The sequence below is a fragment of the Diaphorina citri genome, unplaced genomic scaffold (genome assembly GCF_000475195.1).
Source record: "Diaphorina citri unplaced genomic scaffold, Diaci psyllid genome assembly version 1.1 scaffold342, whole genome shotgun sequence".
In the NCBI taxonomy this organism is placed as follows: Eukaryota; Metazoa; Arthropoda; class Insecta; order Hemiptera; family Psyllidae; genus Diaphorina; species Diaphorina citri.
The window spans coordinates 1-55,498 of NW_007377777.1; the positions used below are offsets into that span (position 1 = coordinate 1).

General features: G+C 37.9%; 6 protein-coding genes across 6 annotated transcripts; 3 read left to right on the forward strand and 3 right to left on the reverse strand.

The window, feature by feature from the left end:
• Positions 1 to 2,097: 2,097 nt before the first annotated feature.
• Positions 2,098 to 8,349, reverse strand: LOC103507788 (sodium/potassium-transporting ATPase subunit alpha). Its single transcript, XM_026822553.1, has 8 exons — positions 8,298 to 8,349; positions 7,742 to 7,853; positions 7,010 to 7,040; positions 6,392 to 6,466; positions 5,290 to 5,462; positions 4,525 to 4,583; positions 3,030 to 3,328; positions 2,098 to 2,313 (listed from the first exon to the last, which is right to left on the reverse strand). The coding sequence occupies exons 1-8, from the start codon at positions 8,347 to 8,349 to the stop codon at positions 2,113 to 2,115; spliced, it is 1,002 nt and encodes a 333-aa protein (XP_026678354.1). The 3' UTR covers positions 2,098 to 2,112.
• A 656-nt stretch (positions 8,350 to 9,005) lies between these two features.
• On the forward strand, positions 9,006 to 34,239 carry LOC103507789 (sodium/potassium-transporting ATPase subunit alpha). Its single transcript, XM_026822555.1, has 15 exons — positions 9,006 to 9,224; positions 9,572 to 9,744; positions 10,119 to 10,261; positions 10,728 to 10,768; positions 14,251 to 14,414; positions 15,044 to 15,196; positions 15,600 to 15,734; positions 15,804 to 16,053; positions 17,132 to 17,179; positions 17,517 to 17,611; positions 23,960 to 24,134; positions 24,817 to 24,947; positions 25,380 to 25,481; positions 33,623 to 33,775; positions 33,861 to 34,239. The coding sequence occupies exons 1-14, from the start codon at positions 9,096 to 9,098 to the stop codon at positions 33,741 to 33,743; spliced, it is 1,860 nt and encodes a 619-aa protein (XP_026678356.1). The 5' UTR covers positions 9,006 to 9,095; the 3' UTR covers positions 33,744 to 33,775; positions 33,861 to 34,239.
• On the reverse strand, positions 26,913 to 30,150 carry LOC103507780 (piwi-like protein Ago3). Its single transcript, XM_008472285.2, has one exon. The coding sequence runs from the start codon at positions 30,129 to 30,131 to the stop codon at positions 27,477 to 27,479; it is 2,655 nt and encodes an 884-aa protein (XP_008470507.1). The 5' UTR covers positions 30,132 to 30,150; the 3' UTR covers positions 26,913 to 27,476.
• A 3,635-nt stretch (positions 34,240 to 37,874) lies between the features above and the next one.
• LOC103507790 (lysine-specific histone demethylase 1B) lies at positions 37,875 to 42,274 on the forward strand. The gene is made up of 5 exons (XM_026822557.1): positions 37,875 to 37,879; positions 39,198 to 39,347; positions 39,501 to 39,762; positions 41,955 to 42,180; positions 42,236 to 42,274. The coding sequence occupies exons 2-5, from the start codon at positions 39,203 to 39,205 to the stop codon at positions 42,272 to 42,274; spliced, it is 672 nt and encodes a 223-aa protein (XP_026678358.1). The 5' UTR covers positions 37,875 to 37,879; positions 39,198 to 39,202.
• A 43-nt stretch (positions 42,275 to 42,317) lies between these two features.
• LOC103507781 lies at positions 42,318 to 48,431 on the reverse strand (the record flags this gene model as incomplete). Its single annotated transcript, XM_026822558.1, is given in 8 exon segments — positions 42,318 to 42,526; positions 43,147 to 43,261; positions 43,619 to 43,929; positions 44,282 to 44,711; positions 45,746 to 45,830; positions 46,390 to 46,543; positions 47,629 to 48,002; positions 48,227 to 48,431. Coding segments are annotated over 8 exon segments (1,803 nt in total), but the record flags the coding sequence as incomplete, so codon positions are not given.
• Positions 48,432 to 51,081: 2,650 nt separating this feature from the next.
• On the forward strand, positions 51,082 to 53,569 carry LOC103507783. The gene is made up of 5 exons (XM_008472287.3): positions 51,082 to 51,217; positions 51,501 to 51,744; positions 51,951 to 52,490; positions 52,863 to 53,054; positions 53,233 to 53,569. Coding segments are annotated over exons 1-5 (1,281 nt in total). The 5' UTR covers positions 51,082 to 51,215; the 3' UTR covers positions 53,536 to 53,569.
• Positions 53,570 to 55,498: the final 1,929 nt, after the last annotated feature.

The window sequence follows — 55,498 nt, forward strand, 5'->3', positions numbered from 1 at the left end:
AAACATTAGGTAAAAAAATTAAAAAAAAAAAAAAAAAAAATACATGGAATAGATTTTGAGTGATACATATTCATTTACATACGATTCATTTACTTGAATTACTTATGCACATATGAGGAGAGAAACATTTATTTAAAATATATTTAAATAACGTGGCTGCCAGTTTTTGGCTGGTTGCGAATCACAGCATGACAATCATTCAGATAGAAATCATCAAATTTAATCTCGTGGGGGGGGGCGTCTTTTTCCTTCTTCTTTAATCAATAGAGGAGCTGGGTGCAAAAAGGGCAATAAATGAAAAACATCAAACTGAGATATTTAACTTTAAATTTTTCAATTTTCCATCAAAATCCTTGAAAAGTATGTTTACAAAAAAGCTGTAACTCATCGAAAAAAAAGGTTATCACTGCAGTTCAAACGCTGGAAGATAGAGCGCACCACGTTCTATTCAAAAGTAATAAATTGTACTTATTTACTCCAAATTTTGTACAAAGTATTTATTAAACACAAATAAGAAGTATACAAATCTACGCAGTTTTGATTTCTGTTGTCCATTCTACTAGTTTATTTAGAGGTTACAAAGTATTTATTAAACACAAATAAGAAGTATACACATCTACGCAGTTTTGATTTCTGTTGTCCATTCTACTAGTTTATTTAGAGGTTTTTAAGCATTTTGGGATTCCTCTAATTATTATTGACTATTCAGCAACACTAAACTTGTTATTTTTACAGTTATTTAAACATAAAACAGTTGATAATGATTTTCTAAAAACAATGAAAAGGAAAAAGAGGCGAATTAAAACTGAAGATGGAAGAAAATCAAACATTGAAGGAGAAGGCAAAAATAATAAAACAGTTAAGGTTGAACATTCAAAAAATAATAACAGATCAACTAGGTACCAACTAAAATTTAACTCATTAGCAAATGTAGACAAATATGAATTGTTTAGCGGTCAATGAAATACATAATATGTTATTGCTCAACTCTGTGTAGTCTATATGCTCTGTAGAAAAGTCTAACAACGGTATTGTAAAAAACTTTGACATGTAGGGGATCCTCAACTCTGTGTAGTCTATATGCTCTGTAGAAAAGTCTAACAGCGGTATTGTAAAAAACTTTGATATGTAGGGGATAGATGTGTGCTTTGTTGATAGACAATTTCCGAGTACTAAACATTAGAAGTTTTAAAACCGTTCATGTCAGATTTTTCCTAGAGATCAACTAAACAATAGTGATGTTGGCTCAACTCTGTGTAGTCTATATGCTCTGTAGAAAAGTCTAACAACGGTATTGTAAAAAACTTTGACATGTAGGGGATAGATGTGTACTTTGTTGATAGACAATTTCCGAGTTGTAAACATTAGAAGTTTTAAAACCGTTCACGTCAGACTTTTCCTAGAGATCAACTAAACAATAGTGATGTTGTGATTTATATATATTTTTCGCGAAATATCGATATTCCAAAATCAACATCCCTACTAAACAATAAGGAGCAGATAAGTTATTTCAAACACGTTAGAAGAAACACAAGGAAGTTTTAAAACCGTTCACGTCAGACTTTTCCTAGAGATCAACTAAACAATAGTGATGTTGTGATTTATATATATCTCGCGAAATATCGATATTCCAAAATCAACATCCCTACTAAACAATAAGGAGCAGATAAGTTATTTCAAACACGTTAGAAGAAACACAATATGTTATAGGTTAGAGGACGCATCCGATTTCACACGTTCTCAGCTCAGGTTAAACTATGGTCAAACTTCTGCAAAACATCAAAGATGGTTAGTAACTGGCACACTGAAGTAGCTCTAAGGCCAGATCAAGAGTTACAAGCCAATATAGCTTTTCTTTGCGTTTCTTAGCTTATAAGAAAGTAAAAGATACTGAATTTGTTTAGTCATTTGTACACAGGGCTTCTGGTTGTGGTTATGGTTATACACAGCTAGACTAGGCTTCAAAAATATAAAAGAAAGAAAAATGTACGAAAAAAATGGACTTGTTTCGTTTTTTTACTTTCCTTATCCTATAGGAAGGAAAGTAATGAAATTGAGTCAAATTTTAGATGGTCAGTTTTTTTCTTTTTTTTCCTATTTTTCAGGTTTACCCTAGTTCTGTGTATAACCACCACTTCTACAGAAGCTTTGGCTTGTGAACTGTCGACCTAGCTCATAGAAGCTCTTTTTTCGCGGTGTTGTCAAACGGAGAGGATACCTGCTGTTGACAAGACGATCAACGTTGGGCCTTCTGGGGGGCCTGGTCATGACATCGGACTCTGGACCTTCGAATGCTAACGAAATAGCCGGAATCTTGGAACAAAATAATGCGAGGTAATTTCCTTTTCAATAAATAACCGAACCATTTGCTGACGCTCGAGCGTTTTCATTGTATATTTTATATGTATGTTTAGTAAAAAAAAAAAAAAAAAAAAAAAAAAAAAAAAAAAAAAAGGGTTTTAAAAAAGAAAAAAAAAAAAATTTTTAAACCAAAAAAAAAAAAGCTGAAAGGATTTGACCGAGAAATTGATACCGAATTTCAGAATATCCCCAGACAGCTTTTTTCAACTTTTGGCTCTCATCAGCAGGGAGTAGTCATTTGATGACCAATCTTTTGGTATAAAATGAACAATGGATTGGAAATTTGAACACATCACATGCCTTCAGACACACTCCATTTGTCAAGGGTCTAGGTTTTTCCTTGCCTTTGAGATTAATTTAATTTGAATATTATTGGAATATTTAGAAAAATATGCTCAACTCACCATGTCAGTTCCTAGATCGATACACAGGATGGTGACTGTGCCCAGAGGCAGGGGAATGTCCAGCAGGATGAAAGTCAAGAACGGCGAGATCTCGGGAATGTGGGTTTTTCCTTGCCTTTGAGATTAATTTAATTTGAATATTATTGGAATATTTAGAAAAATATGCTCAACTCACCATGTCAGTTCCTAGAGGTTTTTCCTTGCCTTTGAGATTAATTTAATTTGAATATTATTGGAACATTTAGAAAAATATGCTCAACTCACCATGTCAGTTCCCAGATCGATACACAGGATGGTGACTGTGCCCAGAGGCAGGGGAATGTCCAGCAGGATGAAAGTCAAGAACGGCGAGATCTCGGGAATGTTAGAGGTGAGAGTGTAGGCGATGGACTTCTTCAGGTTGTCGAAGATGAGACGTCCTTCTTCCACGCCGGTAACGATGGAGGCAAAGTTGTCGTCCAGGAGAATCATGTCAGCTGCCTGTTTGGAGACGTCAGACCCGGCAATACCCATAGCAACACCTGAGGAGCAATGTGATTGTGATGTTATTTTGACAAAAAATATTGGTTTAGAGGCCAATGAAATGGATTTTTTTTTTTAAGAGGTTTTTTTTCCTAGTTTGATAGAGGGAACTGTTAGTGCTAAGGTTTTATCATCCCGAAATCGAAGAGAGAAGGAAGACAGGATAGGAGAAAGCCAGCTGTTCAGAGATGGAATATTATCGGTTTAGGATAAAATCCGCCCCGGACGGGAATCGAACCCGCGGCCTAGCGCTAACAAGGCAGATGCGCTACCAACCAAGTTAACTAGGCTTTTTTGTGAGTTGCAGAATTTAAATATCTTTTTTTTTTCGAGGCCCCTAGAGCATAAAAGGAATATCGCTGCCAAATTGCAGCTTGCTAGGTGTGGTGGTTCTCGAGATAGGGCGATCAGTGTGTGAAATGTGAATGAGTTCTCGTTCTTATAATATAAGATTTACTAGCTGAATTCCGTCGCTTCGCTCCGGAATCCCGCTAGTTCATCCCGAGGCATGGCCAAGCTTGTGGAAAAGGCATGGCCGAACTTGTATTTTTATCAAACTAAAAACATAAACGAAACTCAATATTAGGCGAGCGAGGAAAAGTTTTCTCTCCCTCAGTCTCTGCACTCTGTGTATTTCTTATGGTGATTTTAGCGATCAAAAATTGATCATATCTCAGGATCGGTTTAGATTTTCGCAAAATCCTTTCTTATTGCACACCTAGACCATAAAAGGAATATTCCTACCAAATTTCAGCTTTCTAGGTGTTGTGGTTCTGGAGATAGAGCGATCAGTGTGTGAAATGTGAATGAGTTCTTGTTTTTATAATATAAGATTTTGAGGAATAGGACTCCAATTGTTAACCTCCTCTTTAAATAAAACACATTAATATCGTCCCGAAATGAAAGAGGGAAGGAGGACAGGATAGGAGAAAGTCAGCCTTTCTGAGAACGACCCTTATCTGATCAGAATAGAGGGAATTCAAGCTAACTAGGCTGACGTGCTACCTTCCAACTTCCAAACTGACTAGACTGGTGGCTACATAAGTAATTAAGGAGTAGCGCTCCACCCCACCAAGAGAGTTCCGACAGCTATTACTTACAACACACATCACAAATAGTTGTGGAAACAACTTTTCTCGATATCAAAACCACGAAGCTGGCTATTCCAACAAAATAGTTCTGTTGTACTAAGTAAAATTGTTGGATAAGAGAAGTACAAACGAAGAAAACGCGTTACCTTCCACAGCGTTGGTCGAGAAGAAGCCGAGATTTTTCGTTTCCAGCGGATTGTCGTTGCTGTTTTTGTTGTTTGCAAATGTCAGGTTATTTGACTACTAGGTCATTTTACCTGCCTCTGGCTTAACAATATTTACCTACACTGTCATTGCTGGCTTCCAAGGCAGGACAGGAGTTAAGGTGAACTGAGTTCATAGGACTATCTGCTGTTTTTGTTGTTTGCAAATGTCAGGTTATTTGACTACTAGGTCATTTTACCTCTGGCTTAACAATATTTACCTACACTGTCATTGCTGGCTTCCAAGGCAGGACAGGAGTTAAGGTGAACTGAGTTCATAGGACTATTTAAGGAACAAATAAGAAAAGATTTTAGACCAAAGCGGTGGAGATGTTCAGAAAAACTGTGAACAAAGCCTCTCCACCATGTTCTATCTTTGAACTTTTCTTCGTTAATTACAGACTTTGGATCTAAACCTCTTTCTTCAATGTCTTTATGAATCATATCTATCCATCGCAGTCTCGGGCGACCCCTTCGTCTTCTCCCTTCCATTTCCAGATGAAACATTCTTGAAGGCCCAATTAACAAGTAAAAATTACTGAAATACATCCAATCAAAATGTTAAAATGGGGGATAGTTAACAAGTGGGGTCTAATTTTAAATTACTTTTTTTTTTCACAGAAGCACTGCTGATTCGAACCCGCGTTCTCATGTTTACCGAGCGAGCGCCTTAACCACCAACCAATCTTCTTGAAACGTATAACTCACCTCAGAATCTCGTCGAGTAAATCAGAAGACAATTCTCTCAGTTCACTTCCATGGACCACAGCAGCCTTGGCTTCTCTAGGATTAACCTCGGACACTGGAATGTTCAATCTGAGTGCAATATCCTCCACTGTCTCGTTACCTTCCGAGATGATTCCGACAGACTTGGCGATGGCCTGGAGACATATGGATAAATCAAATAAATACTTCTTTAAAAATGGACTTACACAAAGTTACTGAGTCTTCAATCCAGTACAGGAATTACTTTAAAAAAAAAAGTTTTGATAGAGAGAACTGTAACTGCCAAGGTCACATTCCCATCCAAGAACAGAAAAGTTCGGTCAGAAAATTTTCACCCTAGCCGGGATTCGAACCCAGTCAGAACATTAAACACAGAGAGTGAAGAGAAGAAGTGACGTCATCCGCCTGGTTGTAACAATATTAACGAGTCGCTTATAATATTGAGTTGGAGGAAATATATTCTTTAGAAAAGGTTTTCTTGCAGATCGACCAAGAAGAGTAGCAGTGGCAAGGCAAGAACAAGATTGTTTGAAAACGAGAAAATCGGCAAAATTATTTGAAGAGCTTAATCTGCAATAGAAATAATTCCAGCCTTAATCTCATGCAACCACATAATGCATATCGAAGCCAAGGACATAGAAAATTTTTTTGATAACAACCTATTAATTGGGAATTCTTCAATTTTTTCGTGAAAAGCCCAAAAAAGTCTCTGGTGAAGTCAGTGCATAAAGGAAATATATTTTCCGTTATCTGAATTAATGATCATTAATATGACGAACTTTCAAAGGATTATTACGAGTCTTCAATCCAGTACAGGAATTACTTAAAAAAAAGAGTTTTGATAGAGGGAACTGTAACTGCCAAGGTCACATTCCCATCCAAGAACAGAAAAGTTCGGTCAGAAAATTTTCACCCTAGCCGGGATTCGAACCCAGCACCTCCAGATTGAGAGTCAGTGCTCTTGACCACTCAGCCACAGAGGTGGGCTCACAAAAGATCAAACCAAGTCACAGTAACATGAGGCGTTTACTATAGGTACCCGATCGCCCTACTTATACCAATTTCCTTGATGGAGACAACGTACCTTGGCAGTAATAGGATGATCACCGGTGACCATGATGACTTTGATTCCAGCAGATCTACACTTGAACTTTAATTTCTGTTAGTAGGAAATTAAATGCCTTAAAAAATGATAATCATCTTTATAGGTATACCTCTGAAAAAGGAACAGAAACCTACAGAATTTCATGTGGTGGAATAGAGTAGAACAAAAGGGTATCAACTCTCAACGAGGGAGGATCAACATTTGGGGAATACTAAATATATGTACTTGGTGAAATATTAAAATGTAAATGAAGAATTTTTTGATACTGCAAAGGCATTTAATTGGAAACGGTAGAATATACCAAGGGGGAAATTTGTTACTTTCCGTTGAATTCTAATTAATTGTTGGCTGATGATTATGTTTCTAAGGATTATGGCACCAGGTCTACCTGATAGTGTGTGTGCTCATCAGAGAGACCTGATCAGGTGTACCTGCCAGGTCTACCTGATAATGAGTGGCTGACCTTAGAATGGATATGCTCTCCTCTATTGCAACGTTAGGCTCAAAACAGAATCAAGTGGAGAGCATCAAGCAGGTAGAGGGAAGCGACGGCTTAAATCGCATGTGGGGTAGCTATATGTCGTTTCTCAATGTCACCATTTCTTCTAGCACTTTCTGGATCATTGCACTAAGAGAAAAGCTTGATAAGTTGACAACTCATTAATAAGCTTCGAATGAATTCAGTGTAGGTGTAACAAAGAAAAGTTGAAAAAAGCTTTCCCTCTAAAAAGTCTAAAAGCTTTTTAAACTTCAAAAAGTCATTCTAAAGTTGAATACGCAAACTTCAAGAAGCCATTAAAAAGGTGGAATACGCACTTCGGCACAAAAAAAAAACGTTTCCCGCTAACTTTAGATTTTGCGTATACATTGAAGAAAAAAAAGTGGAAATTTTTTTTCCCTGTAGGAGAACAAGTGGGAAAGGAATCAGAATGGTGTTAAGTAAGAAATCTTGTCAGAAATATGATGCCCCAACTTTAAAAATAATAATAATAATTCGCTTGAACTCTGGAATACCAGGTTGTTCACCCCAACTTTTATTAAATAACTAAATAAAAAAATAGTAAGCCAAAAGCCAAAATACACAATGTACCTACCTACCTACCGTAACCTAACCTACTTACCATGATTGCCTGGCAAGAAGCTACAAGGAATTTCAACTATGTACATAATTAATTCCTCGATTAATACAGTTTAGACCTAATAAGACCTTGTTTAGACTGCGAGACCAAATAGACTTTTCAGTACTATGCTGGCAGTATAAACAAGGTATATTCTATGCTATAATTTATGACTTGAGTAAACTCGAACCAATGTTGTGATTACACTTACTTCTTGAGGATGGGCACTCCATCTTGACCTCCCTTGAACTCGGCTCTGTTACATAGGGTGGCGATTCTGGCCAAAGCTTTGAATCCGGGACTGGTTCTATCGTATTGCACACCTGGAGGAAATATTTATAATAAATTGTATTATTGAACCCATAAAATACATAAGACCCTGTTTAGACTACTGGGATGAATAGAATAGAATACACCCTGTTTATCCTGCCAGAATGAGACTGAAAAGTCCCTTTACTCCCGCAGTCTAAACAGGGTTTTGGTTTTTAGTGCCCTTCGAGCAGGATAAACAAGATATTCTATTCTATTCTGGAGACAAAACAGACACTGTACGTTAGTTGTCCTTTTATTGCACTCAGCATTGTTGAAATGTGATTGAAATTCCAGCAAAAAGTTGATGGATAACCACAGTGTAAAAAAGCAGGAAAAGGTGATCCAAAGACCAAAAGGACATGAAACTCCTCGTTTATTGGGATCGAACTATCGCTCTCCCATTTTCCAGGCAAGCGTCTTTAACACTAGCACTAGGCCACTCAAGTTCCACTTACCAGACTGATCTTCAGTGGTGTCAGCTTCAATAATCTGGTTATCGAACCACATATGAAGGACATGAAACTCCTCGTTTATTGGGATCGAACTATCGCTCTCCCATTTTCCAGGCAAGCGTCTTAACATGGACTTGTTTCGTTTTTTTACTTTCCTTATCCTATAGGAAGGAAAGTAATGAAATTGAGTCAAATTTTAGATGGTCAGTTTTTTTTTCCTATTTTTCAGGTTTACCCTAGTTCTGTGTATAACCACCACTTCTACAGAAGCTTTGGCTTGTGAACTGTCGACCTAGCCTTTTTTTTCCTATTTTTCAGGTTTACCCTAGTTCTGTGTATAACCACCACTTCTACAGAAGCTTTGGCTTGTGAACTGTCGACCTAGCTCATAGAAGCTCTTTTTTCGCGGTGTTGTCAAACGGAGAGGATACCTGCTGTTGACAAGACGATCAACGTTGGGCCTTCTGGGGGGCCTGGTCATGACATCGGACTCTGGACCTTCGAATGCTAACGAAATAGCCGGAATCTTGGAACAAAATAATGCGAGGTAATTTTCTTTTCAATAAATAACCGAACCATTTGCTGACGCTCGAGCGTTTTCATTGTATATTTTATATGTATGTTTAGTAAAAAAAAAAAAAAAAAAAAAAAAAAAAAAAAAAAAAAAGGGTTTTAAAAAAGAAAAAAAAAAAAATTTTTAAACCAAGAGTACTTGGATTCTGCGACCTTCTCCTGCCTGCCGATAAATTCCCCCTGGGCTTCAAATTTGACTGCGACGAGCCCAACTTCCCCCTGACCGGAATGCGATTCGTGGGCCTTATGTCTATGATTGACCCGCCCCGGGCTGCTGTCCCTGATGCCGTCGCCAAGTGTAGATCTGCTGGAATCAAAGTCATCATGGTCACCGGTGATCATCCTATTACTGCCAAGGTACGTTGTCTCCATCAAGGAAATCGGTATAAGTAGGGCCATCGGGTATAGTAAACGCCTCATGTCACTGTGACTTGGTTAGATCTTTTGTGAGCCCACCTCTGTGGCTGAGTGGTCAAGAGCACTGATTCTCAACCTGGAGGTACTGGGTTCGAATCCCGGCTAGGGTGAAAATTTTCTGACCGAACTTTTCTGTTCTTGGATGGGAATGTGACCTTGGCAGTTACAGTTCTCTCTATCAAAACTTTTTTTTTTAAAGTAATTCCTGTACTGGATTGAAGACTCAGTAACTTTGTGTAAGTCCATTTTTAAAGAAGTATTTATTTGATTTATCCATATGTCTCCAGGCCATCGCCAAGTCTGTCGGAATCATCTCGGAAGGTAACGAGACAGTGGAGGATATCGCACTCAGATTGAACATTCCAGTGTCCGAGGTTAATCCTAGAGAAGCCAAGGCTGCTGTGGTCCATGGAAGTGAACTGAGAGAATTGTCTTCTGATTTACTCGACGAGATTCTGAGGTGAGTTATACCTTTTCTAGGGGTTTGGTCGGTGGTTAAGGCGCTTGCTTGGTAATCATGAGGGCGCGGGTTCGAATTAGCAGTGCTTCTGCTGATTGGACAAAAAAAAAATGAAATTGGACATTTTTTCTACATTAGACGCATGTGGTCTGTGTCGTAGCATGCCCATACCGTAGTAAGCCTCTCATCAGATGGGCGAGAAGAGACACAATACTTCCCATTTAGGTGATGAGTCAACACGAGAACACCAGAAAGTAACCCGTTGAAATATTTGCGATCGAAAAATGAGTTGTTACCTATCCTCCAATTTAATTTTAATAATTATTACTTTTGTTAATTTATGCACACGAATAAATGTTACTTGTTAATTCCAGATATCACACTGAGATCGTGTTTGCCCGTACGTCTCCCCAGCAGAAGTTGATCATTGTGGAAGGGTGTCAACGAATGGGTGCCATTGTGGCTGTCACTGGTGATGGTGTCAACGATTCTCCTGCCCTCAAGAAAGCTGATATTGGTATGCATGCTCCAGGATCTACCACGAGCTTTCTATAATTTACCTCGAAAAAAAAAAGATATTTAAATTCTGCAACTCACAAAAAAGCCTAGTTAACTTGGTTGGTAGCGCATCTGCCTTGTTAGCGCTAGGCCGCGGGTTCGAGAGATATTTAAATTCTGCAACTCACAAAAAAGCCTAGTTAACTTGGTTGGTAGCGCATCTGCCTTGTTAGCGCTAGGCCGCGGGTTCGATTCCCGTCCGGGGCGGATTTTATCCTAAACCGATAATATTCCATCTCTGAACAGCTGACTTTCTCCTATCCTGTCTTCCTTCTCTCTTCGATTTCGGGATGATAAAACCTTAGCACTAACAGTTCCCTCTATCAAACTAGGAAAAAAAACCTCTTAAAAAAAAAAATCCATTTCATTGGCCTCTAAACCAATATTTTTTGTCAAAATAACATCACAATCACATTGCTCCTCAGGTGTTGCTATGGGTATTGCCGGGTCTGACGTCTCCAAACAGGTCTCTCTTCGATTTCGGGATGATAAAACCTTAGCACTAACAGTTCCCTCTATCAAACTAGGAAAAAAAAACCTCTTAAAAAAAAAAAAAAATCCATTTCATTGGCCTCTAAGCCAATATTTTTTGTCAAAATAACATCACAATCACATTGCTCCTCAGGTGTTGCTATGGGTATTGCCGGGTCTGACGTCTCCAAACAGGTACCTCCAGGTTGAGAATCAGTGCTCTTGACCACTCAGCCACAGAGGTGGGCTCACAAAAGATCTAACCAAGTCACAGTGACATGAGGCGTTTACTATACCCGATGGCCCTACTTATACCGATTTCCTTGATGGAGACAACGTACCTTGGCAGTAATAGGATGATCACCGGTGACCATGATGACTTTGATTCCAGCAGATCTACACTTGGCGACGGCATCAGGGACAGCAGCCCGGGGCGGGTCAATCATAGACATAAGGCCCACGAATCGCATTCCGGTCAGGGGGAAGTTGGGCTCGTCGCAGTCAAATTTGAAGCCCAGGGGGAATTTATCGGCAGGCAGGAGAAGGTCGCAGAATCCAAGTACTCGCTCTCCCAGACCTCCCAACTCGTAGTAAGCATTGTTGAACGCCTCACGCATCTCTTCATCCAAAACCTTTGGGGAAAAACAAAGGGGTAAAGAAGATTAAGTATTTTTTTCCCCCCTTGAGACCGTAGGGGCTTCCAAAGTAAAGGCCAGTTCCCACTTTCCGATTTTTTTCCGAACGACACAAAATGTCCTTGTACCTTGTAGGCAATGTAATTTAAATGAGTGTTCCCACTACGCACGACACCATTTTTTTTTTTTCCGAACGACGGCGACGAGTGGGAACGGGCCTTAATTGTAATGGATACCATTCAATGGGACTTTGGAGATGGTCCAACTCTTTGGTGACAAGACGATGGACTAACCTTTGCTAGCTTAACTCCGTACACAAAAAGTCGAATCCGAGGCCTAGGTGAAGGGGCAAACAGCCCTAAAGGATAGGTTAAGCTTCTACGAAGCCTTTGCTACAGGCTTTCTTTCACATTAAAGAAACATAAGCCAAATGTCTACTGGCAATTAATATGGCACTTGCGACCTTTTCTGTGTACCTTTTGTGCGCAAGTCTTTTGAACATTATTGTGTATTTGGCACTATACAAAGAAATATATTCAAGATATATATATATCACTTGGAATTCACTCCATTAATTCAATCATTTCTAATTATAATTACCTTCTCTTTTCCGTTGATGAATATGGTGGAGCACTTGTCCAAGATTCGTTCGGGGGCTCCCTTCATAACTTCCAGATGGCGTGGGTCATTAGGGTCCTCAGTCTCATGGATGGACAAGAAAAAAAACATCCGAAACAATTATCAAATTTTAAACAAGCGCTAAAAGGGGTGAACATAAAATAAAATAAGAGTAATTAAAAAGAAAATGATAGTGAAATAAAAATGTAAATTTACTAACAAAGAATGCCCGGTTTAACAGTCACTACCTTGCTAACTACTTGAAATTAAGAATTAAGGAAGTATCAGCATTCAGCTGACAACTAAATTTCATCTTTTAGTTTCAGTTTACTAAATGTATGCAAAACACTCTAGCTTGATATCCAACAATGAAACCGGGCATCAATTGAAATAAAGGAGACAGTCACACTAAGTGATTCTACTCACTAGATTTTGTAGACTTTCTAGTTTCTACATACAGGTCGAAATGCTGTCTTAATGAAATTTTCCTCATATGACTAGACCACTCTAATGACTACATACATAAATAATACGCCTAACTAAACAAAGGTAACCGACTACTAGAAAAGAAGAAGACTAGAAGGTGAGTCAGAGTTGTGTCCTAATTTTTGGAGGGTAGTACTTCTTTTTAAGACCGGTGCATGCTACGACATGTCAGTCTGTCACTCATTGAGCGCGCGCAGTACACACTACACAACCAACGATCTGTCAAAAGACCGGTGCCCTATAACACCAAAGTATGGAAAAGTATTTACAATTCCATATTTCGATCTAATTCGTCCAAATTCAAAATTCTGCTTTTCCATTGTCCCTTTACTCCCGCAGTCTAAACAGGGTTTTGGTTTTTAGTCCCCTTCGAGCAGGATAAACAAGATATTCTATTCTATTCTGGAGACAAAACAGACACTGTACGTTAGTTGTCCTTTTATTGCACTCGGCATTGTTGAAATGTGATTGAAATTCCAGCAAAAAGTTGATGGATAACCACAGTGTAAAAAGCAGGAACAGGTGATCCAAAGACCAAAGGGACATGAACAAAACATGAGGCAAGTTATGATTTTCTTGGATGACAACAGATATCACATGTATTTAACACTATTTCCTGCTTAGGTTAAACAACGAGGTAAATCACTGATTTAAGTTCAAGAGCATTCGGATTTAATATTAGTTTGTGGTACTGAAAAGTCTCTTTTGTCTCGCAGTCTAAACAAGGAAGGTCTTATTAGGTCTAAACTGTATTAATCGAGGAATTAATTATGTACATAGTTGAAATTCCTTGTAGCTTCTTGCCAGGCAATCATCGTCGGCCTTCGACTACGTGTTGACACACCTTTAGTGGCCGAGTGGATATCGTACTTGGCTCGCCTTCCCAAGGTCCAGGGTTCAATTCCCGGCCGAGTGAAAGTTTTTCGACACTGAAAATTCTGTATTTATATGAACCCCTGAATCATGGGTAGATAGGTAGGTACATTGTGTATTTTGGCTTTTGGCTTACTATTTTTTTATTTAGTTATTTAATAAAAGTTGGGGTGAACAACCTGGTATTTCATCTTCTTTCGTAATTGAATAAGTATTAACAATGACCGACAAGGCTGACTGATTCTATCTGAGCAGTCAATATCAACAAATTAGTGTTATTGTTTACTTTAGTAGATACCTTCTTTATCGGTGTGAGACGGAAAATTCCGTTTATGCCAGCATTGTCAGTCAGCCTTTTTCTATCAATTCCATCAGCAGTGTTATATGTATAGGAGTAGCTAGCTATGGCCGGGTCCACAAACTGAGTTTAAACTCCGTTTAAGTTAAACTCTTGGAACTTGTAAGTTACTTTTCCATACTTTGGTGATATGAGGCACAGGTCTTGAGGTATGTCGTAAGGCGTGTATACTGAGTTTGCATAGAATGCAAAATCTGTCAGTTTAAAAGTTTGAACATATTTCTCGACCTGGACAATACCTGTCCAACAGCTGTTTATTCATACCAGCCTTGTTAAAAATAAGGACATAACTAAGACTCAGAGTCACTCTGAAAGTCTGAACTGAAATAGAAAAATAATCAAATAACAAATGAGCAAAGGAGGTATAATAGGCGAAGCAGTGGAAAGGCTAAAATGGGTCATGCTACTTATCTAGGAAAATCTAAAAAATGGAGTGTGACTCCACTGTTTCAAGTTTCTCCTAGCATGCTACATAATATAAATGGTGAACATATCTATATTGAATAGCTAAAAGAAAACATGATGGAAAAACTAGCAAATAAAATGCTACATGGAGAATTTGGTGGCATTCCTAGAGCGACCATATTGAGAGGCAAGTACCTGGCCACATATGAGCCACAGTCATCCGGTTCTGGGTCAGAGTACCAGTCTTGTCCGAACAGATGGTTGAGGTAGATCCTAGAGTTTCGACAGCCTCGAGATTCTTCACCAGACAGTTCTTGGATGCCATTCGCTTGGCGGTCAGCGTGAGACAGACAGTGACCGTAGCTAGAAGACCTTCGGGTACGTTGGCCACAATGATACCTGAATAAGGAGAAAGGGTATTAGTTTAAATGCTAGATCTTCTTCAAGGCATGTATCAAAAGTCCATTCATTCGTGACACGGAAACAACTTAGCTTACCAGTAAAAAAAGAGAGAGAGAGAGAGAGAGAGAGAGAGAGAGAGACTGGTACACATTAGAAAATCTCTGGACAGCTGTGCTCGTAGCCCACATATCAATTGAGTATCACATATATTATAAGGATTTATGTCGATGAATATAAAAAGATCATATAAGTACCCTTGGTATAACAGGAATATTGGGGGGAAATGGGTAATTATTCAGAAGCCACGACAATAAGAAAGCTCCTTTTTGTAGCAATTTTCTATTGACGTGACTTCTGAACAAGTACCAAATGGGTAATTATTCAGAAGCCACGACAATAAGAAAGCTCCTTTTTGTAGCAATTTTCTATTGACGTGACTTCTGAACAAGTACCAAAAAATGAAAGAGTAACTCACCAATGAGGAAAATGACAGCGTCCAGCCAATGGTAGCCGAGAGCGAAGGCAATGATGAAGAAGGAAACTCCCAGGAACACAGCCACACCAGTGATGATGTGAATGAAATGGTGGATCTCCTTGGCAATGGGGGTCTCTCCGGTGTCCAAACCAGAAGCCAGACCAGCGATACGTCCCATGACTGTGTTGTCCCCGCAACTGATCACAACTCCCTTGGCAGTACCTGACGGTGAGAGAACAAAATATTTGTTTATTTCTAGACCTAATAAGACCTTCCTTGTTTAGACTGCGAGACCAAATAGACTTTTCAGTACTATGCTGGCAGTATAAACAAGGTATATTCTATGCCATAATTTATGACTTGAGTAAACTCGAACCAATGTTGTGATTACACTTACTTCTTACCTGGTATTCCAGAGTTCAAGCGAATTATTATTATTATTTTCAATGTTTCACACATGGCCGTGATGCTTAGCGCTTAATCAAATAAATAAAATAAAGTTGAGGCCTTATATTTCTGACAAGCTTTCTTACTTGTCACCATTCTGATTCCTTTCCCACTTGTTCTCCTACAGGGAAGTCAACGGAGATGCGTCAGAAGCGGCTCTGCTCAAGTGCATGGAACTGGCTCTCGGTGATGTGATGAGTATCAGGCGACGAAACCGCAAGGTGTGCGAAATCCCGTTCAATTCAACCAACAAATATCTGAGGCCTTATATTTCTGACAAGCTTTCTTACTTGTCACCATTATAATTCCTTTCCCACTTGTTCGCCTACAGGGAAGTCAACGGAGATGCGTCAGAAGCGGCCCTGCTCAAGTGTATGGAACTGGCTCTCGGTGATGTGATGAGTATCAGGCGACGAAACCGCAAGGTGTGCGAAATCCCGTTCAATTCAACCAACAAATATCAGGTGTCCATCCATGAGACTGAGGACCCTAATGACCCACGCCATCTGGAAGTTATGAAGGGAGCCCCCGAACGAATCTTGGACAAGTGCTCCACCATATTCATCAACGGAAAAGAGAAGGTAATTATAATTAGAAATGATTGAATTAATGGAGTGAATTCCAAGTGATATATATATATCTTGAATATATTTCTTTGTATAGTGCCAAATACACAATAATGTTCAAAAGACTTGCGCACAAAAGGTACACAGAAAAGGTCGCAAGTGCCATATCAACGGAAAAGAGAAGGTAATCATAATTAGAAATGATTGAATTAATGGAGTGAATTCCAACTTACGTGATATATTTCGAATATATTTCTTTGTATAGTGCCAAATACACAATAATGTTCAAAAGACTTGCACACAAAAGGTACACAGAAAAGGTCGCAAGTGCCTAATTTTAATTGCCAGTAGACATTTGGCTTATGTTTCTTTAATGTGAAAGAAAGCCTGTAGCAAAGGCTTCGTAGAAGCTTAACCTATCCTTTGCAAGTGCCATATTAATTGCCAGTAGACATTTGGCTTATGTTTCTTTAATGTGAAAGAAAGCCTGTAGCAAAGGCTTCGTAGAAGCTTAACCTATCCTTTAGGGCTGTTTGCCCCTTCACCTAGGCCTCGGATTCGACTTTTTGTGTACGGAGTTAAGCTAGCAAAGGCTAGTCCATCGTCTTGTCACCAAAGAGTTGGACCATCTCCAAAGTCCCATTGAATGTTCTCCATTACAATTAAGGCCTGTTCCCACTCGTCGCCGTCGTTCAGAAAAAAATGGTGTCGTGCGTAGTGGGAACACTCATTTAAATTACATTGCCTACAAGGTACAAGGACATTTTGTGTCGTTCGGAAAAAAGCTAGTCCATCGTCTTGTCACCAAAGAGTTGGACCATCTCCAAAGTCCCATTGAATGTTCTCCATTACAATTAAGGCCTGTTCCCACTCGTCGCCGTCGTTCGGAAAAAAAAGAAAAAAAAAAAAATGGTGTCGTGCGTAGTGGGAACACTCTTTTAAATTACATTGCCTACAAGGACATTTTGTGTTGTTCGGAAAAAAATCGGATGATACTCATGAAAAGTGGGAACTGGCCTTTACTTTGGAAGCCCCTACGGTCTCAAGGGGAAAAAATACTTAATCTTCTTTACCCCTTTGTTTTTCCCCAAAGGTTTTGGATGAAGAGATGCGTGAGGCGTTCAACAATGCTTACTACTTAGTCCATCGTCTTGTCACCAAAGAGTTGGACCATCTCCAAAGTCCCATTGAATGGTATCCATTACAATTAAGGCCCGTTCCCACTCGTCGCCGTCGTTCGGAAAAAAAAAAAATGGTGTCGTGCGTAGTGGGAACACTCATTTAAATTACATTGCCTACAAGGTACAAGGACATTTTGTGTCGTTCGGAAAAAAATCGGAAAGTGGGAACTGGCCTTTACTTTGGAAGCCCCTACGGTCTCAAGGGGTTTTTTATTTATTTTTCCTCGTGTTTTCGTTTGTGTGAGTCTGTTTTTTTTTCTAACGCCTCTTCTTGCACCCTTGTTCCCTAATTTTTAGGTCCCTGCTATCTCTCTAGCGTATGAACAGGCTGAATCGGACATTATGAAACGTCGTCCCCGCAATCCATTTACGGATAAGCTAGTGAATGAAAGGTAATTTGAAAAAGATCCAAAAACTTGACGTAAACCGAAACTCAAGTCCATTCAAGTTGACCGATATCTTAGATTCATATTTATATGGATTTTAGCTTCTTCCTTTCTCTGTCTCTTACTCTACTGTCAGTACACCCTAATGAGTTATAATATTGTAAATGTTGGACAAATTACCTCGCCCTGCTCAACCAAAGGTTTTCTTGCACCATTCTCATCCCATCTTCTCCTGTAGATCACTGTGCCATAATCCTTAGAAACATAATCATCAGCCAACAATTAATTAGAATTCAACGGAAAGTAACAAATTTCCCCCTTGGTATATTCTAATTCTACCGTTTCCAATTAAATGCCTTTGCAGTATCAAAAAATTCTTCATTTACATTTTAATATTTCACCAAGTTAGTATATTTAGTATTCCCCAAATGTTGATCCTCCCTCGTTGAATGTTGATACCCTTTTGTTCTACTCTTTTCCACCACATATGAAATTTTGTAGGTTTCTGTTCCTTTTTCAGAGGTATACCTATAAAGGTGATTATCATTTTTTAAGGCATTTAATTTCCTACTAACAGAAAATAAAGTAACCATTTAATACGGCTTGGAAAACTTGGAATAATTTCGCTTGCTTTTGTACTAAACTTTAATAATCCTTTGAAAGTTCGTCATATTAATGATCATTAATTCAGATAACGGAAAATATATTTCCTTTATGCACTGACTTCACCAGAGGCTTTTTTGGGCTTTTCACGAAAGAATTGAAGAATTCCCAATTAGGTTGTTATCAAATATTTTTTGGTTGCATGAGATTAAGGCTGAAATTATTTCTATTGCAGATTAAGCTCTTCAAATAATTTTGCCGATTTTCTCTTTTTCAAACAATCTTGTTCTTGCCTTGCCACTGCTACTCTTCTTGGTCGATCTGCAAGAAAACCTTTTCTACAGAATATATTTCCTCCAACTCAATATTATAAGCGACTCGTTAATATTGTTATAACCAGGCGGATGACGTCACTTCTTCTCTTCACTCTCTGTGTTTAATGTTCTGTTTTTTTCCTTTCGGGTTTTTTATTGCTTGGCATGATCTTGGTTATTTTATTTTATATTTTGTTTCCATTAATTTCTTTTAGTTTTAATTTGTTTATTTCTCATCTCCACCATCATATTGTTTTTCTTAAAAACAATTGCATTTTTCGATTATTTTTTAGGAATAAAGTCAATTGGGATTATAGTGTGTTCTACGCGTCCTCTTACCTGATTCTATATTTTGTGTATGTAACCTACCCATGTATAACATTTCTTGTCGTCCTGTACCTAACATGTCAAAATCTAAGTTTATTTTAAAGTCAAACCATGTTCAATAATGCTACTAACTACCCTTTGCACCGAATTTTCCTCTTTTTATTGATATGTACCTCAATCATATTATCAATTTCAAATTTAATTTAAAAATGCCACCCACCTATATTAAAAAAAAGCAGGTATTATTAAATGATGCCGCCATAGCAGCACGGAATGCAATGCCTTTCACTGCTTAAACAAGATGGGTAAATCCAAATTTTTTGAGCTGGCACTTTGCATTTTAAATGTTTTTCATACTGGTTAGGTTTTAAAATTCTGAGCGGCATGTATGAAACCCGAACTTCAAAAAAATAATTCTCATTCAAGGAAAATGTTTCCATTCCAATTTCAAGCTTTTGCTCCGTTGTTGCATTCAACCGTCAATTTCTGATTTCTTTATAAACTTAGATTTTCTAAACCACTACTATCCTATGAAAAATTCGTGAATAATTCTCATACAAGGAAAATGTTTCCATTCTAATTTCAAGCTCTTGCTCCGTTGTTGCATTCAACCGTCAATTTCTGATTTCTTTATAAACTTAGATTTTCTAAACCACTACTATCCTATGAAAAATTCGTCGAGATCTATGTTTCGACAGAGGCACCACGAACGATGATTTGAAGTTATCGTTGTTGGGACCTATCAAACCGTCAGTTGCGTCTGTTAACATTTGACTTGACCATTATTGTGTGTTAGATGCCTGCTATATCTCTTGCATATGAGGCACCTGAGTCGGATATTATGAAAAGACAACCGCGTGATCCTTACCGCGATAATCTAGTCAATCACAGGTGGGACTAATATGCGAACTTCAAAGTCTGCATGAAATATGCAATCCTAGGTATATTCTGTACATTTGCATGTTTTCCCAATCCATCGCCCGACCGTGGCCAAGTTTTCTCACTGAATAATTGAGTGAGCACTAAACATTAGCTTTTCAAATCTCCTTGACTAAACATCTTGAACAGGGAACACATTTACGAGTATGTTGGAAATATCAGACGCTAATATTGTCCGGCTCTTGTAACACAAGTGTGAACCCTGCTTGAAGGTGACTACACACGACAAGTCCATTTGGCTCCAGTTTATTTTCCGCAGTCCAAATGGATCCCATTTAAATAGTGGCTTCTACACACAAGTCTACGATCTGAGCGCACGGCAGTGCGCCAGGCCAAGTTCCAGTAAGCACGCCTGTGTATCTTTACACGAACCGATTCGGCAGGTTTTTCTTCACTACACATGACAGTTCATTCCGAGGATTCATGCGATTGAGCAGAGCCACAGAATGGACTGCGTCCAGAGCAGATTTCGCTACTCTTTCATTTTGTATTAGTTTGTGTTCATTTGGACTGATGGACGTGTCGTGTATACGTGTACCCATATAGAATAGATGAGGGACCGACTGAACCTAAATGAATAAGTATTAGCTGAAAAATAAGATTTTTGAATGCATACTGTGAAAGGTCTCAAAATATCAGTTCTCCCTCATAACCTCTCAGTAAGGTAGTTAGCATGTGCCAATTTTAGTTACTCTCTGCTCACTCAGTTATTTTCACGAAACTATTGGCATTAAAAGTAAAACTAAATATTAATGATGTGAAAACACCAAGTACTGAGAAACCATTGTAAAATACATAACCGTTCACTTTACACATGACAGTTCATTCCGAGGATTCATGCGATTGAGCAGAGCCACAGAATGGACTGCGTCCAGAGCAGATTTCGCTACTCTTTCATTTTGTATTAGTTTGTGTTCATTTGGACTGATGGACTTGTCGTGTATACGTGTACCCATATAGAATAGATGAGGGACCGACTGAACCTAAATTAATAAGTATTAGCTGAAAAATGAGACTTTTGAATGCATACTGTGATAGGTCTCAAAATATCAGTTCTCCCTCATAACCTCTCAGTAAGGTAGTTAGCATGTGTCAATTTTAGCTACTCTCTGCTCACTCAGTTATTTTCACAAAACTATTGGCATTAAAAGTAAAACTAAATATTAATGATGTGAAAACACCAAGTACTGAGAAACCATTGTAAAATACATAACCGTTCACCTCAGTAAGGTAATAGTTACTCTCTGCTCACTCAGTTATTTTCACGAAACCATTGGCATTAAAAGTAAAACTAAATATTAATGATGTGAAAACACCAAGTACTGAGAAACCATTGTAAAATACATAACCGTTCAGCCATTGAAGTACTTTTTACTGTCCCTGCAATGTTCATACAAAAGAATCAACTTTTCAATGTTTGACGTTCATATTTTCTTCAAAATATTTTACTCTGTTTTCTTTCGATTTTTTCCCTCAAACGTCTGTCTAAATCGAGACTGTCTATTATCCAGCCAAATTTGGTTTCTTTCAAAATTTCCAAATTCCCCTGTGCTGGATATCCAAATTATTGAAAAAGGGAGAAAAATCATGAAAAGTGAATTAAAATTTGTTTGGTCGTTTTTGCTCTCCCAGTAAGCCAAACTTAATCCACAACTTGGTTTTTGGGGCTGTTTAAAGTGAATGCCAAATCAGTGTAACATTCGTTCTTTAATACACTGAAAAGCCAAAGTCAAATCAGGGCATAAAAACCCCTTAAAAGATGTTCTGGGAAGTCTCTCAACTTTTTGTCATAATAAATATTATGGAATTAGGTTTTCATTTGACAAATCTTAATGTCTAATCTTTTTTTACCTTACTCTAAGTCTTGATTTAGTGTGGTAAGTATTAAGATGGTGGCTATATTCTACTGTGTGTGTAAGTTGTAGTTAGATGGTGTTGTGTTCAGTGAAAAAATCATGAAAAGTGAATTAAAATTTGTTTGGTCGTTTTTGCTCCCCCAGTAAGCCAAACTTAATCCACGACTTGGTTTTTGGGGCTGTTTAAAGTGAATGCCAAATCAGTATAACATTCGTTCTGTAATACACTGAAAAGCCAAAGTCAAATCAGGGCATAAAAACCCCTTAAAAGATGTTCTGGCAAGTCTCTCAACTTTTTTGTCATAATAAATAATATGGAATTAGGTTTTCATTTGACAAATCTTGATGTCTAATCTTTTTTTTTTACCTTACTATAAGTCTTGATTTAGTGTGGTAAGTATTAAGATGGTGGCTATATTCTACTGTGTGTGTAAGTTGTAGTTAGATGGTGTTGTGTTCAGTAGGTAGTGTGCATGCTGCTCTTTCTTCGCGGGTTGAGAACATCTCACCCAGGAGGTAAAGCAAAAGCTAGATTTCATAAAAATCAAATTCTATTTAGTGAAAAATCGATAAAATGGGAATTGCCGAGAAATGAAATGATAATGGAAATGTAAGATAGAATAATTTTGCTTCACAGAAAGGAAATACGCTACAGAACTACCTCAGCGGTGTAGTGGTTAGCGCGATGAACTTAGGTTGGTGGTTCGAGTTCAAATGATATTTGTGACAAGTACAATGGTCAATGCCCAAGAAATCTTTTTTTTTTTTTTATTGCCCTTTTTGCACCCAGCTCCTCTATTGATTAAAGAAGAAGGAAAAAGACGCCCCCCCCCACCAGATTAAATTTGATGATTTCTATCTGAATGATTGTCATGCTGTGATTCGCAACCAGCCAAAGACTGGCAGCCACGTTATATAAATATATTTTAAATAAATGTTTCTCTCCTGATATGTGCATAAGTAATTCAAGTAAATGAATCGTATGTAAATGAATATGTATCACTCAAAATCTATTCCATGTATTTTTTTATTTTTTTTTTTTTAATTTTTTTACCTAATGTAGACCCTATAGTATTTTGTATAACTTAATACTTCCTTTCCAACGTATCATATACCTACTTAATTAAAATAACCTCTCTAATAATACTGCACCTTTAACCTCTATCGCACAGTTTTGCATGCGTAGATTTGATGCATTAATGTTGGTGTGTTAACAATAGATCTTAAAATGATTGGTATAAATTTAATAACTTTAGTATTAATAACAGTATTGATAAGTAAATAGTAAATTACAAATTTATGAATAGTAGGTAACTAGTCATGTATGTACGAGTAGGTATTGTAGGTACTGATTTATTATCATATTTCTTTCCAAGTCCATCTCCCGAATTCCTTTGCCATAGTTGATTTTCCATTTTCCAAGTACCTATTTCTTAGTAGGATTTTAAGCGCCCATCTTCATATTTTGTATATTTCAGTTTAATCAATATCCCCCACTTTAGATCATCCAGTATTTTATTCATTTGTTTCCTTGATAATTATTACGTTGAATCCCTTCTTTGCTTTACATCCTCCCTAATTTCCAAGATGGGTAATTCTGGAAATTATTCAATCTTACAAAGAAAAAAAATCCTTTTTTCCTTCTCCTATCATTTTAATAAAATTTCTTTTCGCCATTTCTATTTTCTACTCTATGTTGAAGAAATTGCAAGATAAATACTTAGATTCAGGTTTGTAGAAAAAGACACTGTACTGTCCATGGTGCCGTGGGCTATTTTGGACTGATCAGTCCTCAGTGTCTCGTCACATTGTCGTCAGTAAATTTGAAAAAATATGACTGGACTATTTGGACTTACTCGTACAATTTGTGCATGTCAAATTAGCCCAGTAAAAGTAGGAATTATGTTGGAATTTTTTAGAGAAAAGCTGAATTTTTCCCTGATGTGGGCCTATTAGAATCTTTACGATTTGCCATAACCTATAACAAATCGGGAATTGCCAAGCCATGTGAGGATCATTTGAGGAGCTGATTGAACTCCGAGTCAACTAGCAAGGTAGCATAAAAATCTGGGAACTCAAAACTCTATGTATTTTAACCATCGGCATCGCATCGTATTCAGCCTTTTTTTAAACAGTAGAAGTTAACCAATACTTACTAGTACTGAAAGAGCTCAATCATTTAGAGTTAATCTGTGGCTTACTATCTGGGATAATCTCCGGATTGAATTCCAGAGATGGTACGCCCGAGCATTAGGCTCCACAATCTCATATACCCGGCACCCTTTTCAACCCATTTCTTCTTTTCCCCCGTCTAGACTTATCTCAATGGCCTACGGACAGATTGGTATGATCCAAGCTGCTGCTGGGTTCTTCGTCTACTTTGTGATCATGGCTGAGAACGGCTTCCTGCCTCCCATTCTGTTCGGAATCCGAAAGCAGTGGGACTCGAAGGCCATCAACGATTTGACAGATTCGTATGGACAAGAATGGGTGAGTTGGATGTCAACTTGATGGGAAACTTTTTACTGACGTATTTTCGTTAGAACACCAGTTTTGGCTTCCATTCTTCCTTCTATTCGTACCTCATCACGGGTCCTGACTCAAAAAGAGCAAAAGAAATACTAGTTAGCAAAAAGGACTTAGGGCTAATCACAGCTCTCGTAACAGGTCATTGCAGACTCAATTACCACCTGACTTAAATGGGTATATCTGAGATACCTAACTGCTGAGGTGCTCACTAGAAAGCTAGAAACTAGACTTGTACCTACCGCACTTTTTCAAACATTTTTATTCAAAACTTAACTCGTCCTTTAGCGTAGGTGCATATGTGTGACCAATTCATCTAACACTCCGTTGTACTTTCTTCTTGCAGACATACCGTGACAGAAAAGAGCGTAGGTGCATATGGGTGACCAATTCATCTAACACTCCGTTGTACTTTCTTCTTGCAGACATACCGTGACAGAAAGGCTCTCGAGTTCACTTGCCATACAGCTTTCTTTGTGTCCATTGTGGTCGTACAGTGGGCCGATCTCATAGTTTGTAAGACTAGACGTAATTTTACCTACCGCACTTTTTCAAACATTTTTATTCAAAACTTATCTCGTCCTTTAGCGTAGGTGCATATGTGTGACCAATTCATCTAACACTCCGTTGTACTTTCTTCTTGCAGACATACCGTGACAGAAAAGCTCTCGAGTTCACTTGCCATACAGCTTTCTTTGTGTCCATTGTGGTCGTACAGTGGGCCGATCTCATAGTTTGTAAGACTAGACGTAACTCTCTGTTCCATCAGGGAATGAGGTAAGTCGCGAAATCTTGTAGCTTTTTCTCCCAAAGTTTTCATTTCGTATCAATTAAACAACTACTCCATTAGACGCTTGTGGTCTGTGTCGCAGCTTGCCCAAAGTATGTCCTTCATCAGATGGGCGAGAAGAGACACAATACTTCCCATTTAGGTACTGGGTCAACACGAGAACACCAGAAAGTAACCGGGTCTTGTGTGTTAATAAATACAGGATTTGAATTTTATCAGGTTCCCCGTGCTTCGCCACGGAAAATTGATCATAACCCGAGGTCGGTTTAGATTTCCGCAATATCCTCTCTTTTTACACGTCCAAAACATATTAATAAATAGTTATTTGCAACCCAAAAAAATAATAATATATTTTTTTTTTATCGATTCTATTGAAGTTAGTAGAATGAAAACTAACTCGAAATGTTCTCTGGTTTCAGGAATTGGGCATTGAACTTTGGCCTGGTGTTCGAGACTGCTCTAGCAGCATTCCTTTCCTATACACCGGGGATGGACAAGGGTCTTCGCATGTACCCTCTCAAGTAAGTACCTACCTATTTATTTAGACTCTTTATTGGTTATGATTCAATTTACACAAATACAAGAAATTACAAACAAAGGGCGACATTATTGTCTGGGGCAATTACCTATTATATTTATTTAGACTCTTTATTGGTTATAATTCAATTTACACAAATACAAGAAATTACAAACAAAGGGCGACATTATTGTCTGGGGCAATCTCTACCATTCAGCCCTATCTCATGACCCGAAAAAGATATCTTAAAGTTAAAGAACGGAAAGCGGAAAGTCTGAAAGATATGTTTTTATCCTTTTCTTTACGAGGAATATGCCACTTTTACGGAATGGATTAAGTATTACTAACTTACTTCTTTTCAAGATCAGGATGGAACTTAGTAGAATACTTTCCCCTCCTATAGGATATGGAAAGTAAAATGAAGTGACCTTTGTCCAAGATTGAACAGAAAAATACTTTGCCATAATGGTAAGGAATAAAGTACCTACCTACCTACCTAACACTATTATTGCTTGAGAATATTCACACATCAACAATCAAATTAGAAATTAGGACCTAGAAAATAATACTTCAGTGTAAAGGACGGGACGCAAAAATGATATCTGGTACTTTAACAACGGGCGTAAAAAATGGAGGGGAGGGAAAAAGATATCCTTTCTTTATTCTGCCATTACCATTGGGAAAAAGCAGAACCTGCTACAACAATAACAAGAATGGGAGGGAGAGAGAGGAAGAGTAAACTATCACATTTGACTAAAATCAGTTTCAATTTGTACCATAATAAAATAACATCTGCCATTGAACGTCAAAAATAACACACCAGCCTAGTCCTTTATTCATAGGAAATGGAAATCAGCTCTACCAGCTAATAACTGAGGTCATTAAGGTAATAATGCCCGTTTCAACATTAATGGGCAAAGTCAATGTACAAAGAAATATGTAAAAAGTGAGTGAGTTATGAAAAGATAACACACCAGCCTAGTCCTTTATTCATAGGAAATGGAAATCAGCTCTACCAGCTAATAACTGAGATCATTAAGGTAATAATGCCCGTTTCAACATTAATGGGCAAAGTCAATGTACAAAGAAATATGTAAAAAGTGAGTGAGTTATGAAAAGATCGTTCTAATCCTTGTTGCTATTGAAACCAGAAACGCTGGCTCCAATTGTTGTCGTGGAAGAACCACTGTAACGTGGAGAAAGTCGGAAACGCGCGTTGTGGGTGTTGAGGAAACTTTACAATTTAGTTTACTCAACTTACTTACTTCAAGATGTTTGGTAGGTTCCTCAGTATTTTGTTTTTTGTTATATCTATATTGTTGATTGATGAATCGGGCTAAACCCATCTGATGAATTAATTGGGTAACAACGGGATAAACCCATCTAAATATGAAAAGAGTTCTCATTTTAGTGGACCATTTAGTCAATTAGTCCTTGTCTGGCTGGGGGACGTTAAACAGGGAGTAGGCCAGCTTAGTCTGGCTGGGGGACTTTAAACAGGGAGTATACCAACTTAACTTTCCCTTGTTGAAGAAATATCAAAGGTTGAGTGTGAAGGGCATCCACTCGTAAAATTTTGTAGCCACAACCAAATGTCAGCCCAAAACGATCACCCTAGTAAGGGCTGATTGTGAGGCTGACGAAAAACGTCGACCCCGTCTGTACACGGGAAAAGGCGAAGAAAAAGAAGATTCAGTCAATTAGTTCGATCCTAGGAACAAAGAGTTGAAGAGTGAGTTCCATGTGTTAGGATCTGACTCAATGACTGAGTACACCACTGAAAAGAGTAGTTCATTTTTTACAACTCACTTCTTACACATTTTTAGTAGAAAGTACATATTTTGATCTTTGCTCTTACACATGAGAGTACCTTTACCTGCCACAGTAGCCATTTTGTCTCTCCCTAAAACATGGAGAGATTCTTACATACAGAAAACTCAACTTAATACTTTGAATACATCATAATCAGGATCGTAGCAATGAAATAATAATGTGTGGTTTACAAGTAGAATAGCTTATCACTGAGCACATCAGAAGGAAGGCGCTGCAGATGCATTCCTGTCAGGTATGCTATGCGATGTGCATACTGACACACTGCAGGTACTCTGATGGTTCCAGGCCAGTTGTAATACAGGTGGCATAGTTTGTAGGAAAGTCTCTGCAGATGATCTACCTTGACATTGTTATCATTACGAAGTACAATGTAATGGCTTGGAGTAACCGTGCCCTGACGTACATGTTGACTTACAAGGAAGAAGTCACTCAGAGTTTTACGAGTGACAGTATGGTCTAATACAGAGCCAGAAGGTGCGTTAGCAAGGTTAGGACGCTCGCCAGCGCTCAGAAGTTGGAAGATCTTTGTGTTGATACGTTTCTGTACAATGATAGCAGTAATCTTGGGTGCATAACTACAGCTAGGGAGAGTTGTCATGATGGTATCAACTATCTGCTGATATTGATCGATTTCAACGCGAGACACAGAGTCCAACTGCCCATCACTGACACCATCCCGGAAGATAAAGATCTGTTTTGGAGGTACAGAGTTTGCTTGGATAAATCTGTCCAGGGCTTGCTTGAACGGTTGTGCAATACTGTCTGTTATCTCTTGTCCTCGACGCTGAATAACTGCTTGAGAGTAATAGGTTGTAAAGTCTTTATTGGTGGAAGCTACAAGTCCGACGATATTCTGACCTTGACTACCGACACCTTCATGATATACATCAATACCTATCACCATGGCACAGTCATAAGGGATCTGGACACTCCATAGACTTCCACCTAGCTTACAGTTGATCTGTAGAGCGATCTTCATCACGATGGACTTCATTTTATCTTCACGGGAGATAGTACGTGAGTTTATCACTTGAGATGGAATGGGTCTCTCACAGCAGCAATATTTCTTCACTGCTTGATATCTGTCAGTACGAGGTGCATTGAATATGATCACTACAAACTGAGTATCACTTCTCATGCTCTTCAGTGCAGTTAGATAACTCAAAGTTTGCTCTTCTTGTAAAGCGATCACTTGAGGCTTTTTCACTCGGATACCAATCGCATTACTGTTTCTATTCAAACAGTTGAGGAAGTTATCAGCATTGCGCTGATCTCTTCTGATATGTATCAACACCCACTGGTCAAAGTTAACCACAGTCAAGGCAGGGTTGGTACCCACTTGTCTATTCCAATCTGCTTCTTGCGAGCCAGGCGCTACGAAATTATTCCCCATGTAAATTTTTTCCACCGGAAGAATACGAGCATTCAGCGTCTCCATTGATTTATTCAAGGTCAAACCCCAACCTTTCAGTAACTCCGACGTCTCCTTGTTGTTGTTGACATTGTTAATATATTTGCTGATGGCTTGGAGTTTCTGATTAGGGTCGACTCGTGTGAAGGAAGCGATGGATTTCATGACTTGGAAGTCATTTCTCATAGCATCAGATAGGCCAGTAAGGAATGCAAGTTCAGGAACGATGGCCGCTATGTAGTGTGATTCTTCAACATTTGTACCTCGCCTTGTTTTTCTCTTCACTCGAGTGATCAACATGGGTTGACTTTTGTCTCTTATTTCAATATTATAGGCCTCCCTGTAGTAATCCACATACGACTTCGGCTCTCCTCTCTTTGTGAATGTACTCATGGGTGTCTGCTTGAAGTCAATTTCATCAATCCTATAGGTTTGATTATTATATCTTGTCAACACAATTTCTCCTATGAGTGCCTGACTCAGACGTTCCATGAAATTGCCTCCAAACTTTTCTTTGAGTTCATCAATCAAATCCAGACAAGTACTTGTTCTCAATACCCGACATGAGGTGTCAATTTGTAATTTGAGTCCTCCTTCATACTCATCTATGGCAGTCACAAATCCTGGCCATACTTCCAACTTGTACTGAGGTATCAACAGTTTACTTCTGGGGTCATACAGACAATCCTTGAATTGAACCATACTGAGAAGGAAAGCAATCTTACGGAACAGAATATTATAGAACATCAAGTTCTCATAGAATTGTCTCTGTCTCTTGAAAATAATTGTAATTTGAACATCACTTCCCTCTCGAGTTTGACAAGTTGTGTTCACAGTGTCAGATGATAATTTAAATGGGAGGAACAGGTTCATCCCGTCAAATGTCTTATACTGTCCAAGAAGATCATTTAGGCTGTTAATCAACCTATTGCGGATACCTCTTGAGTCTATAGGAGGGTTGAACTTGACTTCATATTCATACATACCACTTCCTTCTTTGACAGAAAGGTCAATGTAGTTCACCATGACTTTGATGGGTTGACCCAATTCTCCCCTGAAGTACACTGGTTCAGATGGTGGTTTACTCTTTGATATGGACAGAGCTTTCATCTGTTGTGTGGGGGGAGAGGATGGAGCATCACCTCCAGGACCTGGGGTTCCACTAGTTGGTACAACACCCTTTGCCAGAAGTTGCTGGAGTAGTCTGCCTCGGCCTATGTGTTTTGGGGCAGGTTCACTTGCCTGAGAGGGGGAAGAAGTTGAAGGGGAAGGGATCCCAGGAGCATGGGAGCCTGTTGTGTCATCAGTAGAGGTTGTGGGTAGACTACCAGGACGTTTCTCTTCTTCCTCTCTTCTCTTAGCTTCAAGTATTTGCTTGAGAGCAGCACCCCTGCCACCTCTTCCTGCCATCTGAAATACAAGGGTGCTAATTTTAGTACACACAATAAAAGTTATGCATATGTACTTACCGAAACCTTTTATGTGCATTTAAGGTAAAAGAGAAATTTCCATTTCAAAAGGAATTGAAAATCCAACAAAGAATTTTAGTCACACATGGAATATGGAGTGTGAAGTGGTGCCTTTTCCCACTAGTCTCATGATTTTACATATGACAGTACATAGTTGGTGTTATTTGAATATGTAAACCAATGTTATGTTTAAAATACCTATCTAGGTACCCTAAATAAATATTGAGCTACCTAAATACACCTGCCTTGGTGAAGTGTTCTAGAAATTCACTTGGTGAACAGGAGGGCACAGGTTCAACTGCCTATCATATTTCTTTCCAAGTCCATCTCCCGAATTCCTTTGCCATAGTTGATTTTCCATTTTCCAAGTACCTATTTCTTAGTAGGATTTTAAGCGCCCATCTTCATATTTTGTATATTTCAGTTTAATCAATATCCCCCACTTTAGATCATCCAGTATTTTATTCATTTGTTTCCTTGATAATTATTACGTTGAATCCCTTCTTTGCTTTACATCCTCCCTAATTTCCAAGATAGGTAATTCTGGAAATTATTCCATCTTACAAAGAAAAAAATCCTCTTTTCCTTCTCCTATCATTTTAATAAAATTTCTTTTCGCCATTTCTATTTTCTACTCTATGTTGAAGAAATTGCAAGGGTAATTCTGGAAATTATTCAATCTTACAAAGAAAAAAAATCCTTTTTTCCTTCTCCTATCATTTTAATAAAATTTCTTTTCGCCATTTCTATTTTCTACTCTATGTTGAAGAAATTGCAAGATAAATACTTAGATTCAGGTTTGTAGAAAAAGACACTGTACTGTCCATGGTGCCGTGGGCTATTTTGGACTGATCAGTCCTCAGTGTCTCGTCACATTGTCGTCAGTAAATTTGAAAAAATATGACTGGACTATTTGGACTTACTCGTACAATTTGTGCATGTCAAATTAGCCCAGTAAAAGTAGGAATTATGTTGGAATTTTTTAGAGAAAAGCTGAATTTTTCCCTGATGTGGGCCTATTAGAATCTTTACGATTTGCCATAACCTATAACAAATCGGGAATTGCCAAGCCATGTGAGGATCATTTGAGGAGCTGATTGAACTCCGAGTCAACTAGCAAGGTAGCATAAAAATCTGGGAACTCAAAACTCTATGTATTTTAACCATCGGCATCGCATCGTATTCAGCCTTTTTTTAAGCAGTAGAAGTTAACCAATACTTACTAGTACTGAAAGAGCTCAATCATTTAGAGTTAATCTGTGGCTTACAATCTGGGATAATCTCCGGATTGAATTCCAGAGATGGTACGCCCGAGCATTAGGCTCCACAATCTCATATACCCGGCACCCTTTTCAACCCATTTCTTCTTTTCCCCCGTCTAGACTTATCTCAATGGCCTACGGACAGATTGGTATGATCCAAGCTGCTGCTGGGTTCTTCGTCTACTTTGTGATCATGGCTGAGAACGGCTTCCTGCCTCCCATTCTGTTCGGAATCCGAAAGCAGTGGGACTCGAAGGCCATCAACGATTTGACAGATTCGTATGGACAAGAATGGGTGAGTTGGATGTCAACTTGATGGGAAACTTTTTACTGACGTATTTTCGTTAGAACACCAGTTTTGGCTTCCATTCTTCCTTCTATTCGTACCTCATCACGGGTCCTGACTCAAAAAGAGCAAAAGAAATACTAGTTAGCAAAAAGGACTTAGGGCTAATCACAGCTCTCGTAACAGGTCATTGCAGACTCAATTACCACCTGACTTAAATGGGTATATCTGAGATACCTAACTGCTGAGGTGCTCACTAGAAAGCTAGAAACTAGACTTGTACCTACCGCACTTTTTCAAACATTTTTATTCAAAACTTAACTCGTCCTTTAGCGTAGGTGCATATGTGTGACCAATTCATCTAACACTCCGTTGTACTTTCTTCTTGCAGACATACCGTGACAGAAAAGCTCTCGAGTTCACTTGCCATACAGCTTTCTTTGTGTCCATTGTGGTCGTACAGTGGGCCGATCTCATAGTTTGTAAGACTAGACGTAACTCTCTGTTCCATCAGGGAATGAGGTAAGTCGCGAAATCTTGTAGCTTTTTCTCCCAAAGTTTTCATTTCGTATCAATTAAACAACTACTCCATTAGACGCTTGTGGTCTGTGTCGCAGCTTGCCCAAAGTATGTCCTTCATCAGATGGGCGAGAAGAGACACAATACTTCCCATTTAGGTACTGGGTCAACACGAGAACACCAGAAAGTAACCGGGTCTTGTGTGTTAATAAATACAGGATTTGAATTTTATCAGGTTCCCCGTGCTTCGCCACGGAAAATTGATCATAACCCGAGGTCGGTTTAGATTTCCGCAATATCCTCTCTTTTTACACGTCCAAAACATATTAATAAATAGTTATTTGCAACCCAAAAAAATAATAATATATTTTTTTTTTATCGATTCTATTGAAGTTAGTAGAATGAAAACTAACTCGAAATGTTCTCTGGTTTCAGGAATTGGGCATTGAACTTTGGCCTGGTGTTCGAGACTGCTCTAGCAGCATTCCTTTCCTATACACCGGGGATGGACAAGGGTCTTCGCATGTACCCTCTCAAGTAAGTACCTACCTATTTATTTAGACTCTTTATTGGTTATAATTCAATTTACACAAATACAAGAAATTACAAACAAAGGGCGACATTATTGTCTGGGGCAATCTCTACCATTCAGCCCTATCTCATGACCCGAAAAAGATATCTTAAAGTTAAAGAACGGAAAGCGGAAAGTCTGAAAGATATGTTTTTATCCTTTTCTTTACGAGGCGCGACCCTTTTTAATGCAATGTTTAACCTCATCCAGCCCGAGTGGGGCCGGGAAAAAGCTTTAGCACAAGATTGTTTACGAGGCGCGACCCTTTTTAATGCAATGTTTAACCTCATCCAGCCCGAGTGGGGCCGGGAAAAAGCTTTAGCACAAGATTGTCCAGGTGGTCACCCATCCAGATACCAACCGAGTGTAACGTTGCTTAACTTCAATGAACCATAGGGAACTGGTGCATTCAACATGATATCGCCGCTGTCTTCCATTCAATGAAATAGGTAACTAAAAAAAAAGAGGTTTGACAGAGGGAACTGTAACTGCCAAGATCTTGTCGTCCCGAAATCGAAGAGAGAAGGAAGACAGGACAAGAGAAAGCCAGCCGTTCCGAGAACGAACATTACCCCTTCGGGATAAAGAAATAACCTTGAAATTCTAGATAAGGAGAACCAAAAGGCAGATATATTGTGCAGAACTTCAAAGAGTTCTGCAAGAGTTCTTCGAAGTTCTGCACAATATATCTGCCTTTTGGTTCTCCTTATCTCCTTATCTGACCCACAGAACTTATATATAATGACTGCTGAAACCCTCCAAGAGATTAACCTTGAAATTATTTCTTTTTCCAGATTCACCTGGTGGTTGCCTCCCCTTCCATTCATGATTTCCATTTTCATCTACGACGAAGTGCGAAAGTTCTACTTAAGGAGAAATCCAGGCGGCTGGTTAGAGCAGGAGACCTACTATTAAGTTTTCACACGGGGAGCGCTGGTAATCATTTTTACACCCGTTGCCATAGAAACAGCAACTGTCATAGAAACCGTCTCTTGTTGCCATAGAAACAGCAGCCTGTTGTCATAGAAACTGACACCCGTTGCCATAGAAACAGCAACTGTCATAGAAACCGTCTCTTGTTGCCATAGAAACAGCAGCCTGTTGTCATAGAAACTGTCTCTTGTTGCCATAGAAACAGCGGCCTGTTGTCATAGAAACTGTCTCTTGTTGCCATAGAAACAGCGGCTCGTTCTAATCCTTGTTGCTATTGAAACCAGAAACGCTGGCTCCAATTGTTGTCGTGGAAGAACCACTGTAACGTGGAGAAAGTCGGAAACGCGCGTTGTGGGTGTTGAGGAAACTTTACGATTTAGTTTACTCAACTTACTTACTTCAAGATGTTTGGTAGGTTCCTCAGTATTTTGTTGTATCTATGTTGTTGATTGATGAATCGGGCTAAACCCATCTGATGAATTAATTGGGTAACAACGGGATAAACCCATCTAAAGTGTAATTCGTTTCATATATCTATATTGTTGATTGATGAATCGGGCTAAACCCATCTGATGAATTAATTGGGTAACAACGGGATAAACCCATCTAAAGTGTAATTCGTTTCATCTCGACATACCGCACTTTTTACTGAAATACTGCTCGTTCTGCATGTAAAACGCTCAATTGGTATCTAGATTTTAATAGTTCGTAGAGATGAACATTAATATGGAATGACCAGTATGAATTATTAAAGATTTACATGGGTATCACTTGACAGGCAACAAAGGCTATAAGGCATTGCCTTTATAAATGAGGCATTTTGCGTTAAGTGGGATTTTAACTTGGATATGTTTATCACATATGCGTTGTTATTTCCATTAAGGATTTAGTGTATTGTATAGTCCGTTATTCTTTAGAGTATGTGTACTAGTTACTAGTATAAGTGTCATAAGCTCATAACTAGCTTATATTTTACGAGACGATATATTTCAGAATCTAACAGTATCACAAATCCTAACAGAGGCTAAACCCAATATGTAGATGGTTTAATATTCCATGGTTATGGAGGAATGTCAATACTTGAAAATGAACAAACTTCACCTCTTCAAGCTTTCCTTGGAAATTTTAGTTTCTCCTAGATCTAACAAGTAGTTTGAAACTCACCTCAATAAAAATATAAGCGTTATTAGATAGTTAAACATAATATAAATCTAGTTTAATCTGTGCTGTGATAAATATGGAAAGTTGACTCTTTGAAACGGAGAGAGGTACAGGACGAAACTCTAATATTTACGTATTCTTTTTATAAAAGGTTGGCTTTTTTCTGTCCCTCTCTTTTGCTCAATGTGTTTGAGAATTTTCAGTGATGTCCTAACGTCAACAGCTAACAAACCGATCAAAGTCATTCAAACCTATCGAATATTAAAAAATACGAAATATTTTAATCCAGTTAATCATTATTAAACTTCAACTTCTGTAATTCTGTATACAAGTATACACTTTTATTCAAAGTACAAAATTATTGCTGTTTTTTCTCCTATGTAAACGTCTCTGATAGGTCAGAAAAGCGAAAACACCTCAAAGAATCACCACAGATTTTCAGATCCTGTAATATTATTACTTTTTTAATACCTAATTTATTTACCTTTACTTTTAGGATAATCTTAAGTACAATTTAATGATGTATGATGTTCTATTATTTTGTGGTTCAGTGAGTTTGTTAGAGAGAGCTGAAACAATCGAGTGGCAATAATGCAAGTGCAATGTTTGAGATCGCAGGATACGTAGTACGTATGCCTGCCTTTGGTCAGATACAAACCTAGATCTTCGGTGGTGTAGTGGTCAAAGCTCTTGCCTGGTGCTCAGGAGGGCGCAGGTTCAAACCCAGCTGAGGCTTAAATGGTTAAACTTACTGTACCACATCATATAATTTCGGAGTAATCTTGTCTTCCCTTAAATAAGCCAAACTTGTTTAAATCTTGCCAATGCATTGGGGCGATTCCTTCCCCCAAAATTAATCCCATTCTGAGTATCTGGTAGTTTGGGGACCCACCTTCAAATTAAATTTGGTAAAAATTTCTTCTGCCTGTAAAGGTAAAAATAAAATTACTGTTTCAACAGAACAGTTCATTTTATTTTGCAAGGTTACTCTGAATATTTGTACAATACTCTCGTAGTTTATTTTATACATACTTTTTGAATTATGATTTTTACTTTTTATTTTTTCGCTTTCATATTGTTTCTGCTTTATTTTTCGGTTACCTGCTCCATTATCTAGAAGTTATGTACCCCCATCATTCACTTAAAAAGAGACTAACGCGCTGATGTTAGAATTCGAACAAATAAAAATATGCATAATTTATTAGACGACTGCTCAAAACAACAAAAAGAGCAGGAACCAACAACTTTTTTCTTCTTCTAAACATACAGTTTATTTAACTCTAGGAGATTTAGTTTATTGGATGTTTATTATTTAAAATATTGATTAGAGTTTTATGTATTTTTGTCTCTTCTACACCATATCCATAATTTTAGAATCGAATGGTCAAAGCTCAATATATCGTATTTTTGATATATGTACTTGATAAATAGTCTCATTAGAAGAATTAAACATGTTTTCTTAAATCTATAATTAGTTGTTTATTTAAGTCTAGGTGTTTTTTTTTCCGGTCTAAAAAAAGGGTCGAAAATTTCACATTCAGTATTAATCTCTTTATGTACTTGTGAACTTCAGTAAAAGATATCTCAGATCAAAATTTGAGGGTCAGTTTTGGAATATTACCAATAGGTGAAGGCATGTGAAGTCTAACTTTCTGTCTTTACATTATAGTATCATCTGTGCAAGAAGCGTGTGTAATATTTTGCCGATTTTTTTTTCTTTTGTTATGTACTTCTCTCTTATGTAGAATTATTCTATTTTTAAATTAAGACAATTATTTTTTAGAGAACAGAAAGTAAAATGTAAATGCTTATAAATTTTATTGTAATATGTACATAGGAGATCAAAACTTTTTGATTAGACAAATAAAATAAATAAATATTAAAAGAAACAACCGATTGTTTTCAAATTGTTGTGTAGGGTTTCCTTTCTTATCTCGCGTGACTTGCGACTGTTCAGCGTTTATCCACGTCGGTGTTTAGATGTTCCTCTACTCCTAAGAAGCAAGTCGTTCGACCCTCATAGGCACTTGAATTGCTGGTTTAACTCAAATCATTCGAACTACATACACTCTTGATATTTAATGCCGAAAGAAATCTTAATACATAAATGAGAAAATAATAAATAAAACAACGCAAGAAATATTATAAAGATATAAAAAAAAATAATAATAATTTTATTCATCGAAGCTTGAACAGACTTTTTTCAACGAAATGAAAATGAGAAAACTTTTTCCAGGAATGGACAACCTTGGCTGACAAAATGAGTAGTGAGGTTAAAATAGAAATGGGTTATATTGCACTTATGATAGGATAAGGAAAGTAAAAATACAAGTTGTGTCTCTTCTCGCCCATCTGATGAGAGGCATACTACAGGATGGGCATGCTACGACACAGGCTATGTGCGTCTAACGTAGCAGTTGTTTCATTGCTACAAAATAAAAACGGCGGTCGAACACTCATCTTAAAAAAAAGTACATACTATAAAATTGGGAAACTGTTGAAATACTGGGGCTACCATATCCCACCTCGCATCTTAATAAATCACTATACTTGTCTTTCATATGATTAAATACCTAACTTCGTACTTCTAATGAACCTATTATTATTATTTCAAATACCAAGGTTGTCCATCTGATACGCAACATTTTATAGAGAAAAAGGAACCAAATAATAAAAATTACAATCTATGCAACGAAAATTCAAACACTTCTTTACAATTTATAGTACAAAACAAGAAAGAGGCATTTCCTTAAAAAAAAAAAAAAATCAAGTCAAAACAGAATACTTTTGCTCCAGGTCCTAATTTAGAGTTATGAATTCACACTGGAGGGGCAATATGCCACGACCTGCAGCACCTCTAAAGAGTCTGCATACTCAGGTTTATTCTAGACAAAAGCTGTGAGTCCATATACTATCCCATTAAGAGGATACCTGAGTTTGTCCTGCCACAGGTTCAGGTAAACCAGTCTCGTGACTTATCTGTGTGCTGGGAAAACCTTTAGACCTAGGACTGCATGACAGTCTGAGTGTTGATCCAACTTTAGCTGATTAGAGTGGTTAGTGATGGCAAACTAAAGATAAAAACATTCATCAGCCATATGTCTCTAAGTGTTGATCCAACTTTAGCTGATTAGAGTGGTTAGTGATGGCAAACTAAAGATAAAAACATTCATCAGCCATATGTCTCTACAAGTTTGTGTGATGCTGTGATGTCCTGCCACAGGTTCAGGTAAACCAGTCTCGTGACTTATCTGTGTGCTGGGAAAACCTTTAGACCTAGGACTGCATGACAGTCTGACGAGTCATAGGGGTCTGATGAGGGATATTCAGGTACATAATTATGTTGTTGTACCCTACTTCCTGAGATGGACTTGACTGTACCCTCAAAAGAGCCAATGTTATTGTCTGTGGCTTGACAGGGCTGGTTTTGTCTCAGTTTTATGTCCTCCAGCAACCTATACCTACGTCCTATTCAGGTACCCTCAAAAGAGCCAATGTTATTGTCTGTGGCTTGACAGGGCTGGTTTTGTCTCAGTTTTATGTCCTCCAGCAACCTATACCTACGTCCACAGATAGTTGACGGCTGTCAATTGATGGTCAATCGTCTATGTTTGGGTTTGGACAAATCTTAATGATGTATCAATTTTGATTTCTCATTTTGATTTTGTGACTCCAGGCATTAACTCTCTGTACTATAATATATGCCTATAGGTAACATCAAAACCCACAGATAGTTGACGGCTGTCAATTGATGGTCAATCGTCTATGTTTGGGTTTGGACAAATCTTAATGATGTATCAATTTTGATTATGTCTCTAGCCATGGTCCATTGGCTTGCCCTAAACCACAATTAATAAATCAACTGTTATGAGAACCTGTTCTTGTTTTCTGAAAGCAGATTGAACCCTTGAAAAACTGCAAGCTAGCTATGCTGACTGATTAGGGTATATTGGTAATTTTATCAGAACATTGTTGGTAGAGTTTTCAATTCTCACAGGCAGGTAGGTATTCCTTTAGATTAAATGTTGGAAAACTTATTATTCTATTATTTTTTCATCATCACATCAGGAGGTAAGGAAATGTATTTCTTCAATCATTGCCAAGAATATTAAGCACCATTGTTATTATTTTTACCATTTCCATGCATTGCCTACCTTTGTTCCTACATTTAGTATTGAATCACTTTGGAAGAAAAGTGTTTACTTTAACTTGAATGATGTATTCATATTGATCTAGATTCTAGAATTATTATTATTATTATTATTATTTTTCTAGATGCAATGAAGAAGCAGGCACTAATCATAGTGGGTGCTGGAGCATCAGGTATTGCTGCAGCCACCAGACTTGTAAGCAAAGGAGTAGAGGACTTCATTATATTAGAAGCTGAAGATAGAATAGGGGGTCGCATCCATACGATCCCTTTTGGTAAGCACAAATATACATTGAAAAAAAAAGTTAAATTTTCAACTCTAAATTACAATACTAGAACTTATATACCTAGACCTCTTAGCTCTTGCAGCAGTTTGTTTGATCTTTGATTTAATTATTTCAGCAGATATTTGCACATCTTGTTTTCAGAGGGAAACACATTTATTGATATTGGAGCCCAATGGGTGCATGGACAGAAGGGCAATGTAGTGTATGAGATGGCTAAAGAGTTCGATCTGGTTGAAGATGATTATCCAGACTTCTTCCAATCTATCAGTGTGAACTCATCTGGAGCCCCAATCAACAGAGAACATTCAGTACAATTATTTGAAGCCATAAAGAACATTCTGTCTGATGAAAACGAGGACATTACAAAGTACAATGGTTCTCTGGGGGAATATGTCAGTGAAAAGTAAGTTCAATAGCCAGATTTTTTTTATTTTATTATTTTTTTATCGAATTTATGTAATTAATAAATTTATGAGTTTAATGACAATTTTATTCAGTATCTGCACAACACAATAAAGAAAACAAGCTGGGCCCATCCCTCCGGGAATTTTTCAAGCCTGTAGTTTATTTGATTGTGATTAGAGAAAATCAGTACCTATGTACCTACCTAATTTGTTTAATACATATTCAGTTTATTATTCTTAATTTGATTTTTCGATTTTACTTTCATGTAATGATTTAAAATCAAGACTAGATAGAGCCCGTTCCCCCTTTATTCCTAATATAATGTTTAAGTCACCCATCCATTTATTGGCCTTGCTCGGCGTAGCTTAACACAGGTGACGCCAAAACCGGTCTTAAAATAACGACTGAAGTGTTATCTAAAACTTTCTCGGTTTGAGTTTATTTTATAGGTCGTCACAACAAATTTCGAGATTAGAACTCATTTTTGTGAGAAAATGTGAAAAAAATCCCCTAAAAACCAGGTTTTTTGGCTTTATGGTTCTCTGCACCACCATTTTCGTATTCCTGGTAAAAAAAGACCTTTAATTTGATATATAGGTCGATCAGGTTTGGATAAGTCCTTCTATGGGGACAGACAGAGTGACAACACCGAAGCAAATACAATAGTCTGTCCCTTATACCTTTTTATTACTATTGTAATAATAAAGGAAGGATGGATTAAAAATGTAGATAAAAAGGTAACTTATTTTCTATATAGAAGTAGGTACATATTTATATTGAATTATTCACAAGGCACTAAACAATTTATTAAAAAAAAAATTATGGCTTTTCGCTTTTCAGGCTTTTGGCTTTGAGGTTGGAGGTTGAGGTTAGGTTAGGTTAGGTTGCCAAAGTCCAAACTGCCAATGCCAGGTTGCCAAACGTTACGTCAGTTAGTCTTGTCACGTACTCCCAGCGTTGCCTACTGACGTCAAGATTTTTTTTACAACAGCCCCAATAGATGCGGCAACGTGGCACGACACTTTCAGGCTCACACCATTTGTCAAGGGGCTAGGTTTTCCTTGCCCTTGAGATCAATATAATTTGAAGAAACCATTTACTGATGAAAATTTGCTTAATGTAGCGTCTTTAGTTCACTACTCAACTGTAGTCTGTTTTCAATTTCAGCTCAGTCCCAAGCGGGAGGGCGTATCAAATCAGTGGACATAGGGGCTGGAGTATTCCTAGAAGAAGGAGCTCAGTGGATACACGGTCAGAATAATCCCGTCTACCAAACAGCTGATCAGTATCATTTGACGTCACCAATCAGATCTGATGAGGCTCAAGGTCATTACTTGAGAGACGATGGAACGGAGGTCCCCTTGCGATTTTTTATCATTTAATCATTTTCCAGTTTTTCAAATTTTCTCGACTTTTTCCATTTTCCTTTAGAGTTAAGCAGCTCAGTCTCCAGGCCTATATCAAAGTGTTTTTTTTTTTTTCGTTTTCTCATCTCGCTGTCAAGTATTATGGCAAAGAAATCAGACACAGTGAGTAGAAAGAAATGCAGAGACTGTAAGAAGAACATCCCTCTTGCATTCAAAGGCTGTCCTGATTGTAACAAGACCTCTTCTTCTTTGAGGAATACACGAGGTACCCAGCGACGTACGCAGAGAACTACTCGTGAGAGACCAAAGTTTTTTGATTCATCAGCTTTTCAGAAGAAAAGGAAAAAGCAAGTCAACAGAAAACCTGTATCAAGTGAGGTCAAGGAGAAACCTGTGAAAGCCAAAGCAATGGAAAAGTCAACCACTTCTCAGCCAAGCTCCAGTCAACCTCCAACACCCAAAGCAAAGAAAGCTAAGAAGACAAGGGAGCCAAAGGACACTGAAGAAGAATCTTCAAACATTATCCTTGTTGAGAAGGCAAAACAGTGTTCAATCATTTTGTCAGAGATTAATAGGAAATTTGCTATGACCAGTTGGAGGGTGTAAAAACACAGTAAATTTACTGTTCTGTATAAATGTAAAGCTGTATATTTATAAAATAAGGTAAACAAATTGTATAATTTTTGTTCTATTATTCAAGTTCCTCAATATTTTCATTTATTTAGATTATGTGTAGACTCTAGAATGATTAATATGTGCTACCTTTTTGTTTATTTGATATTGTCTACCTATACCATCAATCTTTTAACTCTTTGTGTTTCAGATTACAATCAAGACTGACCAATCATACCACACTCAGCCATCTTGTCTCTAGTCCTCTGTACAACCAAGTTTTGGAGTTCTTTGGAAAGTTTCAAAATTCTATTGATGGCACAGACTCTTGGTTTCAAACTTCAGCAAGAAGTTACCCAAGTTATGAACAATTTGAAGGATGTCCCACTACCATATGGAAAAAAGGAGGCTATAATAATGCATTAAAGTTATTAATGGTGAGCAAAAAAAAAGCACTTACCTATTATCTTTTTTTTTTTTTGTTTATTCAAGTCCACATCCTTATCATTAATCTCTCTGAAAACATCATAATTTTTTTTTAATTGGGTCCCGGATCAAATAGAATTTATACGTCCAAGTCCCGACTTTCGTATTTCTTTCGGTTCAGGATCAAATAGAATTTACGTTCACTTCGCGCGGTCACTTGCGGAGCTATCACGAGGGTTCGACTCTCAACTCGTGTAATATTTTCTCTGCTTGCTCTGCTCCTGACAGATAAGCACCATGTGTGGTGGAGAAATATTTCTCATGCAATGCTTCTCCGGCAAAATAGATTCCGTTCCTCTGAAATAATAAGAAGAAAAACAAGTCAATATAATATTAAGTAGGTACTGTGTGAGATCCACAAACTAACTACGAGTAAAACCAATAACTTCAACCACAGCAAGTGGTCTGAGGAGAGAAAGGCCGACCATTCTTCAAGGATGACGATATACTGGCACAAGAGAAATCAGAAACAATAGAGTTGACAGAAACCGTGGTCCTTTGAGGAAACAAACAAACAAAAACAAATAGGTACTGTTCAAAAAAGGACACCACGATTCAAAACTTGATAGAGGGAACCGCAACAAGGAAAAAGCCAGCCGGTCAGTCACGAGAACGAACCTTATCACCTTATCTGTTTAGGATAAAGTTTTTCCCCGGGCGATAATCTACGACCTAGCGTTTACAAGGCAGACGCGCTACCCTTCAAGCTAACTAGGCTGACACAAAAGATGTCGGGAAGTGGCTGGGAGAAAAAACGGAAGACAAAAGGGCCGCTGCCTTCCTCACACAAAGGATCTTTCGCTATTCAGCGGGGGAACTCAGCAGCGGTCATGGAAACCCTACTTGGTTCTTCAAACTTGGAAAAAGTTTTTTTTTTTAGGTAATAGTTTTGAAGAAATGTCTGACACATATCTTACCTGTTTCAATGGTACAGGTTTGGTGAGATTGTGTGTAGTGATGCCTAGTTCATCACACAAGGTTGTCGTATGACTGTAAGCACCTCGGATGTACTTGTTACTGGACCAGGATGATCTGAAACAACCAAAGATCAATCTTATTGAATTTACATGTCTTTTAATTTAATTTAAAAATCAATTGTGGTTCACTGTAAGCGAAGACAAGTTGCAGGTTCGAAACAGGCCTAGTGGACAAAGGGTTAAAATCTCAAAATAGTACCAACCTATCGAATAAGACAATTATGTACTAAGTGTATAATTGTAGGGACTAAGGTCTAAAACTACAAACTGGACTCCACATACGGGAATTTTATTAGGGAGGGGGGAAACTAGGGGTAAAGCAAACTTTCAGCCCTATCTAAGTGTATCATTCGGCCCGAACGATATGTTTTAACGCATAGTTAACACTTAAAAGGAAAAAAAATCATTTTACCTCACAACTCTGACGGGACGTGGCACCTCTTGTCGCGTGAAATGCCTCAGCAGTCGCGTACACTCGGCCCCAATCTCTTCCTCCGTCATGCCTTCTACTTCCTCTGCCCAGCTACCTCCCAACCAGCCCAGTAACACGTTTGGTACAGTAGTCAGAATATCGAAACCGGTGATCTCTCGTAACCAAGGATCAAAGCTAGGGTCAGGCCCGGACCAGATGAATTGGAAACCCTCGTCCTGAGCAGACCACCAGGGGCGGTCGTACACGAGGAAGATTTTCGTGATCGACGAAAAGCCCATGCTTGAAATGGCCTGGAAATAAAATGAACTTTTAAGAGGTCACGAGGCCAAAACCTAGTTAGCTTGGAGGGTAGCACGTCTGTCTTGTAAGCGCTAGGTCGCGAGTAGCCGCCCCGGGCGGATTTTATTGTAAACAGCTAAGGTTCATTCTCGGAACGGCTGGCTTTCTCTTACCCTGCCTTCTTTCTCACTTCACTTTCGGGACCATAAGACCTTAGCAGTCACAGTTCCCTCTAACAAACCTCTTTTAAGAAATAATAAGAGGTCACGAAGCATTTTTTATTAAATGTTTCACACCCGAGCGTCTAAATTGGACAAATTAGGGCGAGAAGAGACACAATACTTCCCATACAAAAAGCATTACCTGAGACCAGTGCTGTGGTAAGCGGGGTACAAACAGACGGTTCTGATTTTCTTTCAAATATCCCAACGAAGCCGTCACTACTACATGTTTGGTCCTATAGATTGTTCCATCTTCACATTTGACTATGATTTCTTCCACTTCTTCACCAATGCCATTTGTAAAGGTATCCTTCTCGATGCTATTCCCGTCAATGGTATCTCCATTGCACAAATCGTTCACTTGGTCGTTTGAATCTCTCCACAAGATTTGCTCGACAGGGCATTGGTATCGGATAAGATGGCTGGGGATCTGCTTCTCCATAGTGTCGATTACTGAGCTGAAGCCCTGGGTGAGGTTGATGTAATCGTCACCACCACAGAATTCGTACTGGCCCCACGCCTTGGCAGAGAGGTTGTACAGAGACGTGCAGGAGTTGTCGATTATTTGAAATCTGAAACAATAATCAATTTCGCAATGCAAAAATCAGGTCTTTTACCTGAATTCATGTAACTTTTCACTGAAATCTAACCTTGAGTTGGTGCAGAGTCAAAATTAGTCGAAATCGATTTATTTCGGGATCTAGAAGTCGCAGAAGAAAAAGAAAAATTCCGTAGTTTCTCGTTTTTTTTACCTCTTTAATGTGAAAAACCTCACCTATATTGACACATGAAGTCTATTCGTCAAAGATGCCCAATCCGGGTATTATTATTATTAGAACGGCAATTAAAAATTGAATTTTCGACCTTTTAAAGTTACTTTTTCGGAGTTTTGACCTCGAATTTGGATTTTTCCCAACTTTTTACATAGGAATCGACCATTTATTTATAATTTTTACCCATTTGCAACTCCTCCATTATGCATCAGTTCCCAATAGATCACTGAAGAAAAGCAACGTTACGCGTAGATAGCATTCGGATGGGTGACTATCTGAGTAATCGCGTGCTGCTGACTTTTCCCGGCCCCTCTCAGCGTGCAGCGGAATGTCACTTTTCTTGACAAGTACCTATAAAACAATAATTTATTCTAATAAATATTTAACTTTCAAAACATACAAGATAAAAGAAGTAAAAATATTACCATATCTTAAATAGGTATAAATTTATTTGTAAGAGCGTAATAGCATATATTCTACTTAGTAGACAGATATTTAAATAGAGATTACGAGAATGACTTGATTGAGAACTAATTTTTTGGTGACATAGGTTGATATTTATAAAAATCACATTGAATGTTTCAGAGCAAATGCATAGCATTTATAGAAATTTCGAGGGAAAATGCACAGCATTTATAATAATGTCGGGACCGGAAATCAGTCCCGATTTTTTTTTTAATTGGGTCCCGGATCAAATAGAATTCATACGTCCAAGTCCCGATTTTCGTATTTCTTTCGGTTCAGGATCAAATAGAATTTACGTTCACTTCGCGCGGTCACTTGCGGAGGTATCACGAGGGTTCGACTCTCAACTCGTGTAATATTTTCTCTGCTTGCTCTGCTCCTGACAGATAAGCACCATGTGTGGTGGAGAAATATTTCTCATGCAATGCTTCTCCGGCAAAATAGATTCCGTTCCTCTGAAATAATAAGAAGAAAAACAAGTCAATATAATATTAAGTAGGTACTGTGTGAGATCCACAAACTAACTACGACCACAGCAAGTGGTCTGAGGAGAGAAAGGCCGACCATTCTTCAAGGATGACGATATACTAGCACAAGAGAAATCAGAAACAATAGAGTTGACAGAAACCGTGGTCCTTTGAGGAAACAAACAAACAAAAACAAATAGGTACTGTTCAAGTAAAACCAATAACTTCAACCACAGCAAGTGGTCTGAGGAGAGAAAGGCCGACCATTCTTCAAGGATGACGATATACTGGCACAAGAGAAATCAGAAACAATAGAGTTGACAGAAACCGTGGTCCTTTGAGGAAACAAACAAACAAAAACAAATAGGTACTGTTCAAGGACATAGGTGACAAATAACGCGTTAGGCTTAGGGCATATATGTAGGTGAGTTAGGTGACAAATGATAAACTTGACTATTGAGTCTAATCATTTAACGCTGATTAATCGTAGTTTCAGAGACGAAAAAAGAAATCCCTCTTATGAATAAACTTCTTTTATGACTCACCTTCTAAGAGAACAAAGTTGGTGACACCGTTTTGCAGGAATGTCAAAGCAGCCCCAATGCCTGCCATACCCGCGCCAACTATTACAACGTCCTTGGCAATACATGAGGAGTACCTTGGTGAAACACATAAAATAAACCGCACTCGGTTTTCAAAAGATATTTATTCATTAACAGGTTGCAAAAGGGAGGGGAAAAAGAAGCTTGTGATGAAAATTTCCCGAGGGCCAGATCAGATAATTTCCCCTACAATCAAAATTCCCACTTGGATGTTAAGGTGTGTCCACAGTTGACCGGCTTAATTTGAAGTGCCTTATACACATCCTTGAATTTCAGTCATTCAAGGGGCTATTCCATAAAAAAACTTCGCACTTTGCAAATAGAAATGATGTTATATTACAGAGGACGATTTACAGTTATTAACAAAAGACCACTAACCGAGAAAGAAAACCACAGTTTCTAAAAATTACTAAAAACATAGTGAAAACACAAGATCATCATGCCTTCGAATTTGAAATGGTTAAGAATAAATATATTTTCTTAGAAAATAACATACAAATATAATAAATAACTATAGCAAAAACATCAATACAATCATATTTAATAGAAAACAATCTTGGTAGGGTAGAGCACTGCTTTTCTTAATATAAATATTACACATCAATAAAACATAAGGGTGGTATGGTTAAATAAAATAAAACAAAGAAATAAAAATGCTAAAGAGCATAAGGCAAAAAATGATTAAAAACAGTTGATAAAAGTAGGTAAAACTACTGGATGGCTGTGCAGAAATGCTGTTGATAAATTTGGTCAGATTTATAATTTTCTACAGTAAAGTATAACTCTCAAATGCTACTGGTAGATATCTAGGTTGAGGCTGGAATTTAGCCTGGCGCAATGAAATGTGCCAGTGCACCTGGATAAGTAGATAATTTAAACTGAAAGCTCAAGAATTTAAGGTTTTATAAGACTTGAGATTTAGAAACAAGAGAAAAAAAGACATTAATGGATGGGCTGATTTGGCTATTAAAAAAGCCTACTGTGGAGAAATGTCATTTATTTCCCACTATACTACTTCTGATTCTTTGCAGAGCAAAAGTTGACAGAGGGTGTGATGGTTTTTCAGGCTGAGGAATTTACAAAGTTTGGAATGTGAAATGGGGGGGCAGATCTGAATAGAATTCCCATTAGATTTCTAGCTATCTCAAGTGGATAAAAGTAAGGCACACAGAATCTCACTTACCTTGAGTGAGATTCACTCTTCAATAGTCTATCTGCTTCCCTCCAACCTGTCTCTATAGCACCATGTACTGTGGAATAATGATGATCACTAGTGGCCTCTCCAGCAAACAACAGGACTGGCTTTCCCTTCTCATTGGTAACTGGAGCAGCTAGGTCTCCAGCACTTGTATTCAACTTCTCTGTTATCAATGAGCGAGAGCTGTACGAGCCTTTGAAATAATTGTGTGTACCCCAATTGGATTTAAGACACCGTACAGGTTCTGGGATAGTGTAGTTTGAACCCAGGAAATGCCGAAATAGTTTCATGACATCAATCTGAACTTGCTCGTCAGTCAAAGTTTCCATGTACCTGGCAGAAGGTCCTGTAACCCAGCCTGTGAACAAATGAAATGAGATTTAAGCCATGTCAACAATACAGACATTCTTGTTAAACTTTGATAACTAGTAGCACTGAATTACAGGGTATAAAACCTCAGAATATGTGTAGTGGTTCAAGTGGATTTTGGATCCAGGGGTTACTGATTTGAAGATTTTATTCAGGGAAGAATGTTTCTGAATAAAAATGCTTAATTAAAATAGTTCAAATAACAGCTCTTACCTAAAAATGTAAGTGGATCCTCAGTGGTCAAATAAAATCCAAATGCATCCACTAGCCAAGGTTTGCCATTCACTCCACCAATTTCTCTGAACAAAGTGTTCTCATCCTCTTTGGTCCAGAAGAAATTGAATCCTAGGTTGCCATCAGGCCACCATTTCTCTGCAAACTTGAGGAATATCTTGTCTACAGTTCCAATGAATAAGCCCTGAAAGAAAAGAAATTAATTAATAAATGTACCTATGAAAAACAGTTTTTTTTTCTTCTATAGGTACTTACTAATGTATAAGTATTTATCACTAAATCAGTTGGGTTTGATCAGTACCAACTCATCATCAAATGACAGAGAGCCCATTCACAATGGCTTATGTAAGTGTGATGTTTTATGGAAACAAACATTGAGGATGGAAAATTACCTCTTTAATGTGAAAAACCTCACCTATATTGACACATGAAGTCTATTCGTCAAAGATGCCCAATCCGGGTGAAATCGAATCTTCTCTCCTAGTCTCCACGTCAGCTTTGAATCGTATCTATCTACCAAACCCCCAATCAAAAATAAAGGGGAGTAAATTACCTACCGTCTATGCCAGTCAAACAGCTGTTTCATACTGATCACATCTTGATTCGGTAGTTGAGACTTGACATACACATCAAATTGCTCATCCAAATAGTCACCTATAGACGCGGGATAATCCTTGGTCTGGGATTTCCAGAACTCTTCACACTGCTCCAACATGTCACCCACGGCCCCAGCTACCTGGAAAATAAATCAAACAATTGATGAGAAAAAATGTATGACAGAAATGAAGCAACTACAAACTACCGATGTCATCACGTACGTGAATCAACAAAGCAATACCTAAGTCTATGTGGCCAAATCAATACGTAATTAATAAAATGAGACTGTCAAAGGGCATGATTTTTCTGAGAAAGATAAAGAAATGGAGACACTATGAGACATAGACCTGTGTAAGTATACAAAGGACTGATAAGGCACTGATAACTCTGATAGATAACATTAGTAAGCATGTTCTTTTGTGAACAACTTTTTTTTATGGGATGATATATTCTGCCTAAGCATAGCATTACTTTGAAAATTACTAGTACAAAGCAATGGGAATTTTATGAGACCAAACAAAATCCAGTAGTTGTAGCAATAGAACATTGTATGCACCAGTCTCCAATGGATTACTGAAGTTAGGCAACATTGACTCTGGTTGGTGTTTGGATACTTGACAGTCTAAGAATCACGTACGTAAAGTACCGTTCCCACTTGTCGTGTTCTTCCAATTTTTTCCCCCAAATGTCCCATAGGCAATGTAATTTAAATGAGAGTGTTCCCACTACACGCGACACGATTCCCCTCCCCCCTCCCGAACAACAAGTGAAAAAAAAAAAAGAAAACACGAGTTTTACCGCCAAACTGGAAAATGATTAAATGATAGAAAATTAAAAACTTGTAACAAAAAACAAATGGAAAAGGTGGACGTGACTTTGCTGATTGTGCACGTGAAACCTACAGCGTTGCCAAACCGGTTGGGTCTGTTGCAAAAAAAATCGTACTACGCATTCTAGGAAATCAGCTGACAGGTAAGGAAAAAATAAAAAAATAATCAGATTAATCATAATCAGTAATATCAGAATCAGATCATTCAGATCAGTACATGAGGCCGTGGTTATGAACAGGGCTGAGTTAGGCCATTCTGAGATGTTCTTGGCAAGTGGAAAATGATGTGGTAACTTAACACAGAACATGAGGGTACTTCTAGGTTCCATCAAGGCCGGGGGATAGTAGCTCGGGCAGGGGAAAAAATACTGGTCACAATAGATCTACAGAGGTTGCAGTGTTAATTGCATACTCTCTCAGGAGAGGAGCAACCAGTCCCATAATAGAATAGAATAGGTATACTTGAAATAAAGATAAGCCAACAACATATCTATTTTATTTCTTTACACACTAAGCAACAAGGCCATGTGTGACTACATATCTAATTGAAATAGTTGAAATGCCTTGCTTCCCTTCCTTGAATATACAAGTATAATATCTGACATAAACTGGTCCTGATCAATTTTGCTAAATTGCGACCAGAAAGGGAGCCAGTCCTTTAAAGTACCATCAAATTTTTTCAATTGGAGCACAGGCAGTTTGAACTGCTGTGCCTGTGCACATGTATGAGTTGACAAAACTTCGTTACTTACTTCCGAGACATGCTTAACATTTACCAAGTGGCTATCAACTAACTTTTTCACAGTTAAAAACTCAAGTTGGTAGTGGTCAACCTTACTCTGTTCTTCTTCTAGAACATCCTGGGAGAAGTCTGCTTCAGAGCCATAAAGCAACTCAGCTATTTGAGCATCTTTGTTAGAGATGCTTTCAATCCTTAGATCCAGCAGTTGCACATGTGCCTCTAACTTTTCACACTTATGTCTTGACTCTGTTTCTTGTAGCAGGACCTCAATTGCTTTCTTGGTGTTACCTACTTCTGAGACTTTTACTAAGTGGCTCTCAACTAACTTTTTTACAGTTAAAAACTCAAGTTGGTAGTGGTCAACCTTACTCTGTTCTTCATCTAGAACATCCTGGGAGAAGTCTGCTTCAGAGTCATAAAGCAACTCAGCTATTTGAGCATCTTTATTAGAGATGCTCTCAATCCTTAGGTCTAGCAGTTGCACATGTGCTTCTAACTTTTCACACTTATGTCTTGACTCCGTTTCTTGTAGCAGGACCTCTATTGCTTTCTTGGTGTTGGTGAAACTTGTGCGTAGTTGCGCTCTTTCTTTCTTGAGAGCTTCCAACTTCTTGTGGACCATGATGTACAAACAAGATACCTAATCAGTTTTCTACTTACAGTTTATCCCTCAGAAAATCCTCACCTTTATTCAAACATCCCTAATCAGTAAAGTCAGACTGAAAGGTACACCAATACACCATTCCTGCTGCCCTGCTCTAGGAACACTAGCAGGAAAGAAATTGATAGAACACTTCATAATGTAAGTACATTCAAGAACATGGTTAAATGGACAAACAAAAAGATGAAGTAGGATCCCCTTGTTTTAGAAGAGTACCTCGACAACTTTTATGGTCCAATAACCAAGTGGGTATCACACAAGGCTTGCACACTGGAGGTCCTGGGTTCAATTCCGAGCTGTCAAATTTTTTGGCTCTGTGGTTGAAATACAGGGTCCACTCAGCCTCAGGGCAACTGAATAGCTACAAATGAAAGCTATGGAGAAAGTATAAAAGCTGATTACAATAACCAAATCTTATTTTCAGGGCTCAAGAAGAAAATGATCTACTCAAGGATGTTCCTCACATGACGGATGAGGTCAACCAGTATCAAGCAGATCAACTCATTGACAAGATGAGGAACTTTCATGCCACTCTCTTGTTTGAGCCAGATGGATGGCCTGCATTGAAAGATATCTGTTTAACCCTAAGTGGCATTCCTAAGAACTCTCTTACTAAGGGTTGGAGAGATTTTGCTGGTGAACTTGACTTGAACTTCTATGAAATAGGGGTAAGAATCATTATTTGGTTTTGGTTCAGTCATCTGTAATATTGTTTTGCTTCAATAGATTAAAATTCAACAAGAAGCAATATTCTAGAGGACATGTTTTTTATGGCTTTATTTAGTGTGGCAGGATTCTTCAAAAGGAGCTTTTCCACCCAACCACAGGTTTTGTTGAGGATTTAATTACTTAACCATTATTTTATTATTTTCAGTGCATATCAAATTACACACATGAAGATTACTCAGAACTTGTCATCAAAGCATTTTCTCAAGATAAAAATGCAACCATAGATAAAATATTACAAGCTATTGTGAACATTGAAAGATGGGATGTCATAAGATGTAGTTCCAAATCTCTAGATCATCTCTATGAAACAATTGTGGCCAAAGAATATGAAAGTTTGAATAAAGTTAAACTAAGTGATCAATGTAAAACATATAAAGAATTCCAAAATGCCCAAAAAGAAATCCACAAACATATACTTGAAGGCCCCAATATAAAAGCAAATAATTTACCACTATTATTTTCTACACTTCCCATTACATTGAAAAATGTGACTAAACAAAGGGAAATGTACAGTGCACCATATGAAGAAAATAATTTCAAGTTGGAAGATGATACACCATCTGAAACACCTACAGAAGGATTAGGTGCCATCATAGAGAAAGCAAGAGATAATACAGACAACATAATATTCACTGCAGTGTATGAGAAAGCTGTTCCTTTTGACAAAGGGGAGTCCCATAAAGAGGTAAATAGACACCGTTGACATTGTATAATATACATTATACATATTATACAATTACACACAGGTGTAGGACTACTTCAGTCAGGGCACTGATAAAATTTAATGATTACCTATGTTGACATTGTACATTCCTTTGTACAATTTCAAGAAATGAGACAAATAATGGGGACAAATGGGTACCTTGGTAATTTGCCAAATTCCACGTTGACATTGTACATTCCTTTGTACAATTTCAAGAAATGTGACAAATAATGGGGACAAATGGGTACCTTGGTAATTTGCCAAATTCCAAGTTAGGTAGATAGGTAGGTATGTATTAAATCTTAGTAGCTCAATCCAGTCTTTCCTCTCATAGATTAACTCTTTTATTTTCAGAGAGATTCAAAGTATGAGAAAATAGTCATGCTCACCTATGCTAGTGATGGTTTAGAATTTGTAAAGGATATTGCTGCCAAATTCCGGACACCTTGTGAGGGAAAACTACCTATAGGTGTGTTAACATTGAGAGAACAGAAGACTGCTGCTTTAAAAAATCCAGAGAAATTTGTGATGGATATGTTCCCACAGGTAAGAATAAATTGAGAGTAAAATGAAACTATTGTGCTTTTATGTATTTAGTTTATGACAGGAGAATCAAATATCATCTATAGATAAGTAACATTTGGAAAGGGACCAAAGACAATCAAAGTCATAGTTAAATTCAATACCTATTCACTTAACTGAGCTTTACAATCTATTATTTCAGGTGGACTATGTGGTTCCCATTCTTACTCCTGGCTATTTCAAATCTCTATCCCAGCACAATGTTCAACTAAGCAATTTCTCAGAAGAAACACTGGATCAAGCTTTCACTTCACTTATTCATGATCTTATGTGTAAACACTATGTGAAAAACAACTGTCTCAATGATAAATTTAGATGTATCATACCTGATGCCTTCATTCCAACTGTCACATATGATTCAAATTTCCAGAGTGACCCCACGTTTAACATCTGGTTACCCTTATCAGAACTTGACACCTTGAAAAGTGTTATGTTGAAACAGTAATTGTGTTGAATATTAATAATAATAAATCTGGGTATTTGATCAAAATCTGATCTATTATACCAAGTGAGGTCATAACTACAAGAATCATTGGTAAAAATAATAATGATGAAAAAGTACATTTTTTTTTTTTTTTTTTTTTTTTTTTTTTAAAGCCTCTAACTTTTCACACTTGTGTCTCGACTCTGTTTCTTGTAGCAGGACCTCAATTGCTTTCTTGGTGTTGGTGAAACTTGTCCGTAATTGTGCTCTTTCTTTCTTGAGAGCTTTGATTACCTAATAAAAAAAAATACTCATGTGTGATAAAAAGCACTTGTGTATAAGGAGGTACCATTTTGTGATTTTCAAATATGTATTGGGTGTGTAGGTATCCCAAATAATTTCCATTCAATTTACAAATTCATAGACACAACCTATTTACTTAGTAGTCAGCAATAAGTGCTCTCACCAAGGGCCCCCTGACAAGGTTTTGCCTGGGGCCCAGGGCCTCCCAGTGTCTAAGCATTCAGGTACCTATACACTCTGTACAGTGATGAAAAAGAACTTGTAATATTTTAGACAATGTTAAAAGCTTAAGCAATTCACAAATTATTTTAGGATCTAAAAAGTCTAGAATCAAGATTTTCTGTTGTACACTTATATTTTACGTATATAGGTATTGTGTTTATTTCAGGTTTCATAATTTGAAATCCCATGTGTGTAAAAGTTAGCTAAGACTAACTCCGAGGCTTCTACTGTACTGGTTAAGAGATTAATTAAAATGATAACAATATATAAGAAGTTGATTAACCTTTGAAGGTACTTTTTACACCTTACCTCTTGGAGGGTATTTAGGAATAGGAAACTGACAAAATAATGTTTACCTGAACCAGTCCAGTATTATGAGATTTGTATTTCTGATTCAGCAGATGCTAATCCGCTAATCCCCAGATAAACAGTCCACTTGAGGAGTGGAAGAAATGAACACAAGTGCTCAACCCACTTTATTCGACCTTAGACCCTTTATTCACTATGATGATGATGATGATGATGATGATGATGAATCACTTTTTTTTTTTTTTTTTTTTCATAAATTTTTTTAATCACTATAAAAATGATAATCAATCAAGTTTTCAAAATTGCGAGAAAGAATTATCATTTTTTTACGGAGATATGCTGTACCTTTTTGACCAATTGGATGAAGATACTGAGGTTAAAAAAAAAGAAAAAAAAGAAAAGATTCCGATCGGTCCGATCGGTCGTGCGATAACGGTCTACGCAGTGGGTAGGCTCCATGACTTGGTGTGCGTGGGCACGAGTTGTGGAAGTCGACTACGCGCGTACGCGCGTTGACACCGTAAAGGTTCCTCGATTAGCGGACCGACATCTACCGTTGACAACAATTTGTTTCTTTTTTTTTTTACAGAGCAAACACTTTGCTTACCGTTGTATGCGAAAGTGATTTAATTTTCTCACGTATAACGTATGCCGCTGATTAAACTTCCCCGTTTTAACAATCCAAGACTTTTTGTAATCAGATAAAGAGTCTAATCGGGGGCGTACAAGGCTGGACCGCTTCAAAGTGGGGCAAGGACCGAGCGGGAGAGCAGTTTTCTAGTGTATTCTAAGTGAATGGACGGTAGGTGGACGCTCTCTTTAGTCGGGAAGTCTGAAACGGTTCTTAAGTGGGATTTGAAATCAGCTTTTTAGTGATTTTCAGACCTCTGTGACAAAAAATACCGAAAAGCAAAAGTCCGAAAACCGAAACTCCAACCTCCGAACTCAATCCGAATGACCCCCAACCCCACCAATATCCAACGGTTTCAGGTTTTGACGGTTACGGTCCAACGGTTTGCAATGCAGTCAATCAGAACAGTGGCATGAGGGTCGCAACGGATGACTGCAGTTCTAAAAAAAATGTTCGTCCGGGGTTATCTACGCCCGTTGCACCGTGCTGTGAAAGCAAAAGACTCATCATGGGCGCTTA

Coding starts and splice junctions, on each gene's coding strand:
- LOC103507789 (XM_026822555.1), top strand. CDS start 9,096: ATGCGATTCGTGGGCCTTATGTCTATGATTGACCCGCCCCGGGCTGCT. Junction 15,735..15,803: donor TCAACCAACAAATATCTGAG/GCCTTATATTTC, acceptor GTTCGCCTACAG/GGAAGTCAACGGAGATGCGT. Junction 25,482..33,622: donor CTTCGCATGTACCCTCTCAA/GTAAGTACCTAC, acceptor TTCTTTTTCCAG/ATTCACCTGGTGGTTGCCTC.
- LOC103507780 (XM_008472285.2), bottom strand. CDS start 30,131: ATGGCAGGAAGAGGTGGCAGGGGTGCTGCTCTCAAGCAAATACTTGAA.
- LOC103507788 (XM_026822553.1), bottom strand. CDS start 8,349: ATGTGGTTCGATAACCAGATTATTGAAGCTGACACCACTGAAGATCAG. Junction 6,467..7,009: donor AGAAAGTGCTAGAAGAAATG/GTGACATTGAGA, acceptor TCCTACTAACAG/AAATTAAAGTTCAAGTGTAG. Junction 5,463..6,391: donor ATCATCCTATTACTGCCAAG/GTACGTTGTCTC, acceptor ATATGTCTCCAG/GCCATCGCCAAGTCTGTCGG.
- LOC103507783 (XM_008472287.3), top strand. Junction 52,491..52,862: donor AAGGGGAGTCCCATAAAGAG/GTAAATAGACAC, acceptor TTTTATTTTCAG/AGAGATTCAAAGTATGAGAA. Junction 53,055..53,232: donor TGATGGATATGTTCCCACAG/GTAAGAATAAAT, acceptor CTATTATTTCAG/GTGGACTATGTGGTTCCCAT.
- LOC103507790 (XM_026822557.1), top strand. CDS start 39,203: ATGAAGAAGCAGGCACTAATCATAGTGGGTGCTGGAGCATCAGGTATT. Junction 39,763..41,954: donor GGGGAATATGTCAGTGAAAA/GTAAGTTCAATA, acceptor TTTGTGTTTCAG/ATTACAATCAAGACTGACCA. Junction 42,181..42,235: donor ATGCATTAAAGTTATTAATG/GTGAGCAAAAAA, acceptor TGTTTATTCAAG/TCCACATCCTTATCATTAAT.